The sequence below is a fragment of the Oryzias latipes genome, chromosome 4 (genome assembly GCF_002234675.1).
Source record: "Oryzias latipes chromosome 4, ASM223467v1".
Taxonomy (NCBI): domain Eukaryota; kingdom Metazoa; phylum Chordata; class Actinopteri; order Beloniformes; family Adrianichthyidae; genus Oryzias; species Oryzias latipes.
This window is the reverse complement of record NC_019862.2, coordinates 4,910,609-4,982,697: the sequence shown is the minus strand read 5'-3', so window position 1 is coordinate 4,982,697 and position 72,089 is coordinate 4,910,609. Positions and strand designations below refer to the sequence as shown.

At 40.7% G+C, this 72,089-nt stretch overlaps 3 long non-coding RNA genes across 5 annotated transcripts; 1 reads left to right on the top strand and 2 right to left on the bottom strand.

The window, feature by feature from the left end:
• Window positions 1–30,846: 30,846 nt before the first annotated feature.
• Window positions 30,847–33,836, top strand: LOC111947341. 2 transcript variants are annotated; one of them, XR_002873149.1, is made up of 3 exons: window positions 30,847–30,884; window positions 33,340–33,419; window positions 33,498–33,836. It is a non-coding gene; the product is annotated as an uncharacterized LOC111947341 (long non-coding RNA). The 2 variants fall into 2 exon arrangements; XR_002873148.1 differs by lacking the exon at window positions 30,847–30,884 and having other exon boundaries at window positions 33,322–33,419.
• Window positions 31,908–34,899, bottom strand: LOC110013949. 2 transcript variants are annotated; one of them, XR_002873151.1, is made up of 3 exons: window positions 34,862–34,899; window positions 32,327–32,406; window positions 31,908–32,248 (listed from the first exon to the last, which is right to left on the bottom strand). It is a non-coding gene; the product is annotated as an uncharacterized LOC110013949 (long non-coding RNA). The 2 variants fall into 2 exon arrangements; XR_002873150.1 differs by lacking the exon at window positions 34,862–34,899 and having other exon boundaries at window positions 32,327–32,641.
• Window positions 33,474–34,567, bottom strand: LOC110013948. Its single transcript, XR_002873152.1, has 2 exons — window positions 34,202–34,567; window positions 33,474–34,115 (listed from the first exon to the last, which is right to left on the bottom strand). It is a non-coding gene; the product is annotated as an uncharacterized LOC110013948 (long non-coding RNA).
• Window positions 34,900–72,089: the final 37,190 nt, after the last annotated feature.

Here is a 72,089-nt window from a genome sequence, read left to right as displayed (position 1 = left end):
ATTTGTTCGAGCAGAACTTGGTATAACACATGTCCTAATAAGACATTCTCAAGTACAAATAAAGGAAATATCAATAAACCAACAAAAACTTTTATTTTGCTTCATCTTTTTCATCATATGATCATCTGAGTTTAGCCTGCGAATCAAAAATCTTGATTTCCATCACCTGACTGACTCACCCATTAAATTGCTCAGACTTTTTTGCCGATCCCTTGCAATTCCCATTTTGGGAGGTGGGGATGAATTGCTGACTTGATTTTGACCCTGCAGCCCATCACTGGGGCCGGTGATAATACCCCAGACCTGTGGTGTCCTTCTGCGCAGCTTTGGCGAATATGAAATAGAATCATCACCTCTTGCCACAAAACAAATAAATCCTTCTTCACAGCCTGTCTTGATGTATGAGTCAGTGTTTCCCTCTTCAGAGATCTTGTTATGTGAGTGATGTATCTCTCTGAGACTGTGCTTCATTCGTCAAACTGGAATTTTCTACCTCAGAATAATGATCCTCTGCTGCACAGAGGGCCCCCAAGTATCTGCTTACTTAAGATGGCTTTGCACTGTTGCTCAGTGTAGGCAACGCGGGGCCCTCAAGAGGCGTCTGCATGGAGTTACAAGTGAGAGGCTCCTAGCAGAGACGGGGAGACAAACAAGCAGCAAGTCAGGAGGAAGTGGGCTTTGCAGTGTGTGAGTAATGCTGGGATAATTGTCTCTGGATCTGTGCCAATGATGGATGTCATGACAGTATCTGAGGAGCAGCGCTGGACCCCAACAAAGCAAAACAGAGCTACACTTGAACAGCAGAACACAAAAACACATTCTTCAAAAAGAAATCTGTCATCGTCTACAGTTAATGCACATTAACATGTGCATGTTATTGATTGATTTTCATGATTGTTCAAGTTTAACAATGGATAACAAACCAGTAGACATTATTCTAAAAAATTAAACACCCACAGAATTTAGCCTTTAGGTTGGAATTCCTAAAATTACAGATCAGAGAGTTTATAGGCTAAGCTTAAAGTAAAACATTGGTTTGTACCTAACAATTTTTTTATGACAACATTTTCATGGAACATGCAGCAGTGGCAAAAGGCGGTTCTTGTGTAATATTTAAGTCAAAGCGGTGGGACTGCATGGGCTTACAGAGAGGGATTCGGCCTGTTCTGATAAAGTAGACTTGATAGCGGTCAGCTTTATGACACCAACAGAAAGCAAGAAAGAAAGAAAGAAAAAAAAATTGGCAAGGAAAAAACTGTGAAAGATAAAAAGAGAGGATTTGTGTTTTTAGGGAGAACTTCAGCATGTTTATTCCATTTTAAAATGCTTTTATCCCTTGTTATTCCCCTATTTTAAAAAGTTGAGATCAATGACTTTGATTTAATGCTCTTAAACCTTGATTTACAAAATTTGTCTAAAACTAGCTTTATGTTAAGACTGATTCATTATTATTATTATTATTATTATTGTTATCATTACGATGTGAAAATGACATTTGTCCGAGCCTTTGTAAAGTTAGACTGTGATGTCACAAATGTTGTCTGAAAACTATTTGGTTGTCATTATGCTTTTTTTATTGTTTTCTGGCTTCCTCAGAGCCCATTTATTTACAAATAAAAACAAAAAAAAAAACGCCTCTCTCATCTTCCGCGAGTGGTTTCTCCTCCTAGCTGTTCCTAGCACTGCGTTTTTCTGGACTTAGAGGTCTGAGGTCTCTCCAGGTATCTGTTGTAGCCACTCCTCCAGCTTGGGGGTTACTGCCCCGAGTGCTCCAATTACCACAGGCACCACTATCACCTTCACTTTCCAGGCTTTCTCCAGTTCTTCTCTGAGTCCCTGGTATTTCTCCAGTTTCTCATGTTCCTTCTTCCTGATGTTCCCATCTCTTGGCACTGCCACATCCACCACAACGGCTTTCCTCTGTTCTTTATCCATCACTATAATGTCTGGTTGGTTCGCCATTACCATCCTATCAGTCTGGATCTGGAAGTCCCACAGGATCGTTGCCCTCTCATTCCCTACCACCTTCGGAGGTGTTTCCCATTTTGACCGAGGGGTTTCGAGTCCGTATTCTGCACACATGTTCCTGTATATTATTCCAGCCACTTGATTGTGGCGCTTCATGTATGCTTTCCCTGCCAGCATCTTACATCCTGCAGTTATGTTCTGGATTGTTTCAGTTCGCATTAAGATCCAGGAATCCAGGTTTGAGTAGTCCAGGTCCAGCGGTTTGTGAACAGGACCCGTTTTTAGGCGATCTTAATGCGAAAAATGCAGCAGAATGTTCCTTTAGTGCCCTCGAGAATCATAAGCTGTGAATCGCAAGCCAACTTCAGCGGCCGGACAAACGGAGAAAGCAGTGACGTCATCGCCCTGCCTCCTCGCTGGAGATGCTTTTTCTAAATGATTATTGAGACAATGTTCGCAGGGTGGATGTGAAAATGCAAATGCAATTCCCTCTTTGCATTTTAATTTTAATTTTGAGTCATTTGATGCAGTGACAATTTGAAAATGAAAAAGCATTTCTGTTAATCCATTTTAATGGTCAAATTAGACATTTCTAAATTGATTTTGCTACACATTTACCTAATAACCTTTTGAAAATGAAATGCAAAATACCATTTTCATTATTATTTTAATTAAGTGACAGAAAAAGCTGTGTTAAAGTAGAAAAGGAAAAAGCATTTTGAAGTATCACTTTTTCATTTTAATTTTGAGTCATTTGATGCAGCTTCATTTAGAAAATCAAAAAGCATTTCTATTAATCCATTTTAATTGTCAAATTAAACATTTCTAAATGAATTATGCTACAGTTAGAATTATTATAGTCTTAGAATTATGCTAGCAGAGAACATTTTGAAAATGAAATGTCAAATACTATTTTCATTTTCATTTTAATTAAGTGACAGAATAAGCAGTGTTGAGGAAGGAAATGAAAAAGCATTTTGGTGGATTGCTTTTTCATTTTAATTTTGAGTAAAAAAATGCAGCTTCATTTTGAAAATGAAAAAGCATTTCTGGTTTTGACTTTTCTTTTTATTTATGCTACACAATTGCTTCCATATACAGGAGGGATCTCACTCCCAGAAGAAACAATGGCAGACATCGAGGACAGTTACAAGTTCCTTGGAATTCCACAGGCAAATGGCAACCTGGAGCAGGCAACAAGGAAAGCTGCAACAGCTAAATACCTCCAACAAGTAAGGCAAGTCCTGAGAAGCCAGCTCAATAGCAAAAATAAGACCCGGGCAATAAACAGCTGCGTACTGCCAGTTATCAGATACCCTGCAGGAATAATAAGATGGCCAAAGGAAGAGATACAGACCACGGATGTTAAAACACGAAAGCTCCTCACCATGCATGGAGGGTTCCATCCCAAATCCAGCACCCTGGGACTGTATGCTAGCCGCCAGGAAGGGGGCCGAGGACTAGTGAGCGTGGAAGCCACTATCCAGGATGAAACATCCAAGATCCATGATTACATCAAGCTCAAGGCCCCAAATGACACTGTGCTCAGTGAATGTCTCAAGCAATGGAGAGCAGAGGATACAGTGCTGGAGGACAGATCCTCATTGGAGGACAAACCCCTGCATGGGAAGCACCACCGGACCATTACTGAAGTGGCTGATATCAAGAAGTCCTACCAATGGCTAGAAAGGGCTGGCCTACAGGACAGCACTGAAGCACTCAGCCTGGCAGCTCAGGAACAAGCCCCGAGCACCAGAGTGATAGAGGCTCAGATCTACCACACCAGACAAGACCCAAGGTGTAGGCTGTGCAAAGAGGCGCCTGAAACAATCCAGCACATAACTGCAGGGTGTAAGATGCTGGCAGGTAAAGTATACATGGAGCGCCACAATCAAGTGGCTGGCTTGCGATTCACAGCTTCTGATTCTCGAGGGCACTTAAGGAACATTCTACTGCATTTTTCGCATTAAGATTGCCTAAAAACGGGTCCTGTTCACAAACCGCCTGACCTGGACTGCTCAAACCTGGATTCCTGGATCTTAATGCGAACTGAAACAATCCAGCACATAACTGCAGGATGTAAGATGCTGGCAGGGAAAGCATACATGGAGCGCCACAATCAAGTGGCTGGAATAATATACAGGAACATGTGTGCAGAATATGGACTGGAAACCCCTCGGTCAAAATGGGAAACACCTCCAAAGGTGGTAGAGAATGAGAGGGCAAAGATCCTGTGGGACTTCCAGATCCAGACTGATAGGATGGTAATGGAGAACCAACCAGACATTGTAGTGGTGGATAAACAACAGAGGAAAGCCGTTGTGGTGGATGTGGCAGTGCCAAGCGATGGAAACATAAGGAAGAAGTAACATGAGAAACTGGAGAAATACCAGGGACTCAGAGAAGAACTGGAGAAAGCCTGGAAAGTGAAGGTGACAGTGGTGCCTGTGGTAATTGGAGCACTCAGGACAGTAACCTCCAAGCTGGAGGAGTGGCTACAACAGATACCTGGAAAGACCTCAGACCTCTAAGTCCAGAAAAGCGCAGTGCTAGGAACAGCTAAGATACTGCGTAGGACCCTCAAGCTCCCAGGCCTCTGGTAGAAGACCCGAGCTTGGGTCAGAATCCACCCGCGGAGGGTGAGAAGGGCGTTTTTTATAGTGTATATATATATATTTATATATACACTGTGTATATATATATATATAGTAGCTGGTGTCGGGGTTGCCTAGTGTTCATTGTAGACATGATCTTGTCTTTCAGGTCAGTTGCTGCCTCGCTCAGTGTAATTGTGGTTGTTGGGGCTGTGTACCCAATCTCAGGGTGGGAGTGTGGTATAACCTCCTCTCTGACCTGTTGTTCTGGCTCTCCCGTGGCATTGTATTGTATTGCTTCAATCTCAAGTTGTGATAGGAGTTGCCGTTTGTGGATGTTAGAGCACTGGGCTACCAGTTGTTTGGCAGTTAGCCCTGATTGTGGGTTTCGAAGCATCCATTCATTCCACATTCTCTGCATGTAACCCCTCTGGGTGGGATTACTTGAGTAGTAGCATTCTAACAGAACCTTGTTCTCACATCTAGTCCATTTCCGTCTTGTTCTTGTTCCAGTATCCCACTTTCCATCAGGGTGCTCTGGTCCCTCAGCACCTGACGCAGACCTTGTTTGGCCGGGCGACGTCTGAGCCAGCATGACATGTGGTTCATTGTCTCTCATGTTGTGAGGTAGGCGGTAGCGTTAAGGGTCTTGCCCAAGGACCCTCACTGGGTGATGTTAATTGCCCGTCATTGTTATGGTAATTGCCCCATTTCCATTTTCATGGTAATTGCCCCATTTTTCATTGCCATTAATTGTTCATTCCGCCCTGGGAATCGAACCCGGGTTTCCTGCATGACAGTCCTGCATCTTACCAGCCGGTTCACTCCCAGAAGGAACAATAACAGACATCGAGGACAGTTATAAGTACCTTGGAATTCCCCAGGCAAATGGCAACCTGGAGCAGGCAACAAGGAAAGCTGCAACAGCTAAATACCTCCAACGAGTAAGGCAAGTCCTGAGAAGCCAGCTCAATGGCAAAAATAAGACCCGGGCAATAAACAGCTACGCACTGCCAGTTATCAGATACCCTGCAGGAATAATAAGATGGCCAAAGGAAGAGATACAGACCACGGATGTTAAAACACGGAAGCTCCTCACCATGCATGGAGGGTTCCATCCCAAATCCAGCACACTGAGACTGTATGCTAGCCGCAAGGAAGGAGGCCGAGGACTAGTGAGTGTAGAAGCCACTATCCAGGATGAATCCAAGATGCATGAGTACATCAAGCTCAAGGCCCCAAATGACAGTGTGCTCAGTGAATGTCTCAGGCAATGGAGAGCAGAGGACACAGTGCTGGAGGACAGATCCTCATGGGAGGACAAACCCCTGCATGGGATGTACCACCGGACCATAACTGAAGTGACTGATATCAAGAAGTCCTACCAACGGCTAGAAAGGGCTGGCCTACAGGACAGTACTTAAGCGCTCATCCTGGCAGCTCAGGAACAAGCCCTGAGCACCAGAGCGATAGAAGCTCAGATCTACCACACCAGACAAGACCCAAGGTGTAGGCTGTGCAAAGAGGCGCCTGAAACAATCCAGCACATAACTGCAGGATGTAAGATGCTGGCAGGTAAAGCATACATGGAGCGCCACAATCAAGTGGCTGGAATAATATACAGGAACATGTGTGCAGAATATGAACTGGAAACCCCAAGGTCAAAATGGGAAACACCTCCGAAGGTGGTAGAGAATGAGAGGGCAAAGATCCTGTGGGACTTCCAGATCCAGACTGATAGGATGGTAATGGCGAACCAACCAGACATTGTAGTGGTGGATAAAGAACAGAGGAAAGCCGTTGTGGTGGATGTGGCAGTGCCAAGCGATGGAAACATCAGGAAGAAGGAACATGAGAAACTGGAGAAATACCAGGGACTCAGAGAAGAACTGGAGAAAGCCTGGAAAGTGAAGGTGACAGTGGTGCCTGTGGTAATTGGAGCACTCGGGGCAGTAACCCCCAAGCTGGAGGAGTGGCTACAACAGATACCTGGAAAGACCTCAGACCTCTAAGTCCAGAAAAGCGCAGTGCTAGGAACAGCTAAGATACTGCGCAGGACCCTCAAGCTCCCAGGCCTCTGGTAGAGGACCCGAGCTTGGAGGAGCAACCATCCGCGGAGGTTGAGAGGGGCGTTTTTATATATATATATATATATATATATATATATGTATATATATATATATATATATATATATATACAAGCTCCACATCTTTCGACAATGTCACATCCAAACTTTGTCAAAATGTCACTTTCTAAACAAATGGTAAATAATAAAAACACATTTTAAATATATTGCGGTTGCCATCAGCAATAGGAAGCCCAACTTAAAGAAAGGCTGAAGAAAGTGAGAGAATAATTTCTCCTCCCTCCTTTCTTTGTCCTTTTAAAAGAAAATTAAAGTAATGATGGGGCTTCATTAAAGAGGTAAATAAGAAGGGTAAGGCATGGCCTCTGTGCCTCATCTTTGTTGCAAATTGGCTCAGCATGTGGTTTGAAGAAGAGAGCTGCAGAGGGAGAGGATATCAGGGGCGGGCCAGGCGTGTGACCCGGAGCACGGCCGGCCTGCAGCGTGGCCCCCCCTCGCTCCCTCCCCTGTGATCATGCTGCTTTCTCTGCATGTTTGTTAGGATTTCTAAGTCAAGGTCTTCTCATTCATTTTAATGACTCCACTTGGATGTAAAAAAAAAATTAATTGATATTCTTAAAAGCAAACACCTTCAGGCTCATTAACCAATGTGTCAGTATCTGCCTGCCATACAAACGTCTCTTATAGGATAATTAATTTCCTAAAATCCTCAAGACATCCTGGAGCGCCCTCAGCTTACAATACTTGACATTTACCCTTCAAACACAATTCAAAGAGACAAAGTATTGATCAAAACACAACAATTTAAATACTTGCTATTCTCTCCAGTGTGTCCTGGGTCTTACTTAGGGCCTCACCCCAGTGGGACATGGCAGGAACACCTCCCCAGAGAGGCGTCCAGGAGCAGATGCCTGAACTACCTCAACTGGCTCCTCACCCTATCTCTAAGGGAGCGCCTAGCCAGCCTGCGGAGGAAGCTCATTTCAACCGCTTGTATTCAGGACCTCGTTCTTTTGGTCATGACCCAGAGCTCGTTACTATAGGTGAGTGTTGGAACGAAGGTCGACCAGTAAATTGAGGGCTTTGCTTTCTGTCTAAACTCTCTCTTCACCACAACTGACCGATACAGCGACCGCATAACTTCTTTCTAACTCGTAAACAAGACCCCAAGGTATTTAAACTCCTCCCCCTGGGGGTGGAGCCTTCCACCCACCCAGAGAGGACAGTTAATTTAGAAATGTTTTAAATAATAAATCCCTAATTTTTGAGTTAATATAAAATCAAGCAAACATGAAGTCTTTTTAGGCGTTAGGCAGAAAAAGGGGTTATAAAATGTCACTTGGTTTTAAAGATGAATAATGTTTGCATTGTTAATATTGTTATTGTTGTTATTACTATTTTTACATTTGTATCATATAGATGGTTTTCTAATCAATAAACACATTTAATTAAAATTGTTTACATTAAAAAAGCCCTCATGCAGACTGCATAAAAGCTACAAACTCATTTTCAACTACAGATGTAGCATTCACTGGAATGACAATCGGCCATATTCAACAATAGTGAAAAAGAAGCCCAAAGGGGAAATTAATTTTCTCAACTTTTGAAAATGGAAATTGGTTGGACAATATAAAGTCTTTTGGGGAATACTTCCAAGTTTGGGAATGGTGGGGGGATCACTTTCAGCCTGCAGGACTTGCAGAAAAGTTTCACACCTTTTTGTGGTGCAGTTTGCTTTCACACAAAAAGGACCAAACCACCTGGAAATATGTCGCAGTTCAAACTGCTGCTTGTTACAGGGCGGCATTACCCGAAACCAGATCCAATCAGGAAGGAAATACAGGGACCGAAAAGTCTTCTGACTATGTTATCCCGATAAGGGCCTCTGTCTCCTTTGGAAGCCATCATTCAAGGTGAGACTCTTTCTACATTTTCAAATTTTTCTGCTCCTTCTAATCTGTGTTTCTCTAAATTGACACTTTGGTCCGCTTTTCTTTTCCTTCACCTTTTAAGCCTTTATTTTTATTTTTTTAATTATTTTTTACCAAAAATAAAAAAAATATGCAACACAACTGAATTAGAAAAAAATGTAATGTGAATTAAAAAAAAAGATTATGGCAAGCAAGGAGTGGACAGCTAAGAACAAAGAATTATATACCTTTTATACAACATAATACTATATACTATACGGCACACTTAAAATATTTAATTTTACAGTAGTATACATTTCTTTCCTACGACGAAGTTTTAGGGCCACCAAAAAAAAAAAGAAAAGTAAAATGACCAGATTTAAAGTCGTAAATTTATGAGAAAAAAAACGAGATTAAAGTGAAAGTGAGCATACAGAGCAGCAAGTGAACGCCACGCAGCAGCAGAGCAGACCAACTAAACTTAATTGAACAGTTGAGCTGAATTTATATTGATAATGTTAGAAAAGTTTTGAAGCTCCTTTGCTTGATTAACGATTTATTAATGTTTTATTTCTTGATGGGTGGTTTGCAGGAACTCTGCAGGTGTTGATGAAGACATTGGTGTCCCTACAGCTGTCCACTTTAATCCTTTCTTCCTCCATTAAAGACTAGATCTATACATTTGTGTGAGTCTGAGGAGAAGCATTTTGTGGCATTTTCAACATTCTTCTGCTAATATAACAGACTAGTTTCATTCATCTTTGTTGTATTATGTTGAAACGGGACGTTTTGTCAGGAGGAGGGGGTGTATGTAGCTGTTTACACATTGGTGTTCGGATGACAGGTTCATGATGTAATAAGGCAAATGCACTTCTGGGTTTGTGAATGAAAAGGAAAATAAATTAGTGGTCCTCTTCACCCAAACGTGTCTCTGAGCTTCTTATTTTACACATGAAACTCACAGAACCCCGGAAAGCCGTCTACACTGACAAAAATCTTATTTTGAGTCGTCAAAAGGTTCAGAATTTCTTTGTTTTTGAAACCTATTTGGAAATAAAGCTTCACAAAATGCTCCACATTTCATCTTCAAGTTAAGCTCAGATAAACAGACAACGTTGGTGTTTTTTCCTCGTTAATCGATGACTTTTTTAAGACGTGAATTTTACGAGTTTTTTTTCTTGTAAATTTACAAACGAGTGTTACAAACACAATCTCGTCTCTACTGCGAACAGTGTGACGAGACGTGATTCCCAACCACTTTTTTATATTCTTGTTAGTTTCTGTTCATGGGATTGTCAAACAGAGGTCTGTAGCTTGAATGAAGTCAACTCAAAGCCAAACAGAACTGAAGACTGAGATTCCTGACAAAACCACAGTTTTCTCTGCACACCTTTCAGTGTTTGATTCAAGCTGTCATGTCTTTTTTCCAGTTTGAATCAAACTATTAGATTTTCATGGCCTGAAATAGTGGGGATTATTTGTTTCACCTCAAACCGGCCAAAAAGGCAGTGCTATGTAGAGAGTCATGATGAATTTAGGCGGCTTTAAATTAAACAGAACAAGAATTACATTTGGAGAAAACCAAACTAGACTATCTAATACAAATAAATGGTATTCAGATAAATTTATATTGTAACTAAGTTGTCAGAACTGTTCTCATGTGCAGTCTGCCCCTCTCCTAAAATGATACTTTTAAGTAAACAGACATCTCTTTGGTAATTTTGTCCAAAAAAAGATTGTATTTATAACTTTGTCATAAAAAAATCATCTTTTTCTTTGATTTTCACGGAGTTGCTTTTTCAGACTGAGGTACAAATGTTGCATGAACATGCCTGAAGGAGGATTTTCTCTGCTGTTGATTCTTGTTGATGTCTCTGTGGCAAACCTTGTGGAAAGAAAGGCGTTTATCTCCTCATGCTGCTCTAAATGCAGCAACTCTAATGCTTCTTTGACTCCCACACCAGAGTGGACATCTTGCTGTGAAATTAATGATTCAGCACTCACACATCAAACTGAGAGGCAGGAGAGAACATTGGAATATTTGATTTCCATTCATGCAACTGAGCATACATAACACCTTGGAAAATGTCCAATAAGTGATTTACTTTCTCATGGTTTAAATAGATATGAGCTTTATATAGTTCTAAAGAGCAAAGGTCTTTTGACAAACATGCTACTTCATTATTCAAAACGAACAGGATTAATGTGCTCATGAGATAAAAATACAGATAATCCTCCTGTTTTAAGTCATTTGGAACTTTAAGAATCCCACCATAGGTTCATGGGATGCTACACACATAACAATCTTTTCAGAATAATACACAACTGCAACATTTTTACTAAAATGCGCTATGTTGTGTTGTTCCTATTTGGAATCTGCAAGCACGGTGCTTCAGGGATGGATGGATTAGTAGAGTAACGCATGAATTACTGTTACTTTTTGGTCCAAACAACATGTCATACAGTCTACAACTATGTTTAAATGAATGAATGAAAAATTTTAGCTTGAATTTTACAAACAAACTAAAAACGATTCAGAAAATTTCTTATTATAATTGCAAGGACAGAATAAAATTTAGAAATTATTCCTTTTTTTGCCATGCGGCAACCAATGGGAGGAGAACCACTGCCAAGTTGCTCTACCCCCAAGGTGCATTGCAGGCTGACCCGCTCCCATTAGCCTAATAAGTGGTCGTTTGAGGAAGGAGGGTAGGTCAGGGTCAGCTTCCAGACTCATGCGTCTTCTATTATGTTTTATCCATTTCGAGGTCACGGGGTTGCTGGAGGCTATCCTGGCCACTTGCGGGCGAGGGCAGGGGACACCCTGGACAGGTCACCAGTCTGTCACAGGGTCACAATCACATACCCATGCACTCTCACATTCACACCACTGTTTTTGGACGGTGGGAGGACACCACAGTCCCCAGAGAAAATACACGCATGCACGGGGTGAACATACATACATACCGTTTACCCCTCAAAAATACACTCTCCAACACACACACTCACATACTACACACACATGCTAACAAACGCACAAACATTATACAAGGAAGGTGGGACCTCTGACCATCTGTCCCATACCCCATCCCTGGTGGGCGGTACCAGGCCCTTGGCAACGGTGGCCGTGTTCCTTGGGTGCTGGCTTCCTAGGCCCGGCGGCCCTCTCTCCACGCGGGGAGAGGGTTCCCTAAGTTCTCTGGCAAGTCCAGAAGCCGGGGATCACATCACATCTGAGCCTGGGGGTGTCCGTGTCCCTGTGGTGTGGGTTCTTGTCCTTGTCCTGGAGAGCTAGGCCTCGCCAAAATCCCAACTGTAGGTGAGCCTTGTCGGGCCTTGGTTACAACACTCCTTGTAGACCCTCACTTCTCGTAGACTTCCTCCTCATGGACAGGGGTGCCCGGCTCCTGCCTCGCTCTCTCCTGGACCAACCGTGGGCTAGGTGGGTGGTTGCCTGGAGCGTGGGGCAGGTCTCCTTTGGGGGTCCTGGCACGTTCATGCGGTTTGGGTGGGGGGGGTGCTCAGAACTCCTGGGTGATGGTGGGGTGCTCGTCTGGGGCTGGGGGTGCTCCCCCTGGAAAGGGCCCTGCGTTGGGCCCTCCCGTTGTGGTGGGGGGGCTGCTCCTTTGGTGGGGCTGGAGTTTGCTCTCTCTCCTCCTCCCTGCTCTCTGGCACTGGGGGCCCATGAGGCTGTCCTGGTGGCCCTAGCCTGTGTGGGGTGTGATTGCCCGGCGGGCGGTTGTTCTCAATGTGGGTGTTGGGGAGTTCCCTGGCTGCCGCTGCTGCTGCGGTGGGGGCCTTGGTGTGGGAGTGACTGGGCACTCTCCCTCCTTCTTTTTACATTCCATCATCCATTTTAGAAGAACATGAACACGCATACAGGTGTTAGCTCACCTTTGCACAAATAGTTTGTGTGACTGAATTAAATGTTTCACGTGTTAATCTGAAAGCATTACCATGCGTGTGGGAACATTAGTTGTATTGTGTACATGTTGACTTGTTTGTATGTGAACATTTTTGGAGCCAGTAGGTACGTTTGTAACATTTGAGTGAGTGGGTGGACAGGCTCCGCCCTTTCAGATTTGTATTACTTCTAAACATGATGATTATAAACATCCACGAACTTGTTGCTTTATGCTGCTTCATGGTGTCCCCCCCCCCTCCCCTAGCATCCTTCTCTTCTTCCTTCCTTTTCTTTTCCGTCCGGTCCTTCAAAAAACTGTTACAAATATAAGATGAACAAAGTTTGGCCTCAATTACCAACGGGGTCAATTCAAATAAACATCTGATAGTTATGTCAAAAGATTTATCACCCCAGTTGTAACAGTAAAGTATTTCTAACACAAGAGGCCTTCAGCTCTCGTCTGCTTGGTCATGGAGGGACTACTTCAGACTATGAGAGACTTTGTCCAATGTGCTGTTGATACCCGACCAGGTGTGTTCAGCCATGCAAAAGATGCTACATACTCACAAAGTGGAGCTGTTCATCCTTGTTGAATAAGATTGTAAAAAACAAAAAAAGTTCAATTAATTTGCTAAAAAATGTGTAGCATTGGTTTGTTTTTTGCATATTGAGAAGGCATTTTTGAGCTTTGCTGTCACCATGGGTGACAGACAAGGCTCAAGATTTAAAGGTCTTTCAATTAACAGGAACCCCCCTCTGTTTGAAAACAATTTCCATGTCTAATGCAAAATACAACTTTAGGTCACAACATATAAATGTTTATGTCATATTATTTTTTTTTTATTGAAGGGTTAATTTTGGCCCAGAATGCCACCAAGGATATAAAAACGGTGGTGGGTGATCAGCATATAAATAGCTCAAAGCATAAAAGAAAAAAAAAAAAACACAAAAACAAAAAACAAGCATGTAGCAGTGTCTGTGTTGCTGTTGGAACAGCTTTGAGCAGCTTTGTGCATAATTTGGTAAAAAAAAAAGAAAAAAACTCCAGTTAAATTTCAATCCAAGCAGCTAATCCTCCTTTCAGGCCTGTGCAGCGCATCATTATTCAGTAAAGAGGAATATTTACCAAAGCAAGCCACAGTAAATCCTTGGCTCAAGGCGGGATCACCAGGTTTGTCACCATATGGCGTGAGCATGCAACCCTCCAGTCATCCACCTAAACTGTGGTTTGCAGCTTTAAAACACAGACTGAGTTTGCAGATTAACATGTTCTAAAAACAAAAAATTAGGCCTTAGATTTGTGTAGAAAATCTGTTTCTCCTAAATGATTCATGCACACCAATATGTTTAAGACTGGAATGATACTTCTGATATTTATTTCATGCTATCATGCCCATGGAAACAAATAGAGCTTTATGCTGAGGATGAAATATTAAAATCAGATCTGTAAAATAAATAAGTGGAAAGACCAGTATACATATTTACAAGAGACATGGTGTGATAGTTGAAAATAAATGAGGACTCATCTAGCATACTTAGAAAATGATGTACAATGAGGCAAAAAGTGCTTTGGGATATTTTGCTGAAATTATTTATGAGTAGAAATAAATAATGTATTCACTTGAGCTTAAACTATTTATCTAAAATGAATGCACTGGTTTTCGTAGCTCAGCATTTGGTTTAAAGAGGATCTGAGAAGTACACCAGTTGTGCAGTGAGAATCAGAAGAAAGTCAATAAGGTGTTGAACACACAAAAACCGCCGTGGAATTTTGTTTACCCAGACCTCCTTTGACCTGGGCGCTCCTTCTGAAAAACTCCACTTTTTGGAGTTTCATTCTTTTTAGATTTTAATATTTTAAGACAACTTTAGAACCGTTCAAACACCCACTATTGAGCTAAATCTTATTTAAGTGTTGATGCTGGCTGGAATCTAAATGATGTCTAATCCGCTGAAATGCCAACAATTTCTAATAAGTGGTTCAAAAACGTTGCAGCAAAGTGAATCCATATTTACTGCATCTAATTAAAAATAATGGGAGCTGCAGATGAAGTGATCTAAGAGAGCATTTAACTGGTATAAATTGGAAAAAGCAACACATTAGTGTGGATATACTGAGTCTTCAAACTTCTGACAAATAAAGCTGGTTTGAAGCATTTAACCCATTTTGCTTCACCGTACTCCACATATCAAAAGGCTGTTTTTGAAAAGTGCTCACTTATATAACTGGAGGGTACACTTTGTACGCTTTTTACCCTCACCCCCTTCCCTGGCCTGCCACCCCTCCACTCTTCATTTCTGAAGAAAGCTAGGTGTTAACACTACAGAAGCAAGAGGAGCAAGAAAAAATCCTGCAGCTACCCTGTGGGTATCTTTCAAATTAATCGTCTGGCTGGTCTGTCTTATGTGCAGTTTTGAAACATTAACAAGACCTTTGAGAGCAGACGAGAAGGAGAGAGCGGGGGGAAGAGAGCACGACATGGCATGATGCTCTTTAATGTTTTATTGAACAGATACAAATTATTTTGGCCCTGGCCTTCACTGTTTGCTGTAAGTCAGAGAGAAAGCACGCCGGGGCATGCCATGGGCGCCGAGAGGGGACCAAAGAGGTGTGCATGATTGAGGGTCCAAGGCTTAAAGCCACATTTGTTGATTTATTTATTTTGTTTTGCAGTAAAGAAGTACATTCACTGTTGGAGAAGAAGAGACAAGGAATGGATAGATTGGAGCATCAAGACGTCTCAATATTGAATAGCACATCCAAAAATACCTGCTCAAGACATTTGTCTTCCTTTTATGCTACAGAATTGGATGTTTTTTTATTAGCAGCCATGATGGCTTCATCATAACTGCAGCCATTTTTTTGGGGGGATCAACAATTTGTCCCAGACTATGTCATCAGTTCTTGAGGGAATTTTTTTTTTTTAAAGTGTTTTCTAGTGGTCAGCATCAGGACAAATAAAAGTACTTCACTTTTTAGAAAATATACAATTTTCAAAGTAAAAATAATAACTATTCAAAGTTTAAAAGCAACAAACAGACCTCATCATTGCAGATTTTTAGCTATAAGGTTAACAAATATTCTAGGGGTAACTATTATTAATCAAGTTATTAATAAACCGTTAAAAATAAGAAAAGCGTAAACCTTTTGTGTCATATTTGTTTGAAATTATCAAGACACGATGGAGGCACAAACTTATTCCAGAAAATTGTCCTTTCCACGCCCCCTGTTAGGTTGGGAATTCAGCTGTGAATTAAGTTAGAATAAAATTATTGCAATTTGGGTAAACTGTACAAGGTTTATAGAAATGAGGGTCATTTAAGAATCTTCAAGTACAAACAGTACACTTCAGTTTCTTAAGTTTTTACCATAACTCTTTTACAGTGTGTATCTGTGAAAAAAAATCCAATGGTCTGCTATCTGTCAGAGCTCGGAACTGATTCAATCTCATGTATGACGGATAATAATAAAAAATAACCTTTATTATTAAAACATATGAATAAGTCTATTCAAAGTGGTTATGTTTTCCAAATAAGCTGTTTTCTTTAATAACTATTATAAAGGAAGTCAAACGCTTAATGTGGAAGAGGAAAAAGGCGGGGCAACAAAAACAAATCAGTATTTTAAAGCTTTTATTTATGTTTTACCTATATATTTAGATATAAAGTATACAGAGCTGCTGTGTGTTTTTTTTTTTAAATTTACTTGGACTGGTGCTTTTACAAAAAGAAATTGAGATTGCATGTCTTCAACACATTCATGTGACTCTCCATTGACTGAAAGCAACAATTAAGGCAGCACTGAAACACTTCTGTTGTTGTGACCTTATGGTCCAATAAAGACAAATTAGCAGTAATAATGCAAGCCCAGCTATTATATTCTGAATAACAAATGAAAGATTAAAAAGTAAAGTAATTCTTTTCATTGATCTTTACAGGGGTTCTTCTTTGTCATGGCCCCCAGGCAATCATCTACCTTTGCCTGATGGCTTAATGTGCCTCTGGCAACAATTTCAACATTCACTCACTTATGTCCAACTCTCACTACAGCAATTTCTCTAACTATTTTGGGCTCAGTTGAGCTGTGGGGGCAGCCGGACACAGCATGTTTATAAAAAAATCAAGGTGTACCCTTTATAATCTCTTAAAGATTTACTGACAGTCTTTAGATGTTCTCTTTAAAGTCCCGATCATCGTCTGATCTATTTTCTAAGCGTTCCCACTGGTCTTGTAATGATGATGATGTCGTTTTTAGCCAAAATTTCTAGGATATAGTTTCTCCAGAGCAGCAGGGGTTCATCAAAAATGTACCTCTGTGTTGTAGTTGGGACCATTGGCGTGGAGCAACACCGACCCGTCCCTCCCCCTCTATGTTGCTAGAAGCGCTCCGGCGAGCAATACTGAAACTATCCAGCCCTACAGTTTTGATCCATCTCACATTTGGAGCCATCTCAGACAAGGGAAACAAAGATGAACATGGATCTATTTGTCTACAAATGGATGCATCAGAATGGAGCGGAGCAGGGAGATTCGGGCCCGCCCAGCAAATTTTCTACGTCACAAATACAAGTTTTTTGAAACAACATTTTTCTCAAGATTTACCATGATCTTTACCAAGCAATACTCAGAAATGCACTTTGCCCTTAATTTTCTTTAATAATGTCCTCTAACATCTGAAAAAAGCCACAAGAACGTGTTAAAACACCAAAAAACCCAATTCCTATAGAAGTGGGTCTTTAACAAAACATGGAAAGGCAGAAAAAAAGGAATCCGGGTTAAGGAGCTTGAAAAAGCTTAGTTGATTCATTGCTCCTGAGTTACATATTTACGTGTATTATCAAAAATTTGCCCTGGAGTAAAATGAGGGTAAAACGAGGTCAAAATGTTGGAAACATTTCTTTTCACATCAGCGAGCATGAACCAGACTTTGAGCCAGATGTTGCATTTTGGGTCAGATGATAATCAACAACAGGCAGAGCAAACCACCAGGTTTGACTTCACACAGGCCCAACAGACCCAACATCCCAGTCGACAAAAGCTTCACCAGCATGTCAAACCAAAAAAAGACAAGTCATTTCCGAGGAACCTATATAACCCACATATGACCCGTGTTTGCTGCTGATGCAGGCGTTGAGGTAAAGTGACAGCGGCTCATCTGATAAAGCTCTCTTTAAAGGAGATGACAACAAAGACAATCAGTGCCTACATTTCTCCTCAGAGTACACTCACTATTTATGCATGATTAACAGACCTGCTCATTCAATTAGTGTGACGAGACGCGTTATTTTCCCTCCACTGGATGGTTTCAAACGTGCTAATGATGTATTTACATTGTTAATTCAAGACGCGTTATCGTGTTCAGCGTAAGAAGGACTGGTTTAGGATTGGGAGCAGTCTGCTTTCATTACTGCTGTTAGAATGAGCCGTTGCTCAACACGGCAATGTATCTGCTAATGCATGCAGTGATGAACATGACTAGGTCCACGTGTGTCCAGCCTGTGTCAGCTTACATGTGCGCTCGTGTTAGCGCCGTTAACATTGAGCGGGGGTTGTTAACATGACACGTTCTGTTAACCGACGTCTTCCTCAACCTGCAATGCTCCAAAGACTTCACACACACAAATTATTTATCACAAAGTACAGCCTGACACTCCGGAGTTTGCTCCGCAGAAGAGAGACAGGGGCTAGATTTACCGTCTCAACACTTCTGGAATCCCCAAAAGTTTTTCAGTAACAGAAAATGGAAACTGTTTGAAGTGATTACACCACCAAGACAATAAAGATGGTTAAAAATGTGTAGTAAAAACTTTTGGGGATTTATTTTTATCTTTTGTGGTACTTTAACTTTCCCTCCTACTTAGTCGGATCTGTCTTTTAAAGTCTGCCGCGTTCATTTGTGGATTGAAGTTCTTTAGTCCAGTTTTTCGTCTAATTTTTCCATTTAAACTCTTTAAGATTTTGTTTATGTTTGGCAGTTATTGTCAGCCAGCTTGAGCACAAGCACAAGAATTGTACATTATCATCATTTTATTATCCGTGTTTTATTAATTTCTTACAATTGAAGGCCTGGGGTGATGTGTCTTGGTCCAATCCTGGGATGAGAACCATCGACCAACTGAAAGACAGACTTCTCCACTCCTTCTCAGCTACAGTCACCTCCGTTCTGATGCATCCACTTGTAGACGACTAGATCCATGTTCATCTTTGTTTTCCTCGTCTGAGCTGGAATCTGGATCTAAACTGTACGTCTGGGCCTGTTATGGGTGATGGGAAGGGCGGACAGCGTTGTTCCGCGCAAAAAGTCCCGCCCAGAACTCAGAGGTAAATTTTTAAAGAACTCCTGCTGCTCTGCAGAAACTATGTTTTAGAGCAGTGTTTTTCAACCTTTTCTGAGCCACGGCACACTTTAACCTTAAAAAAATCCCGCGGCACACCAGGATCCAAAAATTAAAAAAAAAGGATAAACTCATAGTCTGTATTGATCTACAGCCCCTCCCTCCACAATCTCACATGCATTTTTGAGATAATTGTTACAGAAAAAGCTGGAAACTGCAGCTGTTTTTTTTCTAAAAGATGCAATAAAAGTTAAGTTAGAAGATTTAAAAACAGTTTGAAGTGTGTTCGTTGGTTTCAAGACGTCTAACAACAGATCTCCTTGTGTGCTGTCACTCTCACAACCCAATGCATCATGGGAATGTAGTGCAAAAAAACGGCCAAAGATCGGTTTTCGGAGCCTCATTGTTTTGTTCACTTGTTCCACGGTCTGATACCGGATTCTGTGGGAAGCTACACCGCTAAAGACGAGCTTTAGCTGGTATTTTTGTTAGAACTGAGCGACTTTACGTGCTAAATTGGGACAAGGAAGTGAAGACTTTAACCACTTCTGATTGGTCAGACTGATGACATGTGATTAAGCTCCCCAAGAATGATTGGGGGAGACAGTTAAAGGGACGGGACTTTTCCAAAATACAGCCGAAGGTGCAGCTGAATCTCGGTACTGTATCGTCATTCTTATCAAAATGTCTTTAATAAAATAAAATAAACGCAAAGAAAAAGTATTTTACGATCTTTTATATTCCTAACTCCTCAGTGTTTTATCAGGGCCTGTTTGGATGAACAGAGAATTGAAATCTTGGAGATGGGAAATGTTTTTAGATCAGTTAATGAGGGCAATTTCCCACGGCACACTTGGCCATCTCCCACGGCACACTAGTGTGCCGCGGCACACTGGTTGAAAAACACTGTTTTAGAGAACCACACAGGTTTTTTTAATTTGGCCTAAAAACATCATAATCATAACTGAAAGACCACTGGGAACGCTCTAAAATGGATCAAAAGATGATTGGAGTCAGTCTTTTAACTAGAATAAAAAGAAGACAAATCTTTTTTTCGCAATAAGATTGAAAACTTGAACATTTGTTTTTATACTTTAATACTTAAGTATTAAAGTTATATCTTTGCTTAAATGATGTTGAATTTATGGGAGATTGGTCCGAGCACAACTTTAAACTGTCATGGGTAATTGCACTTTCAAATGTGTAAGTGTTTCAAATTAAGTTGAACAAAGTTTTTCTTACTTTATGCTTTGGTGTCTTTTAGTTTTGGTTTCAGAAAAAAGATGAGATCCTCCACAGTTGTACACTTTAACAAAAAAAGTAAAAACAAGTTTATTCCTCTTCATACAGTTTGCAACCGTTAAGTTTTTCTAAAAAATTCTTGCTGAGTTTCTGAATCTCTCCTTTTTTCTAATTTTGAAATGGAAAGAGAATTAAGAGAATAATGCTGTGTTAATGTTATGAAAATGGAGAATTAGATTTTGACTAATTTTTGAATTTGAGTTTTTAAACACACTAATTGTTGTACCGTGACTTGTTTCAAACACAACAGCAGTCGTGTCATGCTGTAAAAGCACAAATGCTGTCGCTACAAAAATATTACAATATGATGACAGCAGATGTGAGCGCAAACAGATAATGCCAGGAGCTTCTTCATTACATCGACAGAAAAAGTTGCCAGTGTTTCAATGGAAACAAACATTGCTCTGGGCCTCTTTGTAAACAGCACACAGCTGCTATTTCGAGTGATGGGAGCTCCACCTTGTCACAACAATTCCCTTAAAGAGGAACAGTTTAATGTCAACAATATTTTCTCCATCTGCCTGCTCATGAAAACCTTCCAATCCACAGGGAAAATGTTTCTTCCCCTGCAAAAGGAAAAAGCACAAAAGAGAAGGAGAACTGGTGACATCAAGCTCTGATTGCAGTCAAAGGCGTAGCATTAGTCTGCTGGAACAAGAGCTTTTGGTGGCACACATCCATCTGTTCACTTTTTCAAAGAGGTGTCATTCTTTGCATTTTTTTTGTTTTATTTCTATGTATTTTCTTTTTACAGGGAACCTCTCCAAGCTGTCCACGTCTGGAGCTCTGGCCGCTTCAGACGGAGGAGTTTGATTGGCTGTTTATCCCATCAGGTTTATTAATTGGGCTAATTTATCCAGTTTTTACACTGTTTGTCCAAACAACCCCAGTTGTAGAATTTTTGATGATTTGATTAAATAAAAATCACTTGAAATGTTAACAAACAAAGCTTCCTGCATATTTGTGATCCAGTCTACTGTATGTTAAGTGTTGCTGGTGTCTGGGAGCAGCTGAGTGCCCTGAGGCTGGGATCAGGCCTGGGGCAACGACTCTACCAACCACAGCAGAGAGAAACGCGTGCAAAGGTGAAGGTGGGACTGACAGAAAGGAGATGGAATCTTAATTTATTTCATCTTTTTCATGAGAAAAGTGAAACACAGTTTGGAAATAACAGATGATCCCCTTAACAGGAATATGAGCACTCCAGTGTCTGTATGGTATCCTGATGGGACATGCAGGGAATAAAGTCAGGCGCTGCTTAAATGTTTGACATCTTTTCTTGTCCTCAAGGCAGCACAGAAAGCCAAACATGCTTTACAAGTAAAGGTTTACCTAAGTATGTTAAAAAAACATGAATAAAAATTCAAATATTATTTCACGACTCTTATACAGAATTTGCATTAACCAAAGACATTTTAAGACCAGATTTTATTTTTTTCTTTGTACTTGTCATTCAATTTTATGTTGTTTTATAATTGTCTTAAGTTTAACTTGTTTTTCCATAGAGGTTTAACTGTGTGAGGGATGCTCTTGCTTAAAGTCCCGGTGAAAGAAACACCACTGTTGAACTTTAGGGATGTGTTTATCTAAGATGTTAACATGTGACTTTCATTTATCATATTGAAACATTTATATAAAAAAATAAACAAAAACCTGAAAATTCTACTTTTAAAAGTATCACAAACAGTATTGATACTGAGAAAAATGAGAAGGCAGGTTCAAAATTTAAACCCAGAAAAAAACTCACTTTAGCTTAAATATGTTCATGCGAGGGAGAAAAGTTAAAAAGCATTTGAAGGCCAGCCAAAAAAAAAAAAAAAAAAAGACCATCTCTGCACCTGAGCTTTTCTCTGATAGCCAATGTGGTCCATCAAACAGTTCTTCTCATTCTGGCTTTTTGTAACTTCTAACAGTTGTGAAATACTGAATTATCACTGTCGTTGGGTCCACCTCTCCTTTTTCAACTTTGAACCATTGTTTTACGGACAAACCTCTATAGCTCTGGGTTTTTCGCGTATGCTGTGCGGCCTCCACTACGTGCAAAGAACTCTTTCTTGGTGGGCAGGCAGGACATTTTTTACTCCATGTGTTTGATGTTAGAGGTCTCACCTGTAAAAGTTGTTTGCTGGGAACAGTGAATGTTACCAACACATGGAAGCTCTGCAGGTCTTTATAAATAGTAAAATTAACAAGGTGACACAATATGGCCAACATGGCAAACGAACTGAGGATCATGGGTAAACAACTGATGTTTTGGAGTAACCTGTAAGCAAACTTTTTTACATTGGTTAAAAACAATAGCGTACAGATATCAAACATCTTGACATGAAATTTAAAGGAGTTGATTTTCAGTCTTAGAGAACTTAAGCAATGCTGACCGTTCCACATTCACCAAAACATGTTGGAATTTACGTCTTAAGTCCACATGCAGTGTTTTATTTTGAAAATCAGGTTGATTTCCTTCGGAGTTCCTTCGGTTGACTCCATCCCTCAAAGACTGTTGTCTGCTGGATCTTATTCATAAACATTTTATGGGGGAAAAACTTAAACTGCCACCAGTCCAGTTTGTGGAAACAGAACAAACCACAAATCGCTTTTAACCAGATAAAACCTACCACATCAAAGAATTGACAAAAGAATATTCAATTTTTTGAGGGTTCTTGAAGAAAAGCACCTTATCACTGTCTCAAATTGGATCCACACATTTTTAAGATGGAGTAACTGTACTATAAAGTGTTGATATATTAATATAGTTTTTCTTTTGTATTCTGTCACCACTTTAACTAGTTATTAAAAAAGAAAATTAGATGAATTATCCTCACCAGAAACAACATAGACAACAAATTAGCGACATTTTTTTCAGCCAAACATGTTTTTCAGATTTCATGGAAGCAGCCATTTTGAAATAGGAAAACTCTTCTACTGCCTCTAGCGGGATGATGATGAACTGCAGGGCAGAAAACATGGACAAGATTATATACCATAGGTTTTTAAGGAACATTTGAATCATGATAATGAGATAGGGGTTTCAGAAACAAGAAAGTTCATTTTAATTGCACTATAAATCAGGAAATGTCACTTTAATGCTTCACAACACAACTGCACATATAAGAAAGAATGGAATTCTACTTTTATTGTTTTAATTTAGGCATATTGTTTTTCTTTCTTTTATTTTGGTTACTTAGAGTGGTTAAAACTCAAACATATGTTTTTATTTGGGGCGTCTTGTGTTGTCAGTCATTTTGGGGAGGATAAGTGAATTAGGAGGCGGTTTTAATGTTTTGGTTTAGGTTTTTAAAAGGGAAAAAAGTTGCTTTCGGTTCCATGTGATCAATAAAACATCTCAGGACTGACCACAAAAAGCAATTCTGTCTGCAGTTGGCTGCTCTTCGGCTAGATGCACCCAGCATGAGGCCTGCTTAGATATGAAAATATATGGAGAAATTTGCAGTATTTAATAGGAGTTTGTGCACATCTTTGTGTATGTCTCTGTATCTAGGATGCTGGCGCCTCATGAAATTAAAGTTAAATTCTTTCATCTGATATAAGATTTGAATAGTTGAGATTTAAATATTTAAAACTCTTCTGCAGCATCACTTTGATCTCTGAAATGATTAATAGGCGTTTGTTATAGAAAATGCACTAAACGGATCAGCGAGAGCCAGCCCACCGTAATTGTGAGTTGTCTCACAGAGTGAGGGTAAATTACACATCTTAAAGTAACAGGGCAAACAGTTCGTTTGAATTCTGTCTCATTCTTTTATGTATAATGAGACAAGAGAACAGACAGTGACTTCAAAAAGCCCAATCTAATGTGGAGAAGATTTTCTTCAGGAGAGAATGACACTCGGAAGGGAAGGGAGCTTTCATCGTTTACGATGATGATGATGAGAAGGAGGAAGAGGAGGCTCTTTGTCTCCCATCTCTGCCTTTTTTTTTCATCAGAGAAGCTCAGCCAACACCCAGGAAAGGCAACAATGAAATGATGCTTGTGCTGAGAGCGGGGATGTTGATTATTTCATGTTGCCCACCCTCATAACTTCTTACTCTCTAACTACCAAAGAGAGATTCAAGTTTTGATATGATGTCTGACATTGCAGCTCCGTATCTCATCCATGCTTATTTTAATAGACTTTATATCACTTGAAGATATAGAGCTGGTGGAGGGAAATGTCAATGCACAGCGCAGGTTTATGTGCAGCAAAGCAGGTGAGAAAGTTGGGACGACTTTTTTAAAGATTAAGAAAAACTATTGTCCTGCAAAGGGCAGGTACAATATTTGCTTTTCCCTACAGCATTTCTAAAAATATAAAAACATCAAGGGAAAAAACTGGTTTAAAAAGAGCCATATGGGTGGCTGAGGAGCAAGGGTCAACCTCTGATCAAAGGATTGCAGGTTCCCGTACTGTCTGCCCATGTGTCAGGAGACAGAAGCAACTCTGACTCTCAGTCGGTGTCCCAGCTGCAACACAGTTAAGCAGAAGTAAAAAGCAGATATTGAAGAAATTCTCTGAAATGTATAATTGTCTTCCTCCATCATGAGAATAATGCTACAAAAACAGATTAAAAAACACCAAGAAAACCATTTTTATCCATCTTTAACCTTTAAAGATGAACACTTTCATTCCCAGAAAATGTTTCTCCATCTCTGACTATTTTTCAAAAGACAAATGCAATATTTATAACAATTTCTGATGCATGCTTTGTTCAGAAGATATTAACTGTGTGAACTTGAGAAACTGTCTCACTCTTAAGATCCTCTTCTGGTTTTCCTCTAAGTTTGATGGATTATAAAGTCCTTAGCCTCCTACCAGCTATTAAACCACTGTGGAGTCAAAACATTCAGCTTTTTGACAACAATCCTGTTTGTGACCATTTTGATGGTTTTGAATTGATCCTGGGACTTGAACAGTTGTTGAGGCGTTTGAAGTATTTATCTGGTTGCTGCTGCTTTTTTGGTAACTTAAAACTCCTTCAGCTATAACAATTATTTCAGACTTTTTCCATTTCCTTTAGAGTTTGAACACACGTTAGCATCTTAAAAAAACAAGTTTTTAATCAGCATTCATGTTTGTTACAAACATTAACCCAGCAAAACCCAACAACAATTTTCTTCAGGGATTTTAAAGTAAATAAAAAACAAAATTATTTTTGTTTGTTCATTTTAGGTAGCAGCAACTAACAGCAGCCCAAAAGTAAAAATTGGAAGAAACAAAAATGACATTAAAAAAAAATTAACAAAAAAAGGAGGGCCAAATTACACCCCCACCGGGTTTGATAATTTTTTTTTACGTTTTAAAGCCAAACTTAGCTTAAGCCTGTTATATATTTATCTTTTTTTTTTGAATACATCACACTTTGACTCATGAAGAGGCTCAAACCAACCAGCAGCATCGGCACTGACCTTTCACATGATCTTTCATCACAAAAACACACTTTTCATGCTACTTTTCCCAACCGGTTTACAACTAAATGCATAAATGCACAACCTTTAGTGGAGCCCACGTGAGCTGGACGTGCGCTGCTGTGCACAGCCGTGTGCGCTCATGCAGCACTCCTCCTATGGCGGCCACAGGTCAGTGAAGATACATCTTCAGGATCTGTTGTTGGCGGCTGACAAGTGACCTACTCGACCATGAATTGCCTGTGTAACATTTCTGAGCGCCATGCCAACCACTGTTTCCATTCGTAGTGGCACAGAACACGTGAGCCACCTGCTCACCGACCTCACTGATCAATGGAGATGATCTTTTCTCTTTTTTTTGTGTGTGTGTGACACATCCCAAAAGAAGTGATATTGACATATGAGGCTGCAGTGGGAATCGATAGCAACCAGTCAAGCCACCTGACTGAGCAAAACCCATAAACGTCGAGTGTTGAGGTTGGAGGATTGATTGATCGTAGGAACGACAGATATTAATGGAGGGTCTTCCTTTCTTTTTACTTTCACTGCCAAACAAGAAAAAAAAATCACAAAACTGACAGCTGTTTTATTTTAGATCATTTAAAATAAAAGCATGAGAGTCAGATGTTAAGGATGAAGGCTGCAGTGTGTGAGTCCTGCTGAGTCCTTCTAGCTGTATTGTGCGTCTTTTGAATATCACCCTTCAGGAAGTAAAAGCCTCTGACGGCTATGATTTAGTCATTATACCTCTCAAAGGAAAGTATATTTCCTCGCTAATCAAACTGACTCTCTGTTTAATAAAGCATGAAAAAAGCCTTCCAATGAACGGTGTGCTGGAGCGGAAGCCATCTTCGCAGCGACGCTGGAAGATTAATCAACAGATTGAATTGCACTGACCTAAACTGAAGCTTTAAAAGTGGAAGCTGCAAGGCTCTTTTCTATTTTAGGAGAAATTAAAAGATAGACAGATGTCTGTTTCTTTGAGTCGGAGAGGGAGCTGCCACCCCGCATGAGCGAGTGTCCCCGGCACTCACTGTCAGCACGGTGGGTAAATGCTTTAAAAGACATTGGGGGGCTGACACTGTGCATAGCTGACTGGGAAATGAACGGGAACGGGTGTGGCAGGCCGCTCTCTGCACTTTTTATCAGGTTAGTCAGTGATGAGATCTAAGATGAAGTTTTGGCCAAAGGAAGCTCAAAACACACGATCATTATGGAACTAATTGAGCCATGGTACGATTATGTAACCCATGCAGAGAGAAAAGCGTGCAGAGAAGAAGATTCTTCTCGCCTTTCTGCTTGTGCAGTGCAGCATGAGGGAGGTAAAGGGCAAATCTTCCAAAATAGAATTTGCCATGTCTTTTTCTGCTCACTGCGTGAAAATAGTATTGATTAATGGTCATCGCCCCTTTTTTCGCGCAGAATGATGTAAAGACCCTGTCACTTACCATCACCTTCTCCCAGGATGTGTTCCATCAATCGCACAGCCGAAGCGGGCGAGCGCTGGCAGGTGGCACATATTTCACCTGCCCAGGCAAAATGGGCCAGCAAGTGGGACAAGGCGGGCAGACGAAAGTGACACATGCGAAGGTGACAGCTTTTCACACCTGGGAATAATGGTTTTGATAGGTGTCCTGCTTGTTTCACTGCTGTGGACTGGACGCCGACCAAAAATGTGTGATAATATACACAATTAGCTCATGGCACCAAAAGGACCCAGGGCCATCACAAGCCAGGGCAGATCTAAACTCTACCTTTCACCAGGAGGTGTGGCAGATCAGCCTCAGCACAGACCCGAAACAATTCTATGTTTTGACAGATCAGAGATACAATTATTGGACCCTGAAGCAGCACTTGTCCACACACGCACTCCATCAGCTCTGAATTGTTGTGGGAGGAGCGCAGTACAGCCTCATTCTCCAAATTATCCTCATCAAAACAGGCACATTTCTAGCATGTATGCTTTGTTTAAGTCTGTGATATCCTTGTCTCTTCCTTGTCAGCTGAAATTACCCACGTACAGTCACTTCAAAGTGTTTGTATAACTGTCTTTGCTTCTGTCTCCCTTGAGTTTTGTAAAGGAAGGCAATAAAGCCGTCAGCAGAGGAGCCTCACAACTACACAAGCTATTTTTGTTTATTGCTGTGACCATGACAGAGTCGAGGGTGTGGGACTTTTGATCATCTCCATGGTACATTATCCATATTCAGCCATATGCATATTTTGTTGTTGCAGCTTGTCATCACAGGACAAAGTAGCTCTGTGTATTCTCAGGAGGACATCAGCTCTTTACAGCCTCCTCCTCTGCAGTAATCCACAGCACAGCTGCTGGCCACCAGACTGAAGGAAACGATCAATAAAATCAAGCAGCTAATAAGCTGAGAGAGGCTTTAAACAGGAACTGTGTTCAAGGCCAACAGTCCACAGACAAGGTGGACAATCAATAAGAAAAAAGTCCTAAAACTCTGTGTTTAAACCTCAAGACAGTATGCAGGCAAATGGGGCACATTTAGGAAGTTGAGGAAAAGTAATTTTTGTTTCCTCACAGACATTTATATTAGCTGATGTTGTACCAACTACCAAAAATAAGGTACTTATGCAACAGTTAGTTTTTTTTAATGAAAACATAAATGATGAAAGAAATTAAGTTATGCTTATTATTGATGACAGATTGATACTTCTGAGCCCAAGTACTTTTGTTCTATGGATATAAAGATTACAGTATTGATATTTCAGCAAATTGGGGTAAACATGTTTGTGATTAATGAGAACACAGTCTACATACAAAGGGAGTTTAGGTGAAGCTATTGGAAACATGTAATGGTGTTGCTGAAACACGATTATGTTTTTTTTTTTTATTTCTGTCTGCTTTTGGCAAATTACTTTTTCATTCATTCTTCTTCTAAACTGGTTTTGTCCCTTTCGGGGTCACAGGGCTGCCAGAGCCTATCCCGCTTACTTGTGGGCGGAGGCAAAGCTAAAATAACAACATACCACTAACTCAAAAACTGCCAAATCCAATGTGTGCCCATAAAAGTATAGATTTAGAAAGTAGATAGTGGCATATAAACAGCATTAGCACACTCATTCAATCTTAGACTGTTCTTATACTTAAATAGCAGATTATTTACAAATAATCTGTTGTGGATTATTGTGGATTACGTTAAATCACAACTGGTTTTGGCCAGTTTTTTTCATGTTACATATTGGTTGATGTTGACATCAGGTGACAGCTGAGTCTATGGGAAAATCATTTTCAGTTACATTTCAAGTGAGACCAGGTAGGACACTCGATCTGCTTCATGTGTTGATTTGCTCAACTCAAACTCCATTCTAGGACAAAGAAAGTTTCCAAAAACAAGAGAACGTCTGAAGTTAAACTCAGCAAAGAAGTAAAAAAAGGAAACACTGAGTGATCTGTTTCAACTGGAGGTTTTATCTCTGAACTATTTTAGTTTGAACAACTTTCACTTTGTAACAAATTTGAATATTTAAAAGAACATCTGTATGTTAACATAATTTCCCGCAAAAAACAAAACTACCTATTACTGAGTGACATTAAAGCGATAACTTCAAGAACCAAACTGGATATTTTAAAAAGTTTAGGACATTTGGCTGCCAAACTCTACAAAAGATTAGGGCTGCCCCCCCCCCAAAAAAGAGGATTTTCAAGAACATGTTGAGAAAAGGTAGCAGAGTGAGAATGGTTATTCTGACCAATAGAACGACTGAGTAATAGCTGTTTATTTTTCTATAGTACCGTAAATTCCGGGTTATAGAGCGCAACCGATTACAAGCCGCACCCACTCATTTTCATGTATTAAGCTTGCTTCTTACATACATAAGCCGCGTCTGTGTACAAGCCGCATGCATTACACAACACCGTCAGCCCGAAAAAGCAAGTCCTGACTCCCAGATTGGGTGCAAATGTGGGAGGAGACAGCCTTGCATCAGCTCATGAACTTGAATTCAACCACATCTGCCAAACAGCATGGATGTCACTTCTGTTCACAAGTTCCTCAGTTATAGTTTTTATTTTATTTTTTACTTATTGACAATTGAGGTATCATACATAAAATTACAAACAGTAACCATATAATCAACATTACATCCCTCAGTTATGATGAGTATATTTACCTTTGTGATTCCCCATTTCCCATGAGTCTTAGGGGCTAAAGGCGGGGCCAACGCCCGGGTCGCCATACTGTTGTACGTGTTTAAGAATGAGCAAGGAGCACCAGTGGATGGAGGGGCGAACGGGAACAGCTCTCCTTCCGCTTGTGTCGCGGCAGCATTATGATAGTAACAGGGCTGGTTAAAAAGACACACCAGTAAAATAAAGCAGCGGCGACTGAAAAGCGCGCCTCAGCGCGGCGCGTGCCTCAGAAGTTTCCTTCCACAACAAACACTGTTGCTCCGTGGATGCCTATGCGCTCCGCGCTCGCCCCACGCGCTCCTTGTCTCCCCTTCCTATTTTCTCCGACACCCCTGGCCAGGGCGGCTACAGGGAGGAGCGCTTCGTCCCCATTGCGCCGGTGGACCGAGCGAATCGTGTCTGTGCAGAGCAATCTGACTTAATACTGTACGTTTTGTGTATGAAGGGAAGATGTGTTGTTACGTGTGGGAGTCTTCAGACTGCCATCGGTCCCGCAGCTCAATGTGAACGAGCAGCAGGAGAACATGTCTCCAGCTCACGGGCCGGCTGTGGTCGGTGTGAGCTTTTCAAAGTAAAATTCCGCTCAGTCCTTAGAAAACGTTAAAACGATCACGTCAATTTGTGTTTCCAGTCGTGTCCCGACAAAATAAAGGCTGATTGCAGCTTTTCCTGCATGGATTCATGTTCATCCAGGCTAAATGTTGTTAGCGCCTGTTAGCCTTCACCTAGCCATACTTCCGGCTTTGTTCTGCCACAAAAATGCACTGACCACACAGATTAAAAATAAAATAATGAGCGAACAGGCGTGTATGGTGTCAAAATAGAGCCTAAAGTATTGCGCATCAAAACAGTAAAACCGCGCATCAAAACCCCAAATCTGCGAATCAAAATGCATAAATTGAGAACCAAAACCCACAATTTGCAACCAAAAGCCTTTCCCCAAAGCACAATCCTATTTCTCAGCTGCCGATTTGTTTTCTCGCCATTCTGAAATCCTGTTTTTGAGTTGCAGTTTTATTTTGAAACTGTCTTTTTGAGTTGCGCTTTTATTTTTTGAGTTGCGCTTTTATTTTTTGCGGTTTTGATTCTAAAACCTGTCGACACGTAAAAACAGCGACATGTCAGTCAAGGGGAGGGGAGGCGGGACATCCCTGATATCCAGAAGCTCATTGGCTACCGAATAAGACCGAGTCTTACGTCAACAGACCAGTTTAGAATGTGCCGGTAAGTTTCTCATGTTTTTCATATCTTTTACTATATTAAAAGATCAAAATTGTACTTTATTTAACCAGAGGACGCCAGCACATTCAGATGAGGAGCTCCACCAGTAGCTGCTAGTGAAAAAAGATGTTAGAAAGTTAGATGTTGCATGAAAAACTACCACCATTGTTCTCCTGTGTTAGCATGCTAGCTAGCTCAATGCTAGCGGGGTATCCAGCTCTTCTCATGACTTTTGTGGATTAAACAAAGTACATTTTTTACCACAGTGTCAGGATCAGTCATGTCAACCTGGGAATAATTGCCCGTGGATTGTCACTAGGGTTAATCAAATAGTTTTTTAAGAAGTACATTCATCATGTATATATAAGGTTTTTCAATATTTCCTTAGGGATTACACAGATGGATTGAACAACAAAGCAACATATTGCTGCAAGAAAGTGACACCTTTCCTAGTTTGGGATCAAGTTAATCCCTATTTAAAATAAATAAATAAAAGAAACACAATTTTTATTTGAAGTACCAGAGCAAATTTCCCACAGGTGGGATCAATAAAGTTTTTCTGATTCTGAACTGTATTCCAAAATAATTTTCTCAACCTTAAAGATTGCAGGTTAACACAGGAAGTTACCTTTCACAATATGCAGCTACTGAGTAGCAATTAAGGTGTGTGTGTGTGTATATATATATATAAATATATACACACACACACTCATTTTAACTGTCTTAAATACATTTTTCTTTGTGTGCAGGATGCTGTGGACATTGGACGACAGACTTACTTAAACCAGGCAGAGCAGGAAACTGTTGGAGTTGTTGTTCCCTCTGTGGCTTGTCCTCTCTCCTCTCAGACCTGTTCAACCCTTGTGGGACATCAGAAAACCATGGCCAAGACATTAACATTTATGTACTGATCTATGCATGTCATCACAGCAGGATGTAACAAAAACTAACAATGTGAACAGATCTCATCTGCCTTACAAAATACTGCCCCCCTTAAGAAAATAAATGGCTAATAATCACCACTGGTATTTTGTAAAGCTTCATTTTTTAATGTTTGACCATTGAATGTGTTTTGTACAAAAGACTGATGGTTTTGCAAAGATCTTTGAAACACAGAGTCAAGTGCATTAGATTCTGTGAAATTCTGAACCACAATTCAGAGAAATTAAAATAACTGTTTTTAAAACTCCTTAAAAGACTTGAGGTGGAAAAGTCACTGTTTTCGTACAGGCACTAAGAAATGGGAAGCAGACAGTGTGGTCAAAATGGACAACTATTTTAAAGGCTTCTCTTTCAGTTGACAGGAGATGTCTGTGAGCCTGCTGGACAGCCTTTGCATCACACTGGGACGTCTTTGGGGCCTGCATCTGGAAAGAAACAAAAACAGCAAAGTTAATTAACCAAAAAAAGAAGAGAAAAATTAAGATTAAATTTTTTTTCATTACCTTAAAGAAGATGTAGACATCCACGTCGTAGCTGCCTCAGTATTCCTGCCTTTTTTGTTATGGCATGCATAACAACGGCCCTTATAGAAAACAACAGACATACAGCAATAGTCAATTTTAAAACCACCACCCAATTAAATATACTAATAATTCTATTGATGTCTAATACTGGAATAATTTTAAGTGGAATAAAACACGTTTTTGCTGGTCTGCTACAATTTACTCTGCTCTGGTTCACTCGAATACCGGACTTCTGCCAGTCTGCATAGTGCAGACGCATACATTTTGAATAATATGGGACAGCAATATTGTTTCTCTGTTCAATAATTCCCTCTGTCTGTATCCCTGAAAAATATTGAGAAACCTTATAGGTTATAACATATTTGATTAACCCTAGTGACAATTCACGGACAATTATATTAAAAGATCAAAATTGTACTTTATTTAACCAGAGGACGCCAGCACATTCAGATGAGGAGCTCCACCAGTAGCTGCTAGTGAAAAAAGATGTTAGAAAGTTAGATGTTGCATGAAAAACTACCACCATTGTTCTCCTGTGTTAGCATGCTAGCTAGCTCAATGCTAGCGGGGTATCCAGCTCTTCTCATGACTTTTGTGGATTAAACAAAGTACATTTTTTACCACAGTGTCAGGATCGGTCATGTCAACCTGGGAATAATTGTCCGTGAATTGTCACTAGGGTTAATCAAATATGTTATAACCTATAAGGTTTCTCAATATTTTTCAGGGATACAGACAGAGGGAATTATTGAACAGAGAAACAATATTGCTGTCCCATATTATTCAAAATGTATGCGTCTGCACTATGCAGACTGGCAGAAGTCCGGTATTCGAGTGAACCAGAGCAGAGTAAATTGTAGCAGACCAGCAAAAACGTGTTTTATTCCACTTAAAATTATTCCAGTATTAGACATCAATAGAATTATTAGTATATTTAATTGGGTGGTGGTTTTAAAATTGACTATTGCTGTATGTCTGTTGTTTTCTATAAGGGCCGTTGTTATGCATGCCATAACAAAAAAGGCAGGAATACTGAGGCAGCTACGACGTGGATGTCTACATCTTCTTTAAGGTAATGAAAAAAAATTTAATCTTAATTTTTCTCTTCTTTTTTTGGTTAATTAACTTTGCTGTTTTTGTTTCTTTCCAGATGCAGGCCCCAAAGACGTCCCAGTGTGATGCAAAGGCTGTCCAGCAGGCTCACAGACATCTCCTGTCAACTGAAAGAGAAGCCTTTAAAATAGTTGTCCATTTTGACCACACTGTCTGCTTCCCATTTCTTAGTGCCTGTACGAAAACAGTGACTTTTCCACCTCAAGTCTTTTAAGGAGTTTTAAAAACAGTTATTTTAATTTCTCTGAATTGTGGTTCAGAATTTCACAGAATCTAATGCACTTGACTCTGTGTTTCAAAGATCTTTGCAAAACCATCAGTCTTTTGTACAAAACACATTCAATGGTCAAACATTAAAAAATGAAGCTTTACAAAATACCAGTGGTGATTATTAGCCATTTATTTTCTTAAGGGGGGCAGTATTTTGTAAGGCAGATGAGATCTGTTCACATTGTTAGTTTTTGTTACATCCTGCTGTGATGACATGCATAGATCAGTACATAAATGTTAATGTCTTGGCCATGGTTTTCTGATGTCCCACAAGGGTTGAACAGGTCTGAGAGGAGAGAGGACAAGCCACAGAGGGAACAACAACTCCAACAGTTTCCTGCTCTGCCTGGTTTAAGTTAGTCTGTCGTCCAATGTCCACAGCATCCTGCACACAAAGAAAAATGTATTTAAGACAGTTAAAATGAGTGTGTGTGTGTATATATTTATATATATATATACACACACACACACCTTAATTGCTACTCAGTAGCTGCATATTGTGAAAGGTAACTTCCTGTGTTAACCTGCAATCTTTAAGGTTGAGAAAATTATTTTGGAATACAGTTCAGAATCAGAAAAACTTTATTGATCCCACCTGTGGGAAATTTGCTCTGGTACTTCAAATAAAAATTGTGTTTCTTTTATTTATTTATTTTAAATAGGGATTAACTTGATCCCAAACTAGGAAAGGTGTCACTTTCTTGCAGCAATATGTTGCTTTGTTGTTCAATCCATCTGTGTAATCCCTAAGGAAATATTGAAAAACCTTATATATACATGATGAATGTACTTCTTAAAAAACTATTTGATTAACCCTAGTGACAATCCACGGGCAATTATTCCCAGGTTGACATGACTGATCCTGACACTGTGGTAAAAAATGTACTTTGTTTAATCCACAAAAGTCATGAGAAGAGCTGGATACCCCGCTAGCATTGAGCTAGCTAGCATGCTAACACAGGAGAACAATGGTGGTAGTTTTTCATGCAACATCTAACTTTCTAACATCTTTTTTCACTAGCAGCTACTGGTGGAGCTCCTCATCTGAATGTGCTGGCGTCCTCTGGTTAAATAAAGTACAATTTTGATCTTTTAATATAGTAAAAGATATGAAAAACATGAGAAACTTACCGGCACATTCTAAACTGGTCTGTTGACGTAAGACTCGGTCTTATTCGGTAGCCAATGAGCTTCTGGATATCAGGGATGTCCCGCCTCCCCTCCCCTTGACTGACATGTCGCTGTTTTTACGTGTCGACAGGTTTTAGAATCAAAACCGCAAAAAATAAAAGCGCAACTCAAAAAATAAAAGCGCAACTCAAAAAGACAGTTTCAAAATAAAACTGCAACTCAAAAACAGGATTTCAGAATGGCGAGAAAACAAATCGGCAGCTGAGAAATAGGATTGTGCTTTGGGGAAAGGCTTTTGGTTGCAAATTGTGGGTTTTGGTTCTCAATTTATGCATTTTGATTCGCAGATTTGGGGTTTTGATGCGCGGTTTTACTGTTTTGATGCGCAATACTTTAGGCTCTATTTTGACACCATACTGGCATGCTTAAAGATGTGTTCAAAAATACATGAGTTGTTGCTTGGAGTTGAGTATGCATTCAACCCATGCTATGAAACTGAAAGTACGTTCAAGGCGGCTGCCATATAAATCCATAAATAAGCCGCATCACTAAATAAGCTGCGGGGCTGTAAGCGCAGGACAAAAGTAGCGGTTTATAGTACGGAAATTACGGTAATCAATGGGACTTGGCCTTTTTGGAGCCAGCGGGTACTTCCTGTTTGTAATGCGATGGGGAAGGAGTTGCTCAGTCCAGTTCTCTGTATACAGTCAATGCTCTGGACGCATTGGATGAGAAGCCCAAACTGCAAAAGGTTCAATATTCCAATCCTGTTCAGATGTGGACTTTATGTGCTGTGGTCAAAGGATGGAGCTGTGTTAAAGCTATCAGCCAATTACCATGGGGAGTTGTAATAAATATATTTGTTGTTACTTTTCTGTCTTTGGTTCATAGCTAAAAAAGAAAAGTGGATCTCAAGTTGTAGTTTTACACAATCACTTGTAGGGGGACGGTAGTTACATGTTGGTAACAGATCACAATCCCAAAGTCTATGACATTTTGACTCATTGTTGTGGATCTCCTGGGATTTCCAGGCAGCAGGAGGAGTGCAGAGGGTTTACTGCAGGGATGGATTATAGAGAGCAGATCCATCCTTCTTAGACTCTCATCAAACCAGGTTGGGTAATTAAATTATTAAAGCCTGGCTCATTACTTTTCTGTTTCATTTCTCATTTTTCCTTTTGTGATGTAGTGCATGTGGACAGAGATCAACACCTGTAGGAAGGCTGAGTGGGTTTCCAGCTCCACCGTAAAGGTGCTGCTCAAGTGACGCAGCGGCTCCAGGAGTTCAGGGGTCAGGGTGAAAAGGTAGAGCCATCAGAGATGCGCTGGGTCAAGCTCTCTAAGTCAATACAGCTCACCCTGTCTGACAGCTGCTGTAACACCTTCCTGATCCTCAAGGCCAGCGGACAAAGGGAGGCGGGGGGCTGCACTTCATCACTGCAGAATGGCTGGAGGGGTGGAGGCATGTGTCCGAGGGCCCCTGTGGAGGGATTCAAATGAGGCACTCACTGCTGTTGACCTAGCCACAGGCCATGTATGTCACCAGCACAGCCATCAATACAACCATGTTACTATGTTTGTACTTCAACTGTATGCGAAAACAGCTTCAGATGAACTTGGAAATAGTTTGTCTTTTAGACTTTCACTCTGATGTAAATCTATTTCAGGCTTTTGTTCATGGAGAGAATTATTTATCTTTAATCTTATCTCAATGCTTGAGCAGTGCTGCTTTGAGCTTTGAGGTTGGGCAGGAGGCTGTGGCAGCTAGAAAAGATTTTTTTTTAAAATTAAGATGGAAGATGGAAGTAGTTTGTCTGGTGGCACAAGGCCTTCATCTCCAGATTGTTTTTAGCAAACTCCTCCTTCAGTATCAATTCTCCTCTGTTCCACTTTCCATCCACACACGATAAAACAGCTTGAACTTGCTCCAAATCGATAAATCTTGCTCCTCTCCATGTGGTCTCCTAACACACAGGATCTCCACCTTCTCTCCATCATGTCAACCAACTATTTAGTTTTCTTTCAAAGTTCCTAATATAAGTAATTTCTTCTCTTTGCCTTCTTCGTCTGTTTCTTCCACCATTAGAAGTCCGATTTCCACCACAACCCTGCAGGTCAACATCACTAGTGATGTTTGATGTTTTTTTGAGCAACAACTGATCCAGTAAGAAAGCTCTGTTTGAGATTCACATGATTGATTTGGCTTTGAGTTTATGTTGAATGCCCTATCTGATACCAACCTTATACTAAGGATTGACACTGGATTGTGGCCACATGTGGTTACTGTGAATTGAAAAAATGGGTAAAAAAAATCTTAAGCTAAATGACGAGATACTGTTGAAACTGCATGATTTTACCAGTGTTTGGTCCACTTCTGTCATTGGTCCTCTCTTGAGAGCCCCATGTGTGACAGAAAACATAGCCAGATAAAACCCAGTCCAAGGGACTTTCTTAGTGCAAATGCAATGAAAAACAACAAGCTGGGATCCTAATTTTGGAAATGTTTGGGGACTAACTAGCTGAAGACCCAAAACTAGACTGGGAGCATTTCTTTGACCTGAAGAACAAAGGAAATCCACAGCTTTACCCTTCCACTGCAATGTTTTAGTGGAAGAGCTGTATTTTCAGATATTATTTATCCAAAGTGTCCAAATATGGGAATTCTAAAGCTCATCCATATGTTCAAAACTTCAGTGATAATCTAACCCTTGTGCTATCTTAGATGACCCCACCTTTCCATTGACGTGTTCTCCCTACCATGACAAAGGTGGATAAAGGTGGAAAGATTTCATGTTATCCATGGACACCAGTGAAGATCACAAATCATTGAAGAAAAAAGGTTCAGAGCACTGTCTAGTGGGTCTAGATGACCCAACTTCCAATGTTAAAGTGCCTAGGATAGCACAAGGGTTAAGGTGGTGCTGTAAGTGATCTTCTTGGTGGCTTAGACATTGAACGCCATAATGGTAAAGAGCAAGAAACTCTTTAAGGACTAATAGTTACCTTCCCTATAATGAAAGACCCACTCCAATGAAAATTTGTGTTTTGTGATTGCAACATACAGTAATTGTGGTGTTTTCTGATGATGGAAGACAAACATGAAGAAAATTCATTTTAAGATTTCTGAGTATTTCTTTATTCAAATTGTGAATCAGGATCAGACAAAAAAAAAAGCCATTTAAAAAGCTCTCAACAACGGGGGAGGAAAGGAGGGGTGGGGTTGCTCCATGCCAACAGACCCGCCCACAATTCAGAGGCAAACATTTGAATGAATTTTAGCCGCTCTGCAGAAACTATGTCCAACCTAGAAAACAACAGAGGATTTTGGGTTTTTGCCTAAAATGGCACAATCCCAATTAAAAGACCACAGGATACACTTAAAATAGATCAAAGGATGATTGGAGTGGGACTTAAGGATCATTTTCAAACTGCAGCTTGAAGAATTACAGACTGAGAAAAATACCATTTAGCTCAATTCAGTTTATGTAAGAGTCATACAGAGAGATAAATACTCTTTGGATCAGAGGAGGTTTTTAATAACATTTTCAAATTGAAAAACACAAACTAGCTAAAAGAGAATGTAACTTACTTGAAGGCCATTCTGTGTGGAACAATGTTAAAGTTGTCTATTTGTAATAAATAACAATTTGTTGTATTGATCCATGCTATTAAAAACAAAACAATGTGTATTGGTGTGATCTGACCTCCTGGTATGGGGCCGACTTTACCACGACTTTTCAAGCTTGTCAAATGTTCTTTATCAATATTTTAGCACATGAAGTGTTACCCTTAGTAAACACATCTTCTGAAAAGTAAATTCTAAGTGGGCTTTGTCACAGGGGATTGGCTGTCTGGGGCACTGTCAAGGCCTTCTCTCAAACACAGCATCAATTTCATCTTTGAAGGGACCAACAGAACCCTGCAAAAGCTCTTGTTGAGGATTTTCTAAGCTAAACAATGCCCTGGGCATTTTGTATTCTCCTGAGAACTGTTGGCCAAAGTAAGATATGCTTCATTTCCCATAGCACTGAGCATTGAGCAGTATAGTCAGAAGTCCACATACACAAGGGTATTGATTTGTTTTTTTTTTTCATTTCAAGAGTCAAACTGTGGCAGGTTGTAAGGCCATCAGAATGGCAGAAATTAGCATTCATTTAAAGAGAGGGAAGAAAATACAAAGATGGGCACGAAACATGTTTTGTTTTACACTGTGCCTCATTAAACAAGTGAACAGATTGAGAACTGTGTTTTACTAAACTGCGGAGATGACTGCACAACAGATGACAGCCCCAGGGGAAACTTTCAGCCAAGGATGACCTCGCCACAGACACGGGCAAACACAATGCTTTCACCCTCAGACAGCTTAATATGCTATCCAGCTGTGCGTTAATTGGAAAGCTAACTGTTCTGTTGGCTTCCCGATTGATACTTCTCTTCATGAGACCCCAGAACCTGAATAAATGAGAACAATCTTTTTAATCAGCTTCAATTTCTCGGCCAGTTTCAACATTGAATCTTTTCTGGTAAAAGTGTTTCTTCTTGGACATCAGGTATGAGGATGGTCTTTCTCCCAAATCAGACCTAAGTCAACTTAGGTCTTTCAGCTCCTTTCTTTTTTGGAATATTTCTTCGTTATGTGCGACTCATCTGTTTATAATGTGATCCATTTAATGCGTCATCAGTTTTAGTTAAAAACCAAACAACCAGACAGCCAATCAGAAAACAGACAGGGTTCTGGACTGTAACTTCTCCCTGGAGTCTCAAGTATTCACCACGTAGCTAAAGAAACATTGCATTCGAATAGTGAGTCGTCAAATTATTGAGAGGGAGGAACAAATGCTAAACAGCTGAGTGGTCTTGTGGTAGAGTGTCTGCCCTGAGAGAGGACTCGTAAGTTCATAAGTTCAAACCCATGGTCGAGATCATACCAAAGACTCCCTGCCTCCCACTCAGCATTAAGGGGTTGGATTGGGGGGTTAAACCACCAAATGGTTCCCGAGCGTGGCTGCGTCTGGAGCTCACCGCTCCCCCAGGCAACGGGTCAAATGCGAACAACAAATGTCACACACCTAGGACAGAGCCGTACTGTATCATGTTATTTTATCATGTCCACTGTTATCTGTCTTTGTTTGCAGTTTGGTGCACGTCGTGGTTTGTCTTGAAGCTGTTAATTGAGTGGAACAAAATTTGTGTCATAGATTTAAAGAAATGTGTTCAACTACTTTATTGAATTAGCTCTAAAGCACTTCTGCAGGCCAGCCCCCTTGCAGCTCAGAATGTCTGAGCTGGATGGAGAAATCAGGCAACTGAAATCTGGGGTCAACCACATTATGGTGCAACTTGAATGGTGGAACATGGACAGTACCCAATAGAAGCCTGAAGTCAGGCAAAACTGGCTATTATTTTAATGCAAATTTGTGTTAAATTACCTCTTCCAGCTTTAAACTTGTTATGAAACATCAATTTTTCTTAACGTTTCACATTTATTGTAAGACACAAAGAATAATCAGGACATTAAACAAAAAAAAAAGATACTATGACCCAGGGGTCCCCAAATCCAGGCCTCGAGGGCCGGTGTCGTACATGTTTTTCAACCAACCTGCCATTGAGGCTCCTGATTGGCTAAACACACCTGCTCCAGGTAATCAGCAGCAGATAAGGCAGGATTTCTGGAAAACCAGCAGGACACCGGCCCTCGAGGCCTGGATTTGGACACACCTGCGTAAGACCTATGAAAAACATCTACATAAAAACTAAAAAATTTACTTTAACAGAAATAATAGAACAGCATTTAATAGTGAAATGAGTTTATCTTACCCAGAATCTGTCTTTAAATCATCAATGATCCTGGGCAGCTAAGAAACAGGAACTTGTGTCAGTGTTCTGTTAACAATGGTACAGAATTTTGATGTGTCTGAATGCAGGAGCTCAGGAAAATGAGTGAGTGAATCAGTAAAATGTTTATTTCTTGGTGCAGAGGTAGATCGGTCGACCTCTGGTCAGAAGATCACAGGCTCGGCAAAGACCCTGATCCCCACAGTGCTATCATTGCTACTCCATCTGTTTACCATTTTGAAACAGGTCAGCAGAACAAAAAGATTTTTTGTTTCTTTTCATCAGTATGTGGTCCTTTGATTTATTTTACACTTGTGCGAGAAAAACAAAAATCCATAATTTTCAAAGTATTTAAAAGTGAAGAATTGGCAATAAATACAGCATGTTTTCCTCCGGGATACACACCGGGCTTCATGGCAGTTTGTTCCCTCACTGATTAAACTGTGCTTGTCTCTTGCTTATGGTATACTGAGTTTCTTTTTGTGTACAAAAGAAGAAAAAGACTGAAAAATACAGCTGATCAGGGCCGATACAAAGACCTGCAGAGCGAGAAAGCTTCATCACACAGAGACGATGATGGCCATCGGACTGTGAAGTTTCCTCAGGCAGCCAGAGGCAACGCTAACATGTGGAAAGATTACCTTTTATCCTGGAAAGAGCTGAAAAATCATTGTTTCGTAAGCAGCCTTTGCTCTTTTAAAGGCTGGTTATGCTCTTAGTTATTTTATGAGTGGAATTGATGTAAGTATATAGTTATTTTTCATATTTTTAGTGGAAAAAATATAGAGGAAAAATGATTTATGATGCTTCACAGGGGGGAGGATTAAAAAAGAAGTTTACCTCAAACACTGGACATCAGAAGAAAGGCTGCATATGATGTAAGCTGCTGAAGAATCTGAGACAACAAACAGAATATAGATGCATTTCCAGACATAAGAATGCACAAGGCCAGCAGGCTTTTCACCAACTCAATCACTTCATCTGTATGTGAAGTTCCAGTCACATGACTTTGGTTTGCCAAACCACCTCCACAGCCACAAGCGAAGTGCTGCTCGTGTCATCTGCAAATCACAAATCGAAGCTCCTGACGCGAACCGCTGCACAGAGCGCCAAGGGGGTCTGGCCAAAGCCAGCATCAGACGTGGACCTGGTTTTAAAACGGCGAGCTAAAAGCGGCAGAAATCTCTGTCTTAGCCCAAAGTGGACAGAGATTCCATCTTCAATGGAACGGAAAAAAGACGAAGGAGATGAGAAAGGAGAAAGAACAGTAGCATAACTCATCCATCATTTCTTTTAAAGGTCAGGATTTTGTAGGTGGAATTGTGAGGAGCAGCGAATTGCAGATGCACCGAACAGCAGGGTATTTTCCGCTGCCATGACCAGCTAAGGAGAGCTCCTTTAAAACACATCTGCCAGTAAACATTTTGGCCTGACTCTGGGTCATCTCTCCTGTCTGGACAAGATCCAGCAGAGCGTGAAGAAGAAGTACCTGCACAAACCCCAAGACTCTGCTATTCCCTTCAGACTAAACTACCTCAGCTCCAGCTTATTGTTTTTAATCATCCCACACAAATGATCCCAGAGTTTTACTTTTCTTAAAATACAGATTCCTAAATCATAGTTTAAGTACACAAACAACTCTTTATGAATGAATAAGGAAAATATGTGCTACAAAACATCAAAAGGAATGAAGCAAAATGTCATTTCAAATGATATGTAATTATAAATCACATCTCAAAGGTGCATCTGGAGAAATTCGAAAGGAAATGGGGGAACAAAATGACCAGCCGGGCCAGACTGAAGTAAAGCCCATCAGCAGCAAAGTGCCTCTTTACCTCCACCAAACACCAGAGACCAGAGGGAGAATGACCTTCTGGCATTAAGGACAGGCGGCAAAAAACCAAACACACAGCACTCATGGAAAACACTTCTTCAGGTTTGATTGTACTTATAGAAGAACGCGGTACAGTCTAGAAGCACTTAACACTTACTGCTGTCAGAGTGATGAAAAGGTTGCTTTCCCAGAGAGGGAGAAAGATGACAAGAGGGACAGATGTGAGCTTGGTTATGAGTCTCTCCATCAAGCCTGCGGATTGGGCTCAGACACCCCTGGGATGCACAGAAACATCTGGAGGGAATCGTCAGAGGGGTTGATACAGTACCTGGAGTAATGAAAAATGAATTTCCCTGCCGTGACATAAACACAGATGACCTGAGCGGCAGCACATTTACTCAGATCCACTTTGATCCCTTCCACCTCGCATCTACCGCCTCCACGTGTTTGCTTGAGCAGAGGTGTGCTCTCACTCACAATCGCAAGTCTCTCAGAGGGTTGCGTTGATTCAGACACCTATGCCTTGATCACTTATTAGTTCTCAATCTGGAAAATATGTTGAAAGTGCCTTAAAATGCAAAGCTTAAAGATAGATTAGCACCTTTCGTAGAAACATGGAAGGCAGTGAAGCTGCACTTGGTTCTCTGAACAGTTTGCACACTCAGCCATGCACTCGACTGCAATGTGATGCATTAAACATGAATTGTTGGAAAAGACGACATAAAAGCATGTGGCAACAGAGGCAGTCAGAGCGACATGAGAGGAGGGGACAGATTTGCAGAGAGCGTTTTAACGTGACCACTTGTGCTTAACATTGTTTGGAGCTCAGTGATTTGAGATTACTACCACAGGGGGCGGCCCCAGGGCGTTTTAGGATGAGCTCCTGGAAGAGGACGCCTCTTTCTTTGGAGAGAATCGTTTAAAAACAACAAGGAAAAAACGTAACTAACAAAACTGCAGTAACATTTAAACTTTAGTTGGATGCCGTCTTTGCCAGAAGCTGTTTTCCTGAGGTCAGGACAGAATTGAATTTGTGGCCTTGAAACTTGTTCTACATCAGGTTCCACCCTGCTGGCCAGCCTCCAGGGACCTCTTCATTATCTGTCATTAAGTGTTTTAAAGTTTGCATAATTGATCCTCTCCAATAAGTCGTCATTGATTTATGGAGGTCTGGGCTGAAGGGGGAACTGGTTAAAAATTCATAACCCTGCTTCGCGTCTTCACAATCCATTAGCCGCTCCTGGACCCAGAGTCCTTCCATTGATTGACCTTGCACCTAGAATCTCATGGACTCTGCACTTTTTCCCTCTTTCGCTGCTCTGCAGTAGGAGTTATATTTCAGCCCCCCCAAGATAGACCTCCTTTGATTTCTTTCTTTTGCTGTGTGTCTTTCTCTCTGTCTTACACTCCCTCTGTTTCTGCCCCTCCATCTAAACTGCACTCTTTACTGGGAGACGATGAATAAATAAAGCATGTTCCATAAACAGCTTTCCACTATTATTTAAGCTTCCAGGAGCTCACACTCTGACAGCCTCGTCTCCCTGCCATCAAATTCAAGTGTGTAAATTTTATAAAAGGCTCTGAATGTTTTATGATGATTTCAGGGAATGATGGAGTAATAGCTGAACGGCAAAGCTATTACTTTTAATATTTATATTGAGTGCTTTGAATCATTAATGTGACAGGATGTAAAATCAGAGCTGCGGGACGTATGTACTTCACAACCACTGCCACTTGGCAAAAAATATTTGTTTTCCTGAGCAGTCCACTTCAAACTGTTGGGGGCTGGCCGGCAGGACGCCAGGGGGAATGTCCATGAATTTTAATCCCACCTAGAAAAAAAGGCAATTCCTGGAAAGTGGAAATTGTGAGTTTGATGAAACGAGTTGCAACACATTTCTATTGTTTGTAATCTGGATTTGGAATCATTTAGCCCCTTGTGCTATCTTAGATGACCCCACCCTTACATTGACGTGTTCTCCCTACCATGACAAAGGTGGATAAAGGTGGAAAGATATCATGTAATCCATGGACACCAGTGAAGATCACAAATCATTGAAGAAAAAAGGTTCAGAGCACTGTCTAGTGGGTCTAGATGACCCAACTCCCAACGTTAAAGTGCCTAGGAGGGCTAAAGGCTCGGGCCAGGATCCTCTTTCTCTCTCACACCATTAAGATGAGAAATGTTATGGAAACAATAGATTTGAAAGGAAACAAATGTACAAGTGAGCTTTACTTTGTTTGGTAAACAAACAATAAATAAAACTAGAAAAAAAATATTTTTTTGTTAGCACTTTAATGATATTCTTAGTCTAATGTTAATAATGTTATGAAAATTTCTAAAGGTTTGAACAAACAAAAATGAATGGTAAAGCTTAAAAAAACTTAAGATATCTTTTACAATTGTTTTAAAAATATTTTTAATTTTTTTATTAAATATGCTTTTTAAAGTTTTTGTTCAGTTATAACCTAAAATTTGGTCACTAGCACCATTTCACTTTTTGCCTAAATTAACTTTTTGTTTCTTTGAGATACGTTTGAGATATGTTTCTTTGAGATCATATCTTTAACTGTAAAAATTCAATTTATAGTTGACCTTTGGTTTTCCCAAATTGCATCATAAATAAAGTGTATGATAGTCGTAACCCTTGTGCTATCCTAGGTGACCCCACCCTTACTTTGACGTGTTCTCCCTACCATGACAAAGGTGGATAAAGGTGGAAAGATTTCATGTAATCCATGGACACCAGTGAAGATCACAAATCATTGAAGAAAAAAGGTTCAGAGCACTGTCTAGTGGGTCTAGATGACCCAACTCCCAATGTTAAAGTGCATAGCATAGCACAAGGGTTAAATTTGTTAAATTTGTTAAATTTAAATTTTGGTGGAAAATAGAAAAATGCGTCAGTTTTATTGCAATAATACTTTCTTTAAGGAACTTTTCAGAGCTTGTTCCTTGTTATTTTACATTTAGAACGTGTTAATAGGTAAGCTTGTTTGACATTTTAAATGCTATTTCGTCTCCTCCCACACAGAGTCGGGGTTCTGATGTTGTTTGGTCTCTACCCTGAAAATCTGGAGTCGGGCGGTTAAAGGCCGGTTTATTCTTGCGGGTATCAGGCGGCCTTGTCCTCAGGGAACAGGCTCTTTCATGCACAGTTGGTGCACTTGACTCAGCATGGAGAAGCTTTCAGATGGAAAAGCCATGTTTAGAGGACGTCTTATGAGACATTAAAGCACCACTGTTTCATTGTTTTAGTTCTTCCTAAATGTCACTTTTGTCTCTTGAGCATGCCCTTCAACACAATGTGGTGGGACACATCACCAGGAAAGGGCTTTTTCTGTGCTCCCACTGAGGGTTCAGTTGAAAAAAGAGGACCAGGATGTAAACGTTCTGCTCTGACCGTTTCTGTTATAGTGATTTATCTTCTGCAATATTTATTACTAAGAAAAGCCAAGACAAATCAAGCCAATTATGCTCTTTTAGGACTTTTTAGAGGTTCTCCTTCATTATTTATTTGTTTTTAGACCTTTTTTATTTTCACACTGTAATTTCAATCGGTCTGTCCATTCAGACAGACAGACAGACAGACAGACAGACAGACAGACAGACAGACAGACAGACAGACAGACAGACAGACAGACAGACAGATAGATAGATAGATAGATAGATAGATAGATAGATAGATAGATAGATAGATAGATAGATAGATAGATAGATAGATAGATAGATAGATAGATAGATAGATAGATAGATAGATAGATAGATAGATAGATAGATGAGGAGTCACAGCAGTAACTGTCAAAGCTCCTTCAGCAGCTGAACAGTAACTGCTGCAGCTGTCAGTGATGGCTGTGCTGACCTCCAATGGTGATGGCGGATACGTTTTTAAAATAAAACTGGACTCATAGCAGAGGCTGATCCTTCCTATGCTCTGTTATGGTGAAGAGGAAATACCTAAATTCTAATATATGTAAATAAAATGCTATGAATGTTAACTATAATAATCAAAATAAAAAAAGACCAGGCCTAAAGTTGATCATTGGGGGACCCCTCAAAAGATTCTCTGGGTTTTTGAGGAGCATCTATCCATACTTACATAATACAAATATTTTAATTTTACAGAAGACTATCTTTCTATTGCTCAGTCACCAAACCATCATTGTCTATCAAACTTTCTGTCTTTCCAGGCCTAAGATTTGCAGGATAATCAATCAAGTTTATTAATTCATTATACTGTCAAGGGTGCCAGTCATAAGATGTTAACTTGCTAAATTATATTTGTGCATGTAATGCATGCATGTATCAACACCTGCACCTTTCTTTGCTTGTTAAAATTTGTCAGCCAGTGCTCCTTTAACAAACTGTGTTTTTTGGTTTCGTGGGGGAAATGTTAAAACATTTTTGGGTTGTGAACTAATCTAGCACCTTTTGCTACCAAATTGGTGAAGTAGACATAATGAAATATTTCAAGCATGATGCATTGCACTACCTCAATCCCTCTATGAATAGTCTTTTATTCACCCGATAAAGCCCCCCGTCCCCACCCCACTTCCATTTCAAAGTAATTTAGCATTTGCCTCATCACTTCTGGTTTCAGTCACTTCACAGATTTACTAGTTATGTAGAGATATAGTGACTTTGAATTCTTTCCATTGAACTCATTTCCAGAATTGGATAAGCAGAGAAAAAACAAACTTTCAGAGATGAACTGTAGGGGATGTGTTGATAAATGGTTAAAGGTGAAAACTAATGGCATTAAAAACGTATCTTCTTCGAGACTGAAATGACGCCCCATCAACAATTATGCACCACTAATGATGATGCTCACACACTCAGAGAGGCATTGCTATCATGTGTGCATCATGCATACACATCAGGAGTAATTAGTGACTTTCTTTAGGTACAGCTTTGCTGATGCACAAGTACACAGGGGACTCAGGGGGTAGTTTTAATATTCAGGTGCAGAAATGTTGTCGACATGTTGCATGAGGCAGTCAGAAAAATTTGGTATCGATTTGGTGGATGTGATACGTATTCGTGTGACGCGGACACCACCCAGCACTTTACACAGACAGATGATTGACAGGCGGCTGCTGGCCTCAGAAGGGAGTGAACCTGGTTTAATAAAACATAAGAAGCGCCTGAGAGGCTCGGCTAGAACAAACGGTGGGGGAGCAGGGGTCACTGGTGCTCAACCAGCACTGCGACCTCAAAGTGAGTGAGGGATAGTCCTTCCCTCCAAAGCACATCACAGGGGGTCCACGCCGCCTCATTAAAATCAAGGAGATCACATGTAAGGACCAGAGGATGAGGGCTAGTCCCCGCTCAGAGCTCCTGGACTCCTGTGGCATTACTCTTTGACGAGGTACCACTGGAGAACACGGGAAAAGCCCCCAAAGTTAAACAAAAGACATTTAGCATAGCTCCTGCATTACTGCAGGACTCAATCAGTGAACACTTCAAAGAGTGTTGTTGCCGCCTTGAATTGGACATGATCCAGTCTATAATTCTCCGGTTTCATCCTTTAGATCAGCTCGTTAGGGCAAATAAAGGCAGTCTAATGTTTGGGGTGTGATCCGCTCCTTTCCTTGGATCTACTTTGTTCTCTGGGATCCTTTCGGATCGTTCCTTCATTAAGTATGAACAGCCTTCTCTCTTTAATTCATTAACGGAGACAAAACTCTAATATATGCAGCTTATCGGCATAACCTGGTCTTGGCAGAACCTTTCGTCATTAATCTATTTATATTTCATGATATTCAATAATTTACATGGCTGATTGTCTAAAGGGGGGGTGAGCTGTTAGACCTGTTTTCCAAGTGGTTGCATTTGTTCAGCTGTCTGCCTCAGTGTCGCGTGCATTTCATCTCCTCCCTCCTTTATTTACTCTGGTCTTTGGATGGCTTCCTAGTCATGTTTTAAAGCTTTGCAGCTTTGCGGTGACAGCACGCCTGTCACAGCTTGTGTGTGCCGGGGTGGGGGGGTTTGCTGGTCTGCATCATCACTGCCTTTAATGGTTCGCATCAAGTTGTGACAAGGCCGCTCAAAGCTCCAGGCTTAGGAAAATGAGGGGCTGGTCGACTCCCCCCACCTTGGGAGAAATAAAGCACCTACACTTCTCTTTTAGTCGTCCTGATTTGGAGTAAAGCAGCACATCCCCGCTGAAGCTCACACTTACAGAAGAAGGTCAGTACCTTCAATGAAAGACAGGATTGTTAGAGAACATTTGCCATTTTGAGATGTCATTAAAAAGCTGCTGTCAGACTTGGGAGGGGGGACTCCTGACCAGGTGTGCAGTGAGAGGAGCACCTATAATGAGTGGGTGGCAATGGGGGGGAGGGGGAGCTGGTTTGTTTATGGATACAGTGAAAGAAAGCTCTTGTTTTGGGGGGGCCAGGGTTCAGCGTGAGCAGAGGGTAATTACGCTCCATCCGGTGGCTCTGGTGCGCTTCACAAAAGCTGACACCGGAGGGCAGGCGTGCCAGTCTAGCAGAGGGCAGGGGGGTAGGAACAAACGGGGCTGACAACGACATCACAATGCTTGCACACACACACACACAGATGCACACACCGAGCAGAGCATCCGTGTAACTGGCATGTGCTCCAAGAAGGCAGGCATGCCAGTAAGAGAGGAAGCAGCCGAGTTAATTAGGGCTTGGATGCACACTCTTAGGGCTCTCACACCTCACTCACCTCCAGCCTGCTTCCTTCCTGTCATTGTTTTCCTGCAGTTCAGCCAGGGAAACACACACACACAACAAGATGGCCTCCAAATAGCTGCTCCCTCCGTGACAAGTTTGCCTCGGTGGTGTTGGAAGCGGTGGAGGTGACTGTTTGTGATTGACTGCAGCTTCGCTTCCACTCATACTCTTAGCCATTTCTTCTCTAGGAGCTAAAAAACGGGAACTCCAGCTGTTTATTTACTCATTATCCAATTATCACTCTCACAGCTAGATGGCATGGAGCAGAGAAACTTTCCTGTGAGAACAGAAGTGGGGATCGTGCGACATGTTGAGCACACACTTGCCCTGGTTGACAGCAAACAAATGTGACACATAAGGCAAGACGTGTGTTGCATTATAAGGGGGACAAATTTTCAATCTGTAGGCAAGAGTGGAATGCATTCTAGTCTGTGCGCTCATGTTTTTTATCTCTATGGAAATAATAGTTGGAATGAAATTTCCTGGATTTGTACTATGTACTGTGCAGAAAACATCTTTTTTAACCAACTCGTTTCTAGCTTTGTGGGGGTCCCAACACGATAAAGTTATTTAACTGTCGAAGAAATCACAAACATGCCAGAATCTATTGATGCATTATTGAAAATAAAAAACAAAACAGGTTCAGTCGCACTTAAGCAAGTTAAACTGAAGAAAAATAAATTAGAAATCCCTTAAACAGTAACGGAGCCATTTGAAACTAATGTAATGATGACTAAGGCCATTACAGACTAAAAACTAATTAGATTGTTGTTTATCTTTAACAAAAGCTAAAATCTATTGTTCTAACCCTTTAACACAGGTGCTTTAGCTCCTGTTTCAACCACTATAACTCAGAAAGCGGTTTTGCGCTGATATGTAACATTTTACAATAGTGAAGTGTTTACTTTATAAACATAAATCAACTGATTCTTACACTTTGCACTGCAAAGCTTACGTAAATTCCGAAGTGAACAAAAGTAAATTTTACGGTAGTTACAGTATGTCAAAGAGCATGTGTTGTTTAGATGTTGCTGGGGACATCTCCAGAGTTAAAGAGTTAAAGGAATTACATTTTACCAATAAAAACTTCTATATGTAGTTTTCTAAGCAAATTTCTCTCCACAAACCACAGTAACAATGCAAAAACATTAAGCCAGATAATACCTACAACTGTTTAAAATTCCTAAATATGAATTTAGTTTAGATAACTAAGAAAAGGTCAATAAATCTCAACTCTATGGTATTAGTGGTCTACAACTTAAAATAACCAGAATATCAAAAACCTGGAGCTCATTGACATTCTTCGAATTACCGTAATTCTTCAATTAAAAGAAATCCAAAGGATTTTGAAGTTAAGAAAAGCAGCTTTGCAATGATATGCAACACTTTACAGTAGTGACGTGTTTACGCGATCAACGTAAATCAGCTGATTCTGATGCTTTGCACTGCAATTGGAAAAAATGCAGATAGTTGGTTCCTCTTTCTGAAAACTAAAACATACATTAGCTTAGTGAGCAATGTCCGTCCCTGCAAAGTAACTTTTTCAAAGACGACTGTTGAGCACCGGGCTTCAACAGAAAACAAATTAATCACTGTTTCACAGTTATTCAAGATTTGTCTTGGAAAATGACAACTGGGGCGGAGCTAAAGGGGGTGGGGCAGCTGCCGCGTCAACCAAAATGTTTGTACCCCCCCACCACCCAATTTTTAAGGCAATATTAGTATCATTATTGACAAAGATGAAGAAATCATCAATACAAGCTTCTTTGAGCGTTAATTATTGCACCTTAGCTAAAGGAACCGATACTAATATTAGTAACAATAATAAAACTGTTTTATGAAAACTGACCATTTTCATTTGAAATGGCCGTCCGCTCTGTTGTTCTTATTTGCCACCCTTCCGAAGTCTTCTGCCTCCCCAAATATAAAATGTTCAAGCTCTACCACTGCATGGAAATTAGACGGAACGTTATCAAACACCAGTTCATACGTTAGCAGATAAACCTCGTCCCGTTCCAGCAGTCCATTTGGTTGTTTCAGAGTTAATGTTTAGTTCTAGCACAAAGCAGAATCCTTCCTGGTGAAATCCTGTCATCGTAACAGTGGCGAAACAGATGGTGAGCGGAGCAGTAACATCTCTGGCCCCGAAGGAATTATTGTTGAATGTTTAGTTTGCCTGTATGCTGATTATTTTGAACACCTCCATCTTTGACGGTGGTGAACAGAAGCCTTGTTGTTGGACTCTTGTGCTCTGTTGTCTCGTTGCACTGTTGTTCATCTTTCCGTGTCCCTGAGGAAAAATAATTGCTCACAGCATTTTTACATTGCTGCAGGCAGGAGAACATGTCTTTAGTTTAATTACCCAACAGTACAGTACATTACAACAGAGCAAAGCGAAAAGTATTTTCCTCTAACAACAGATGTCTTCATTATGTCAAGAGACTTGATGGTTTTAGCTGATTTGCCTTTTATCTTAAATGTGGTGTGATTACTGACTGATTGCAGGTGTTGCTTGTGCCACAACAGGAAATTCCTCATTTTCCAAGAGTTTTCCTGAAAACTCCCTACCTGCCTCTAAATGAAGCTCCAAGACAAGATCTTCAGAAATAAATTTTGCACTGAAAGACACATACATGAGTGCTATCCCGAGCAGTGGTCGCATTTTTGGCAGATATGCATAATATATTTTCCACTATATGCACAAAAAAACCAGATGTTCCTGCCACCGTTGGGTCCCTGCGCTGCGAACATGGTGGACCATCAAAGCGGAACTGAAATAACAACAAACCAATAAGGGAATTTGAAGCAAGGACTTTTAAGGGACATTTAAGAACTGGGTTTCTATGATTCAACACAAGTGTTTTCAACGTGTTTGTCTTACCCGGTTAATGAGTGGTTCATTTTTGCTTTGCAGGAGGCTCTTGGCTTGGGTTTTTGGCAGCTTGACAGAACGCTCCCACATGGCTAAGCAAACAGCTGTGGCGTATGGGTAGGATGTACAGTCCAGCGCTGCGCCTGAGCTGCACCGGCGGAGAGGGTACAGGGACCTGGTTGACTGTAAAATCTAACCTGTCTGCATTTAATGGTCACGTTCCTGCAAACGCTAGCAGCAGCAGGCGCTGCTTGGCATTCATTAGGTGCAGGGGCCAAGCCACATGCCCGGCGATGAAAGCAGCAATGTCAGGCGTGTGCTCTGATGCCACAGCAAGGGAGCGTGGGGAGAGAGGGGGGGCAATGCTCTGCGAAGACCCACCCCTGGGTATCCATCACACACAGCCATCACTCGGGAGCTGAGTAGACCTGATAAATAAATCAACTTAGAGGCCCAGTGAGGTTTCAGGGTCTATTCCTCTTCATGAGTACAGCAGGGTGAGAGATGTAGAGTAGCAGAAAAAAAAAAACTTCTTCATGCCTCGGTCCCAACAGGCCTGAGGACCAAAGACACCAAGTCTGTGATTCTTTCAAAAATTAAATATATTCACTTATCTGAAAGGCCCAGGCTCAAGATCCTCATCTTTTTCTTTAACATCCAAGATAAAAGTGAGAGGACTTTCCCATTGGCTTTCAATCGGCAGCTCTTTGAAAACTCATACTTAATGATTTGAAGGTCTTTTAGATCTTACTTTGGGACAACAATTTCTGAACTGCTCCTTTTATGTGGAGATGAGTAGGAAAGGCCTGTGTGAAAACATCGGGGAGCTTCAAATTACCCCAACTTTAGAAAGAACATTGGTTATTAGGCCCTAATTGAAGACGACTGACTTGACTCAGACAGCTCTTCTTTCAGCTCTTCTTTATGTTTAATCCGCCCCCCAACGTTTTATTTGTGCTGTAATTTATTTATTACAGACAAAAGTCGAGAAGATGTGTCTAAGATTGAGTTGAGTTTTCTTAGCAAGAACTTTGCAGACGAGGCAGCAGGCATCAAGGTTACAGTTTTTAGCTGCTTTTAGCATAAAGGCAAGGAAACGTTGAGGTGAACAGAACTGATTTTGGCCCTCTGCTCTTTCAAGAGCAGGCATTTCATCTACAGGATGGCTTTTGGAAAATTTGTCCCCATCAAAACACTCCTAGGAACAAAACAAAACCGAGAGAGGATTGGGGAGAGTAGGAGACAAAAGCATATTGGCATAAATTCCCTGTGCGCTTAGAATCAGTTAGAAATGTAATGGTTGTGTTTACCTTCTCCCCCTGAATGTTTTCTCTCAAGGCACTCCTTTAGCACATCACATTTGACTCTAGGAAACATTTCATTGCATCTTATTTTCCTATCGCTTCCTCATTCCGTTTGTTCTCCGCTGCTGTTAACTTTGCCGCACTTTGGCAAGTGTTACATTGGCTGAATGGAAGATGTGTCTTAAGGCGCATTTCTCCCTGACAGAGGCTGCCGTGCGAGAGGGGTGACAGCGGCGGATGAAAATTCTTTCTTCCTTTGTGGTTCAGATAAGTAAGCATGCACAACACCCTTGTGAATAAAATCTCCTTCTGATACTTCTATCAAGATTTCTATTAGAGACAGACAGGAGAGAAGAGGCTGCCATAACAGCACGCAGACAAGACAAGTCTGCATCCTGAGAGCGGAGCCCCATTCAAAAAAGAGCACGTTTAAAATATTTAAACCAAACTCTGGTACATTTTTTGTTTACGTGCATCCTTCCCCGTTGTTTGTGTTGATTGCGGGCATCAGAATGCGAGTCGGGACTTGTGCCAAAGCCTGGATTCCAGGGGGTACGGGAGGAATTTGACACATGAGGGACGGATTCCTGCCACGCATCTGTTGACGGGCCTGTGCTTCACCCTATCTGCAGCAGTTGTTATGCATACAGGGACAGCCATAAAGTCCCTGGTTATGGTGTTTCCGCTCCACAATTACGTTTGGGCGAGGCTACATGCAGCACTTTCTTATCTTCCCCCTAGCCTGACACACACACACAAAAAAAGAGTCATTTGCATTTTCTTGGCGACTGCTTGGTGTCGCAGCGGCACACCTCCTCCTGCTTCTGTCTCTCATGCTCACTCTCTCAGCAACAAAAGCTTATTTAACCCAAGGTTAGATTACAACAGCGAGGTGATTGCCTGGCCCTCCTCCAGCTCCCCATTATCAGAGGGGCCACCAACATAATCTAGAGAGCAGCACTTCATTAATGTATTATTAACAAGCTTGTTACAGTGTAAAGCAAGAAAAGGCTTTCCTCTGGGAATAGTACTAATGGGGAGGCCAAGAGTGTGAGTGGTGAAGCAGATTTCAGCAAAAGGCCAATGAATTGGGCTGATTGGGGGACCGGTGAGGGCTGCCCTTCATCATCCTGCACAATGGATCACAAAGGAGTCTGTGTGCCAATTAGCTTAATTGCATATTAAGAATACTAAAAACAACATGGTTAAAATGAAAAAGACTCTGGAGCTATGCAGTGATTCTGTCAACAATCTCTTCCACACAGTGGTTAATGCATCAAAGACTGGGTGCCTGCGTCTACATTCACAGCACTGTGGTGGACATAGACACAAAATGAGATTGACATTTTTCTTTATTTGTAATGCTTTTCTCTCTGTTTATTTAAATGTCTGAACTTGAACCTGGTATTCGGTTGTTCGGGGTTTCCATGAATGCATCACGGTTAATGACCTGATTCCACTCACCTGTGCATGTGCTATATTTACCTGCTTCCCCTGCCAGATGCTCTGTTGTCATCTTGTCACAGAATGTTAACTTACTCTCACTCTGAATATTTGACCAGGTTTTTCTGTCCCTGGGCCTCAGCGTTCAGCCTGCCAGGCTCTGTCCATCCTGTTGTTGGGTGTACCTTGGAAATCCTTTGATGTGATCTGTTGGTTACTTATGTAAGCTATTATTAAAAGACAGAAAAACGGCCCCTATCCGACAGTAAGAGTAAGGTAATCACACTTTATTTTGGTTTGATGTTTAATTTAGTGCACAACCTGGGGAATGGTTTAGATCAGGGCTGGGCAATTATTTTTGACTCGCAGGCCATATAGGGTTCTAAAATTGGATAGAAGGGCCGGACCAGGAGCAGATCGTGGAGTGAGAAAGAAATAACATGGAATCTGGATGAAAATGATATTTTAAAAAAAAAAGCATTTTAGAGTTTTTGGGTTAAAACTTTTGTTCTCAATTTAGAGCCAATTGCACCAACGGCCTGATGTATCTCATGTAAAACTTAGGGAAATGCTGCGTTCATGTGGTGTTTGAACGATGGGAAGAATGAAAAACAACAAATCTTCCAACACCACATGGATGCTAGAGCGGGGTCCCCAAAGGTTTTCTTATGAGGCCACAATAACTCTTTTTCTTTAAACCTCTTTTATCTTTCTTTTATTGTAAAACCCTATAATAAATTTTGTTAATTCAGGATCCTTTCAATAAAATAAATAAAACTATTTATGAAATTAAAAGATGTACAAATAACTGTGGTTTCCTGACAAAAAGTCAGGAAAAACTATACTGATACATTAAAAAGAGAAACCAATAAATAGTGGATCCTGTCCGTCATTTTCCCGCTGAGACTTTGAGGACTGCAGCTCCTCACACGTCTCAGAGTTTGCACTAAAACTGAGCTGCTGTGTCCTGCACATCTGTTTCTCATCCAGTAATAATGAAAAAGCTCATTTCTATGACTTCGTCTGCAGCTACGCATATTTCTGCGTTACCTTTTCACCATTACAGAGTTCCCTCATTTATTGTAGGAATTGGGTTCTAAAAATAATCGTGATCAGTGAAATCCACGGAGTCTGACGTTCATGGCAGGAAAACTCTTCACTGCCTAAATACAGTACACTTTTCTCACACAGACATGAACATTTTCCCCATTTTCTCTTGTTTAAATTCTCAAACCTTCATAGAAATTAGTTCCAGGATCTTAGAATGAAAACAAAGATCTGATCGATCACAGATTTCTTATCTAAAGAGCTCCGCGTTTCTGTAGCAGACACGGCAAGGAGGAGATTGATTGACAAGGTCTCCAGCCAATCAGGGGGGCTGTCTTCTGTTCTGTCTGACAGAGATTTTTAGAGGGTTTCATGTTGGAGCTCAAACAGCAGAAGGGTGGAATAAAATGTCACGTTCTATGCAGGTCTTGATCGTGTGGCCAGAAAAAAAAAACATGGGTCTCTGATATTGTTCAGTGGGCCGGTCCAAACATGGAGACGGGCCGGTTCCAGCCCGCGGGCCGTAGTTAGCCCACCCCTGGTTTAGATGTGATACGTACATGTGTGACAGTGAAGCCCTGCATGCACTTCAATTCAGTGTGAATACAGATGGACTTTCCATGGAACAAACAGAGGCAGAGAACCAAACAGAGGAAACCACTTAAACTCTGTATTTTGAGAGGAGAATAAACGACTGAAGTACCACCTTACCTTCTGGAGTATGAGTATGAGTCACACCAGAGTATAAATCGCGCCGGAGTATAATTTGCACCAGAATAGAAGTAACACTAGAGTAGTCGCAGGAGCCAAAAAATGCTCAGTAAAGAAGAAAACTACGTATATAATTTGCTCCGGAGTACAGGTCACACTTTTGAGAAAAAAATATGATGATTGTGAATAAATCTGCCAAACCCAGCGTAATGTTGAGTTCACATCAAAGGACATTCATGCTTCAAATTTTCATCCACTCCCTCTCAAAACACGTGACCAAAAAGACGTTCATAAACTAGACACTCTCATCAGGTGGGAAATAAGCTACCGTCAAACTTTTATCCTCATTGCTACATGGAACCATCGGCTGTATATCTCATTTTTATTGCTCGGAAGACTCGGATGATGTTGAGAGACCAGGTTGTTTTTTTTTTTAGCTCTACAAAAACATCGGAAAACACGTCTCCATGTCTGGGTTCATGAGATCATTCTGTCTTTTTTGGGGGGGAATCTTACTTTGTAAGCTTCAGGAGCTGCGTCTAAATGATGACGCTTTCAGCGATACTTCCATGTCTCTGTAACCCAGTTTGAGGACCTGGGGCCTGTTTCAGAAAGGAGGTTAAGTGTAAACTCTGAGTGCGTTAACCCTGAAATCAGGGAAACCCTGGGTTTTCCGTTTCAGAATGGGAGGTTTGTTAAACCAGAGAAAGCAGAGTAAGTCAAACCCGTTTCTGAAAGAGAGGTAACTTATACTCGGGGTCAGTGTCCATGGTTACTTATGCTGTGAACCTAACCTGGTCGGGAGCAGGTTTTATTCTCCAAACTCAAGGTTTCTGCCGGTCCCCTCCCCTTTTTAAAGACGAAGCGGTATTTTTCGCTTTAACCTTCATTGTCCAAATTTCCGTCATACAGAGACGGTCTAAGTGACAAGAATGGCTTGTCCTTTTTTGGAGGACCCAATAGACGAGGAGGCTGCATTAATTCGTAGAGAATTACATTTACGTCGTGCGAGGATTTTGAGACCTAGACTTTGTCATTTCCTCATACGTTTTTGGTGGAGCGTTACCGTTTTTCGTTGCAGTCAATTACATATATACAATGAAAACAAGCCTACATCCATGACATGCTCACATTTGACCTGATTGAATTATGTTTTTATACTTCATTTTTAGCTGCTGCCATGTTCTTTTAATTCCTGCAGGATTGCATCTACATGAAAATGAAATCAGGGACATTGAATTATATTAATGTAACAATTACTTTTTGGAAACACAATTTGCTGGTACTGCTTACTTTCTTAATCCCATATAGACCTATACCACTTGATCAATAGGGTAGACAAAAGCTCACTTTTAAAAACACAATTCTGTAGCAGCCCATGCAGTGTCTCATGTTCATGCATTTACTACTGCAGTTACGGTAGTGGGACTGTAGGGGGCATGTGTTCTGCTGTGCAAGATTTATAATAAAGAGACCTGTGGAGTGAACAGACGTGTGTGTCTGAGCGCCATAATTACATTCACATCTACCGACACCGAACCCTATGAGGCCGGCTACAATTGCATGTATTAATATTAAAATGACCAACGTTTGCAAGAGGAGAAAGTTAACAAAAGAGTCCTCTAAACATTATCGACGTTAAATGCATTTTTCCCCAGATTGGTTCTGTACACTATGCAGCATTTCATGCAATTACACCAGGAATAACACTTCAAAAGTACACCTAAATATCGCCATTTTTTATTTCACACCTTACGCTATTTAAAAAGTTATTACAGTCAATATTTTATAACAATGATTTAAATGCAAACTTAGGCATTAACTGGAGCAGCTAGGTTTTCCCACGCTAACTGTCTCTGTTTTGCAGATGCAGCGGTGTTGCTTTTCTTCTGGAATATGTGCTCATATTCACTGTAACTCTGCAGCAGCACGTCAAGTTCAGCTGGCGAAAAATACGCAGACCTCTTTTTTTCACAGTTGCCATGGTGACTCGTGATATCTGCGCTCCATTGATAACGGCTTCTTATAGTCGCGGTGCGCATGCTTAACTCCGAATCAGTCCACTCAGAGTTGATTGACCTAACTCCGATCAGCTTCTCTGAAACAGAAAACTCAGAGTTGTTAATCTCTCGATTGACCAACTCAGAGTTCAAGTTTAACCTCAGAGTTGGTTGAACCTCCTTTCTGAAACAGGCCCCTGCTGTCCCGCATTATTCAAAGGAAGGAAAAAATAAAAACAACGATAATAATGTTCAGATCAAAATAAGCAAAATATGAAATTCAGGAGAACGGCCAGATTTTCCTCCATGTTTGTTTTGGACGACGCTTCTTCTGCGATACACAAACCTACACTGCCCTATAGCGTTTTTTTGTGGGACAATAATAAATATATGAGCCTATTTATGTTTAACAAAAATTACCAAAACATTGCTTCTAAGCTATTTTGCACCCCTGGCCAAACTATGGATAAAAACGCGACTTCTACTACAAACAATTACGGTAATCCTTAAAAGCAGGAATCTTGAAAAGTTTTAAAATACTGGTGTAGTTCTAGACCAGTATTTTCTTCCTTCTGCTTTTTATCTAAAGTGGTCAGACAATTGCGCCCCCACCTGAGCAGATGTTGGAACTGCATGATTTTTCAATGCAGTTTTGTCCGCTGTGGCCTTCAGTTCTCCCTTGAGAATGCCAGGCGTGGAGGCAAACCAAAGCAGATTAAAGGAGGGGGGTATTTATTAGCATTTCTACCCATTTAAACCACTGATGAAACAGTTTAAGAACCTTAGATAAAGCTTTAAAACCCCTTATGTTTCATTATGTGTGTAAAAAAGTACAATACAGCAAAATCAATATACTGTTTAGCTTTGTTATCATGACACAATCATTTCTGTCCAAAAGATGGTTAACTAAAGCTACAGATTACTCCTACCCATAAGCACATACCCCCCCCCCCCCCCCCCCTTCACACTCCTTCTCTCTTGTCTAATTGACTTCATGCCTGTTCATGAATAGGATCCTGGTTTCCACCTGCTCTGCCTCTATTCACAGTGTAACACCAAATTCTCCTGTGCTCTCACTCTATTAACAGAGATCATACCCAAGTTCAGCTCCCTGCTATTATTGCAGGAGATGCTAAAATCTCATTTTCAACTCAATTTAACCTGGTCGAGCTCAAGGGGAATGGAGAGGTCTTTTACACACCCTAATTATGGAGCTGCACTTATGGAAATTTAAGAATTTTTCTCTATGATCATTGTGAGGTTTGACAAACAGGAGACAACACTCTTCTTTAAATCTCAATGCAAACACATTTAATTTCTGAACTGTAATCACAGCAAGTTTCATATAAAATGTCCCTTTGTACATTGTAATGTAAACAGTCTTCTTGACCTCTTTGACCTCTTTCAACTATGGCCTCTCATGATCTTTAATAATTTCGTGATTTCAATTCTGTAATTTCCGCTGACCTAAATAGCCAAATTTGGCTTTTTATGTAAAGGTCTCCATTTTCCTATTGCACCTTACTTGAGAAATTCATTGTCTGGATACACTAAGCCACAAACTGCCCTCAAGCTTCTGCCCTGCCATATAAATGCCTGAGGAGGGGTTCCTGGATCGTGTCATTTCGTTAGGTTACCGTACAGAACTGTGTTGGATCCGTTCTCATTGTCATGATGAACTCAACTGCTTTCCCAGCGGCTTATCCATGTGGATATGTGTGCATGCTTTTCAGTGTTCGACAGGCTCGACTCACATTGCAGATGGAGGCTCCTCTCTGACGGCAGGAAAAGGTGACGTTTATGCGGCATCCTTGAGGAGGCTGTCTGCGGCTGTTGCTTTGAGCTCCCCTCGAGCAGATACACAGATCCTTAGCAGAAACAGTCTGGCTCAGTGTTTAATGGTACACCAATACCAGGTTCAGTGTGATACCCAGGCTCTGCTTCCTCCCAGCCATTGAGCACTGTTACCGGGCCATCTGTGACTAAGTGCTGTGCAGTTACCCCACTTTTGAAGCTTTACCCCCAGCACATCCATGATCTTAATGAACCCACCAGCTTTCTGCTGTCAATCAATAATTGAAAAGCCACTGAGAGAGCTTTTTACACTGCTACAGTGTCTGAAGATACACAAGGGTGGCTGAGTTTACCCAGCAAGCACATTTTGCAGACCGAGTAGCTGCTGCTGTGAAGGAGGACAATGCTTCACTGTGTAGGATGGAAGAGTATGTTTCAGTGATTCTTCTTTGAAAAGCACACGGTACATAAACACACTGTGGTCTCAGCCGTTTCTGTCCGGCTCTCATTTTCACCTCATTCACACCTATGTGCATGCATCTGACTACTATTAACAACAGGCCAGAGACCAGAGCCTCACCCTGCTAGAGTTAACACCTTCAAGCATCTGTCAAGTCAAGCATGATGCTTATTAACATCTCACTGTGACTGAAGCTAACCGGTGAATTCAGACAGGCTATAGAGCTGTGGATTTCAGTTTACAAGTAATTAAACAAAGACAAGTATGCAGACAGTAATTAGAGTCATTATCAGACCAGTTCTTGATGGCTGGGTGGGGGTTTAGTGCAGATATACAACAGAAATCCTAAAAAATAACCAACCCTGAAAACATTTGTGCAATTAAAAGCAATTTGAGTCCAATCTATGTATGAAAGGAAAATATACTATATTTAAAGCACCAGAACAGCACAAAAAATGAAAAAATGTGTATGAATGTGAAGAAAGTGATTTCAGATTTTGGTCTGACTAAAATCACCTCATCTATGAAGCTAGAATTAGGACTCTAGTTTTGTATTTGTAACTTTCGCTTTGTATCTGTAGCTTATGACTTAAAACTTCTGTTTTGTACTTGTAAGTTATACTGTACTTTGTTCTTGTAACTTTTGTTTTGTACTTCCAGCTTTTATACTTCTAAGTTATGCTTTGTAACTTGGACAAAAACCTTTTTTTTGTTGTTGCCATATTTGGCATGTCTGGACCAACCATTTGACGAGTGTCAAAAGAGAAAGCGGACCCAGATTTGACGAATGAATGGCTTTTGATGTGAACCAATCAGTTTTGACCAACATATCATGTTTCTAGCATTTCCATCCAATTATCAACTATGTGTGTGTAAGGCTTTGCACTGCTCTCAACCAAACATTCACTTTACATTACATTCTCTTCACTTTACATACATTTGCATTATGTGCTTCTCCAGCTTAGCTTCTCAGCCACAGTTCCGCTCCTTGTGCACCTCGCGCGTACATCAGGTAAATCAACTGTGTGTTCACTCCGAATGCAATTCACGAGTCAAATTTGCGTACACCATCTTTGTTTGAACATGCGTCAAAGTTCCTGCTTGACTAACTGTGTTAACCCGAAGGAGAAAGACGCTGCTAAAATGTGAAAGAATGGAAAGTAGTAAACAGACCCTGCTTCTCCTACTTTTTTTTTAAACATAAATTTGTTTTTCTACATGTAATGTGTCATAATGCACTTTATATGGGCATCCAGAGTATTTATTTTGTTTATTAATAGGAATATCTTGAGTTCAAAGATGTCAATAATGTTTTGTTTTTATAAAGGGGCCTCAATGAGCAAATTGTTTGATGTGATGATATCATATGTATCTGTGTGTGTGTATACATATATTATATGTTTTCATCAAACATGTGTTTTGAAGTGTTTCAAAAAATTGTGGGCTTTATCCTGTCGTTATTTCCTATCTATTGGCAATATTTGAGATAATATTCTTACCCGAAAATAAACATCTTAGTGTCTATAACATTATTTACATTTGAGGAGTTGTGAGACTTCAACCCACTGTGTGAATGTAATCATGTTTGTTGAGGGCAGTACAGAGCTCTACCCTCCTCTCACCATGATTGGATGGAGAATCTTAAAAAAAGATTGGTTGGTCAAAATTTACCACTCAATGGTTCTTCCAGGCATGCCAAACGTGGTAAAAAATGGTTTGCAGGGTTGTTTGTACCTGTAGCCTTGAGATTGAAACCTGTATTTTGAATCCTGGAGAACCCGACAACAATTTCTTTTAGGGCTTTTAAAGTGAATTAAACAAATGTGTTTTTCTTTGTTTTTTTTCTTCGTTTTTTTCATTTTGGGAAGCAGCAATTAACAGCATTCTTCCTATCGTTCAACCCTGTGGGTTCTCCAGGGTTAAAATGTATAAAAGTTACAAAACATAACTTGCAAATACAATATGTATGCTAGAAGTACTAAGAAGTACATGGGTTTCAACATGGGGTTCTGTACTTATAAGTACAGAACGAAACTTTCAAGTCTTGAGCTAAAGACACATAGAAAAAGTTACAAGTACAAAACTAAAGTCCCTATTCTAGCTCCACACTCATCCAGGTAATCATCCAGGTAATCAGTACTGATTACCTGGATGAGTGTGGGTGGGTTAAAAAAACCGCTACGTGTCAGTCAAAAAAACACATCTTATTGACTCTGACTGTATTATATTCTTACATATATGTACATCAGTTCTTTAATCTGATATAATTAAAGTTTTCCCCCCAAGCTCCCACATTCTTTTTCCAAATTTAACCCATTGACTGTAAATGAGAACTGGACTGAGTGACCCCCCCCCCCCCCCCTCACATTCCAAATAGGAAGTACCTGCTGGATCCAAGAAGCCACAATCCTGTAAAATTCTATAGAGAAATAAACAAACTATTACTCAGTCATTCTATTTTTTAGAATAATTATTCTTTCTCTGACACCTTTTTTTTTACCGTGCTCTTGATAATCAAAATTTTTTCATGATATTATTTCTTTATCGCAAGTTAGTCAAGTTATAAACTGACCAATCAGAAGCCTCAGTAAAATGCTGGCCCCCACCTCAAATGTTTGATTGACACATTCTCCCGAGCTGCTTTCAGTGCAGTGCAGCAAGCTTATTCCTGTTTGGCGACAGTAATTTCCATAGAAACGTTGACTCCGACTACTTGGACCAATCACTGCCGTCTGGCTCCAACATGGCGACCGAATTGGCTTCATTTGGCTGGAGCCGGAAGAAATGCATTTTATACGGGTGACCTCACACACGCTCAGTCTAGTTCTCTCTTATTCAGTCAATGATTTAACCCTTAACCACCGGAGCTGTGGCAACCACAGAATAATACAATATACAGAACTTCTGTCTCGTCAACCATTTACGCAATTAATGTAATGCAGAGGAAAGCAGCTTGGCTAATACGTAATACCTGTAAGTGTGTTGCGTTTCAGCACAAAGCTGCTTTTCTTTGCTTAAGAATCACCTGCAACAGTTAAAGAGTAACAGTAGTCCAAAAAGCTCCAGTATTAAGGACTGGAGTCCTCAAAACAACCAGTGAGTGGTTTTAGACTGGAGCAGTTCATTTCAACTCCAAATTTTAAAATACAAAATAAACTTCAAAACAAACTAGCTTGCAGTCTGTTTTTGTTTTAAGATTTCTCACATTTGTTTCCATTTCATTTACATTTACATTGATGACAACTATGTGCTCGAGGTTTGATTGGACGGCATTGTCAAATCAACTGACTTAATTTGATCCGATTTTAAATTTGTGGATAATCAGGAGTTTGACTGGCATGTGGATGGACTCAAACCTTGATTTACACCTAAGACCCAGCCCAAATGCACATTTTCCGACTGACAGAGTTGGTTTTGAGAACAAGCAGGACCTGTTTGACACCCATGCTCCATGACATAGGGTTCAGAACATGTACACTGAATATAATACATTTTCTGAGTGGTGTTCAAAAACAGCTTATTTCTACTATGAATGACATTCAAATTATGAACAAATGAACAAATGACTGATTTCCAACCTGTAAAGGTTGATTGCGATTGTTTTACCAGTTTGACTTCTTCCTGTCCATCTCTCAAATTGATCAAAGCAATCCTGGCCTGACCGTTTCACACCCCTTCAGTGGGTGGTATTATCCACTCTGTTCATTATTTTATCAGTCACCAGTGAATGATCAAATAAAGGCTCAAAATAGTCTAACAAAGCGGGTTGATTTTTATCAACATTTAATGCTGTCATTGGTCTTGTGGAGCAGACTGTGGTTTGCAGTTTGGTTTCCCTCACAGTCAAATTGTGAAGCTGTGCATGATTGTAGCCATAAACACCACAGACTAACCCTAACCTTTTGAGGACGGACCTGGTGGGCCTGCAGCTCATAGCTGACAGATTTGCTCAGATATTCGTCCACCTGGATTTGAGCCACCTGTTTGCTGGCGTCAATGCTGAATTGAGACAGCAGCACCCTGGGGTGTTAGTGAAACTTCTACCACCAGACAGCAGCAGAGTTACTGCTGTGTTGCTTTCAGTCTGAGGGTTAAGCAGCTGATGGCAGAGTTTTTCTTTCTGCATTATTCTTCACATCCAGCGAGGGAATAGCAGAGGAAATGCGTCCCTGGGTTCTCTTAGCCCTCCTTACCCAGAGACTTCAACAGAGTAGACCCTAAACCACTTTAGCTCTGCTTTATGGGATCATCGCTGAGTCACTGGTGGCATGTGCATGTGCAGGGCAAAATCTACAGATGAATCCATTATTTATGAACTGTGTTGCAAGGACATAAATGCTGCTATCTCAATGTGGGGTACTTGGCCTTTTGAACCCCTGCTCACAAACTGCGTCATCAATTCTCAGACAGTTGTGCTGAGCTTTTCATTCCAACCACAGCTCATGAGGAGAGGACTGCACCGGGGAGTTGGTCCACACCAAACCTAAGCTGCTTGTTGTGTTCATTTCCATTTTTGTGTCATTATATGAAGTCTTCAAGTGTATGCAAACAACTTTCAGACCAGCCTGAGTCCAACCCCAAGAAGATGTAAAAGCCTCATCCTGTTTTCTCCGAGGAGCCACAAATCCTACGTCACACAAACTTTCCCTTAATTATTTGGACAGAGAGTAAAGGGAGAAAATTAGTTTTGTTATGAGGGGAAAGAGAGTTTGACTGACAAGGTCCTGCTCTTGACTTCTGTTGAATTAAAAGAGGATAGCCATCGGAGGTTTGGCATATTAAAACAACCGTTTGCATATTTGCAGCTATATTACAAGAGATTAACTTGAGCTGGTGAAGCACAACAAAAGGGGAGGAGGACGGCATGGTTTAATATCACAAATGACACTCAGGGAGTTACCCTCAAGCTCCAAGCCTGATTACATCTTCTTAATTAGGAGAGCTTCTCAACTCTCACACATCTTCTTCCCCTCGTTTTTGGCATATGGAGGGAGTTTAGTCCCAGATTCAATATTTACTCTGCACTCTTCTGCATGTTCCAGTACTTCTTTTTTTTCCTTACCAGGAACGGAGAGGTGAGAGGGGGTAACATTAATCATGAAATCAGATCCACATATCCAGGTGCAAACCAATTACCGGGCTGGCATTTGACGGGGTTTAATTAATATTTTGTCACAGGTGAAGTAAAATATCAGGTTACTGGCAGCTGTGCGTCATCAGGTGGGAGATGCACTGTTAGCTTGGATGGATGGTGTACATGGTTGAAATTATTGTTATGGATCAGATAAAACTACGTACTTAAATACCAAGACATACATTTTATTCATTAAACGTACGTATTACAATGAAATTAGAAATGAAAAAATAACTATGACTTGAAATTTGATAAATCTAATCTAAAATGAACAAAAGCATATACTATAAGAAATATCTTGTTTTGGCCTGGGTGTAACGATTAATCTATGAATCGATTTAGAGACCCAGGATCAAACAAAACTGATATGTCTGAGGGAAGTTGTTATTCGACTTAACCTATACCATTATAAAATTGTTTTAAAATAGGAAATAAATACATTGATTATATCAATTTAAGAAAATACCATTTGGATTGAGACACAGGTTTATTTTATGATATGCGAAAAAAACAAACAGAAAAAACACCAAATGCATCACAGCAGGCAACACACATGTGATGTCATCAAAGACTGATCAGTCCATTATTCCAGTCCAATGTGTGGAAACACTTTGAATTTAGTAAAGTCGTGTGACCATGCAGTGTTCTAGAATGTTCTAAGAATGTTCCCTTTGGATTCTTTGGATGTGGAAAAACAACAGTGGGCTGAACTTTAGGAAACTAACATGTGAATGGATTTAACATTCACTCTTGTTTACTTGTTTGTTTGGACACATATTTCATTTACTCTTGATTATCTTAAAGAAATCCAGGAATCTGGAAAACTTCACTGTTAAGTAGCAGAAATTTCTCTCTGATTCATCCTGTTTGAAGTTTTGGATAAAGATGTTCTGGATCCACTTGAGGTCAGTGAACTGGATTGAATCAGATCGTTAAAAAAGAACCAAGATTGACTATGAATCGGATATGAATGGAATTGCTACACCCCTATATTTAAGTATTAGTACACACAGTAAATCTAAAGTAAAAGTGCAGAAGAGTACCGTAATTTCCGGACTACAAGCCGCTACTTTTTTCCTGCGCTTACAGCCTTGCGGCTTATCCAGTGACGCGGCTAATTTATGGATTTAATTGGCGGCCGCCATGTACGTACTTTCGAACTCAGTGAATAGTTTGAATTCTCTATCTAACACCAAGCACGAGGCATTTTTATTCAACACACCTCTTAGCAGCCAAACAGCATGGACTTGACTTCAGGTCTTAGACACTTCAGTCATGGTTCAACAAAATGAAACACGCATGCCCGGCCGCATCCCAGAATCCTTCGGGGCCATTAGACCCAACGTGCACGTGATCGCCGCTACATTATGATGAAGCTTTCAAGTTAAAAGCAATCGTTAAAAGCAGCGTAAAAAAGTCCACCGTCACCAACGGGTTTGGAAAAGCCGGTTTGCTGCGTGACGGAGAGAACAGCGCATGGAGTGAATGTACACTCCATTTACGGTTTCTAAGGAAACCGTAAAAGCGGAATTTTGCTTTGAAAAACTCACAGCCTCCGTGTGAGCTGGAGACATCTTCTCCTGCTGATTGAGCTGCGGGGCCGATGGCAGTCTGATGGCTCCCACACGTAACAACGCATCCGCCCCTCATACACAAATCGTACAGTATTAAGTCCGATTGCTTTGCACAGAAACGATTTGCTCCATCCACCGGCGCAACGGGGACGAAGTGCTCCTCCTTGAAGCTGCCCTGGCCAGAGGTGTCGGAGTAGATAGGAAGGGGAGACAAGGAGCGCGCGGGGCGGGAGCGGAGCGCAGAGGCGTCCGCGGAGTGCAGAGGCTTCTGAATTCTGACGCACGCGCCGCACTGAGGCGCGCGTATCACGCTGAGGCGCGGGCTTTTCAGTCGCCGCTGCTGTATTTTACCGTTGTGTTTTCTAACCAGTCCTGTTACTCCCATAACGCTGCTGCGACACAAGCGGAAGGAGAGCTTTTCCCGTTCACCCCTCCATGCACTGCTGCTACTTGGTAATTCTTAAACACGTACAACAGAATGGCGAGCCGGGCGTTGGCCCCGCCTTTAGCCCCTAAGACTCATGGGAAATGTGGAATCGCGGATGTAAATTTCCTCATTATAACTGAGGGATGTAATGTTGATTATATGGTTACTGTTTGTAATTTTATGTTAGATACCTAGATTGTCAATAAGTAAAAAAAAAAAATGAAATAAAAACACCATAACTGAGGGACTTGTGAACAGAATATAGGTCCATGCTGTTTGACAGATGTCGATACACTCAAATACGTGACCCAGAGACAAAACTGGCACCACCCACAATGTGCTAATAAATTGCACTCACTCTGGGATGCTGGGCATGATCTACCAGGATGACAATATCGGCTAACACATGCGCGGCTTGTACTCTGACGCGGCTTGTGTATGTATAAAAACAGTCAAACGCGTGAATATGGGTGGGTGCGGCTTGTAATCGGGTGCGCTTTGTAGTCCGGAATTTACGGTATATACACTGGCTCATAATACAACTGTAAATACTTGTCTCAAATGGACTCATTTCAAGTGGTTAACGTGCATGTATGTGACACCAGTGGATTTAAAAAAATATAATGAAGATATATCTGATGTTTGTCCCAAATGAACAAAATGTAGAGGAACACTGGTTCACTGTATGTGGTACTGCAAACACTACGCTTTCCTGAGAAGACGTAAGGTACATCACAGAGAAAATTATTCCGAAAAGAATAATACTAGACCTAATGTTGATTTTGTTTAGTTTATACCCAGAGAAGCACAACTACACTAGTTCTGAGCAACCGTTTATAGACCTCTATATAATTCTTGCTTTACGGTGTATTGTGTTAATTTGGAAGAAAGTTCTCCAGCCAACTAATACCCAGTGGATCTGACAGATGTTTGCCACTACAATGAATTACATGTATATTGATGGGTAGACAAGAAATTTTGAAAACATTTGGAAACAATTTATTACTAAGTCCTTGAACTTACCGGAGGATACTACCAATGACTAAAGGAAGTAGTCACTGTGGTTTTGTAACCACTGTAGGTTATTCTGATCACCAGGAGGCCTGTGACAACGAAATAAAAAAAAAGGCATATCAAACAAGATCTCAGGTCTCAAGAGGATAAAGAGTGTCTGTTATTTAGAAGAGGTGGCTTTTAAATAGCTCTCAGGCCAGTGGGAGCAGTGGGATTTTTTTCCAACACTGAATGTGACTGGAACAAGAGAGGGCATCCCTGCTGATGGGTTAAAAATGAAGAAGAAACTCCAAAAAAGAGATAAAACTTTTGTTCTGAGTCTGCGGACTTTTGTTAGCATGTTTGAAAAAAAAGTTCAGGATAATATAATATATATACTAATTGCTACCGTGTGATCACTTTTTGTAAACGCTGCTTCTGTATCACATTCATTGTCTTGTTTGTGTTTAGGTCATATATCATGCATATTAGTAAAAAATAGATGTATACGTTTTTGAACTTATTTTATTTGTCTTAGACTTCTAACTTTAGCACAAACACAAGAAGCACCAACACTACACCTGGTAGGGGATTGTGTCAAAACTATGGAAACAGCGGGGGCTAATATATTTTTCCAGAGTCCACAAGATAGCACAAGGGTTAAGAAATCAAGTTCGGACTATTCGGAGTCCATTAAATGCAAAATGCTTTGCAAAACAACTGTTACCTTTTTTTTAACAATATTTTTATGGATAATGTAATAACAATAATTCAACGTAATGCTTGTGTATTAAAATATTTTTAGAAACTGTCATATACAAAATTTAAACTTAACTTGCATAACACTAAATGTCTCTACTACAAACTATACTTCATTTCAAAAATGATTTGATTCATTTCAGAATTTGTGGTTGCTGATCCAATTTATAGTAGATTTTTGTTTATTTTAAATGATCTGATTCACTGATCTAAAATGGATCCAGAACATCTTTGTCCTAAACTTCCACCAGTGAGACTCAGACAGAAATTCCTGCTACTGAACAGTGACGTTTTCCAGATTCTTGGATTTCTTCCAGATCATCAAGTATAAATGAAATACACTGACCAAAAATATAAACGCAACACTTTTGTCATTGCTCCCATTTTTTTATGGTATGAACTCAAAGATGTGAAACATTTTCCACATACACAAAATAACCAGTTCTCTGAAATATTGTTCACAAATCTGTCTAAATCTGTGATAGTGAGCACTTCTCCTTTGCCAAGACAATCCATCCCACCTCGCAGGTGTGCCATATCAAGATGCTGATTAGACAGCATGATTATTGCACAGGTGTGCCTTAGACTGGCCACAACAAAAGGCCACTCTGAAATCTTCAGTTGTATCACACAGCACAATGCCACAGATGTCGCAAGTTTTGAGGGAGCGTGCAATTGGCATGCTGATAGCAGGAATGTCCACCAGAGCTGTTGCTAGGGAATTGAATGTCTATTTCTCCACCATAAGCTGTCCCCGAAAGGCATTTCTGGGAATTTGGCAGCACATCCAACCGGCATCACAACCGCAGACCACACCATTTTTTTTTTTTTTTGTAACCACACCAGCCCAAGACCTCCACATCAAGCATGTCCACCTCCAAGATTGTCTGAGACCAGCCACTCGGACAGCTGCTGAAACAATCAGTTTGCATAACCACAGAATTTCTGCACAAACTGTCAGAAACCGTCTCAGGGAAGCTCATCTGAATGCTCGTCGTCCTCATCGAGGTCTCGACCTCACTCCAGTTCATCGTCGTAACCGACTTGAGTGGGCAAATGCTCACATGCGATGGCGTCTGGCACGTTGGAGAGGTGTTCTCTTCACGGATGAATCCCGGTTTACACTGTTCAGGGCAGATGGCAGACAACGTGTGTGGCGTCGTGTGAGTGAGCGGTTTTCTGATGTCAATGTTGTGGATCGAGTAGCCCATGGTGGTGGTGGGGTTATGGTATGGGCAGGCATCTGTTATGGGCGAAGAACACAGGTGCATTTCATTGATGGCATTTTGAATGCACAGAGATACCGTGACGAGATCCTGGGGCCCATTGTTGTGCCGTACATCCAACAACATCACCTCATGTTGCAGCATGATAATGCACGGCCCCATGTTGCAAGGATCTGGACACAATTCTTGAAAGCTGAAAACATCCCAGTTCTTGCATGCAAGACTCACCGGACATGTCACCCATTGAGCATGTTTGGGATGCTCTGGATCGGCGTATACGACAGCGTGTTCCAGTTCCTGCCAATATCCAGCAACTTCGCACAGCCATTGAAGAAGAGTGGACCAACATTCCACAGGCCACAATAGACAACCTGATCAACTCTATGCGAAGGAGATGTGTCCCACTTCATGAGGCAAATGGTGGTCACACCAGATACTGACTGGTTGTCTGAGTCCCCTGACCCCCTCAATAAAACAAAACTGAAGATTTCAAAGTGGCCTTTTCTTGTCTAAGGCACACCTGTGCAATAATCATGCTGTCTAATCAGCATCTTAATATGGCACACCTGTGAGGTGGGATGGATGGATTGTTGCGTTTATATTTTTGATTAGTGTATGTGTCCAAACAAACAAGTAAACTAGAATGAATGTCAAATCCATTCACATTTTAGTTTCTTAAAGTTCAGCCCACTGTTGTTTTTCCACCAAAGAATCCAAATGGAACATTTTTAGAACAAATTTTAGCACACTGGATGGTCACATGACTTTGCTGAATTTAAAGGGTTTCCACTCATTGGACTGGAATGATGGACTGATCAGTTTTTGATGACATCACATGTGTGTGTCTGCTAAGATGCACTTGGTCGTTTTTATGTTATGGAAAATAAACCTACCATGCCAAGTGGTATATTCCGATTTTGATATTATCGATTCATTTTATTTTATTTTCAGATGATTTTATGATGGCATAGATTAATTTAATTCAATAAACAACATGTCTCAGATTGAATCCTAGGAATAAAAAACAATTTATCGATGAAGTTAATTCATCGTCACAGCCCCAATCAGCAATAGTTGGTTTATTATTTAATAAACTGTGATATGGGTCAA